General features: G+C 45.5%; 2 protein-coding genes and 1 non-coding gene across 14 annotated transcripts in view; all 3 read left to right on the forward strand.

The window, feature by feature from the left end:
• The first annotated feature begins 770 nt into the window (after positions 1-770).
• Positions 771-47,163, forward strand: PRRC2B (proline rich coiled-coil 2B). Of its 5 annotated transcripts, none has more exons than XM_058159645.1 (32): positions 771-1,041; positions 8,345-8,512; positions 9,483-9,660; positions 10,167-10,269; positions 10,963-11,035; positions 11,172-11,315; positions 13,517-13,758; positions 14,650-14,771; positions 15,120-15,262; positions 16,470-16,560; positions 17,139-17,325; positions 18,831-19,143; positions 19,477-19,661; positions 20,656-20,857; positions 22,240-22,453; positions 23,635-25,731; positions 27,278-27,456; positions 28,365-28,510; positions 29,648-29,789; positions 30,202-30,284; positions 31,561-31,749; positions 32,806-33,021; positions 33,312-33,398; positions 34,136-34,288; positions 34,612-34,804; positions 35,659-35,760; positions 36,838-36,961; positions 37,377-37,602; positions 38,367-38,543; positions 39,348-39,439; positions 40,825-40,906; positions 46,707-47,163. In XM_058159645.1, the coding sequence occupies exons 2-32, from the start codon at positions 8,398-8,400 to the stop codon at positions 46,746-46,748; spliced, it is 6,642 nt and encodes a 2,213-aa protein (XP_058015628.1). In that variant the 5' UTR covers positions 771-1,041; positions 8,345-8,397; the 3' UTR covers positions 46,749-47,163. The 5 variants fall into 5 exon arrangements, with proteins under 5 accessions (XP_058015628.1, XP_058015623.1, XP_058015625.1 ...); XM_058159640.1 differs by lacking the exon at positions 46,707-47,163 and adding an exon at positions 41,793-42,590; XM_058159642.1 differs by lacking the exon at positions 46,707-47,163 and adding an exon at positions 41,793-42,590 and having other exon boundaries at positions 34,187-34,288.
• Positions 35,455-35,543, forward strand: LOC131186313 (small nucleolar RNA SNORD62). Its single transcript, XR_009152344.1, has one exon. It is a non-coding gene; the product is annotated as a small nucleolar RNA SNORD62 (small nucleolar RNA).
• Positions 47,164-49,915: 2,752 nt separating the features above from the next.
• POMT1 (protein O-mannosyltransferase 1) overlaps positions 49,916-58,178 on the forward strand; it is a 50,489-nt gene continuing 42,226 nt past the window's right edge. For 5 of the 8 annotated variants that reach the window (XM_058159654.1, XM_058159659.1, XM_058159656.1 and 2 more), the window contains exons 1-8: positions 49,916-49,993; positions 51,914-52,058; positions 53,902-54,008; positions 54,360-54,410; positions 55,732-55,878; positions 56,552-56,663; positions 57,016-57,081; positions 57,893-57,986. In XM_058159654.1, coding sequence (XP_058015637.1) covers positions 51,937-52,058; positions 53,902-54,008; positions 54,360-54,410; positions 55,732-55,878; positions 56,552-56,663; positions 57,016-57,081; positions 57,893-57,986 — 699 coding nt within the window. In that variant the 5' untranslated portion in view covers positions 49,916-49,993; positions 51,914-51,936. The remainder of the gene's footprint in view (positions 49,994-51,913; positions 52,059-53,901; positions 54,009-54,359; positions 54,411-55,731; positions 55,879-56,551; positions 56,664-57,015; positions 57,082-57,892; positions 57,987-58,178) is intronic. The other 3 variants (XM_058159660.1, XM_058159655.1, XM_058159657.1) reach the window with 2 other exon arrangements.

Consider the following 58,178-nt stretch of genomic DNA (forward strand, 5'->3'; position numbering starts at 1 on the left):
TTTTTCCCTCTTCTCTTTTTTTCCCTTCCTTCTTTCTCATTTTCATCTCTTTTTTCCTTTTCTTCTCTTTCCTTCCTTTTCCCCTCCTCCCTTCTTTCCTTTTTCTTTCTCATCATCCTTCCTCCTTTCTCATTTTCTTTCTTTCCTTCTTTCTCTTTCCTTTCTTTCCCTCCCTTCTAATTTTTCCTTTTCCTTCCTTTCTCTTCCTTTCCTTCCTCCTTTCCTCCCTCCCTTCTTTTTCCCTCTTCTCTTTATTTCCCTTCCTTCTTTCTCATTTTCATCTCTTTTTTCCTTTTCTTCTTTCCTTCCTTCTTTCCTTCCTTTCCTTTCCTCTTTCTGACCTATCTTCCTTTTCCCTTCCTCCCTTCTTTCCTTTTTTCTTTCTCATCATCCTTCCCTCCCTTTCTCATTTTCTTTCTTTCTTTCTGTCTGTCTCTTTCTTTTCTTTCCCTCCCTTTTAATTTTTCCTTCCTTTCTCTTCCTCTCCTCCCTTCTTTTTCCCTCCCTCTTACTTTTCCCTCCCTTCTCTTTTATTTCCCTTCCTTCTTTCTCATTTTCATCTCTTTCTTCCTTATCTTCTTTCTTTCCTTCCTTCCTTTTTCCCTTCCTTCCTTCCTTCTCTTCTCCTCCTCCCTCCTTTCCTCCCGTCTCTTTTTTTTTTTCCCCTTCCTTCCTTCCTTCCTTCCCTACTTTCCCCCCCCTTGCTCTTCCCCGGCGGGCCCTGCAGGCGCCGCTGTCCCCTTCCGCCAGCCCGTCCGTCGGCGGCGGGCTGAGCTGCTCACTCCAGCCCGGGGACTGGTAGGCCTCGCTGAGGAGGCGGAGGCGGAGGAGGCGGAGGAGGGAGGCGGCGGCGAGCGGCGAGAGGCGGAGGGCCAGTCGAGGAGACGCCGAGAGGCAGCAGCAGCAGAAGCCGCGCCGAGCTCCGCTGCCGCCGCCGCCGCTACCACCGCCCGCAATCCGCCGCCATCCGCCGCCCCCAGGCGCCCCGCCCGCCCGACCCCCGGCTCCCCAGGCGCACCGGGCTCCCCGCAAGCACCACAGGTGGGCATCGGGGGGCGGCCGCGGCGCTGGGGGGCTCCGCCGGGGAGGGGACGACGACGGAGAGGCGGCCGGTCGTAAGATGGAGACGCAGCAAGGCCCGGCCTGGCTCGCTTGGCCTCTCTCTCTCTCCCCAGCGCAATGCAAAAAGCAGAGCATCCTCCTCTCTTGCTTTTCCTTCCCAGCCCCCCCCCCCCATTGCAAAAAAATTAGGGGGGGGGCTGCTCTGCAAAGGGGAGGGGTGCATTTCATAAGGGGAGGGCTTTGCTTTTTTTTTTGCAATGGTTGCAAGGACGTTGCATGGGAGGGGGCGCTCCCCCCTTTCTCACACACCCCCCTCCCGTTTTCCAACTCTTTATTTTGAGTGATTATTATTATTATTATTATTATTTTGCAACAGACCCTCCCTCTTTCAATCTGGGGGGGGAGCTTTGGAGGTCGTCCTGAGCTGGCAAGGCCTGTCTGGAAACCCCCCCCCTGCTTCCTCCTTTTATTTTTTTATTATTATTATTATTTTTTCCCCCTGGCTGCCCCTCCCTCCCTCCCATCCGCCCCCAGACCCTTCCCTCTTAATTTATTTATTTTTATGCCTCCTTGTCTTGCAAACAACTCTTGGAACCCGATTTTAAAAACAGCAACAACAACAACAAATTTAATCCTGGCTTTAATGGCATCTTTATTTCTATCTCCCCCTCCTCTTCTCTCCCCCACCCCCCCCACTTTCCTGGATCTAAACCCCAACTTGCCTCTTGGGGTCCTCACCTCCCCCCCCCTCCCTCCCGGTGTCTCTCTGTGTGTGGTTGTGTTGCCATTTTGTGCTGCTGTTGCTTTTCCATTGTTTTGGTTGCGGGTGTCGCCTAGCCAGCCAGCCAGCCAGGCCTGGATGATACTTGACCCCCTCCCCAAATCATCCATGCCCACCCAGGCTGGTCCCCCCCCCCCCAAAGGCTAGCAAAACCTGCTCGCTGGGCATCAGCCAAACACAATTCTGAATTTTTTCTTTTCTTGGGTTGCATTTTGCCCCCCCCACCCCAAAAAAAAAAGCATCCTCAAAATCCGACGGGCATCTTTCGCTCTCTGTCTCCATTTTTCACAACGACACACCTGGTGTTTCTGAGCAAGAAGCAAAGCAATGGCTTCCATCTCATGCGCTAGAGAGAGAAAAAATGTGTGTGTTTTTTTTTAAAAAAAGATGATGCTTATTATTTGGGGAAGGGCAACATTTGCATTTTTGTGGGGGTGTGTGTGTTAGGTTGCAAATTTTTTGGGGGGGTTGTCGATGGAAAAAAAGGGGCGGCTGGACATGCGGCAAGTGCGCGTTGGGTGTTGTGGGCGATAAACACGAAAGCATGTTTCGGTGCGCAACCTTTTTTTGGGATCGGGTTTGGTGGCTTGGTTTGTTACCTGCTTTAAACACACAAAACGCATCTTCTTTTACCTGCGTTTTGAATGTTGGGGGGGGTGTCAGGAGATCCACCTTGGCTTATTTGATTTCTTTTTTTAAAAGGGGGTGCGGGGTGGTGGTGGTGTCCCAGCAGGAATCCAAAACTGGGAGGAAGTTGAATTCAAAGGTTACATTCAGGATTTCCTGCTTGGAGCAAAACTGCCCTCCAATGTTGTAATGAGGTTTGTGGGATATTTTATTATTATTATTATTTTTGGGGCCGTAGATCCTGTCTCTCCTCCCCGACCCCCCTACAGGTTTCCGTGGATCTAGTAGATTTAAAAAAAAACAAAAAAACAGACCCAGCTTGGTCCTGCGGAAGAGTTGTGTGGCAAATATAGATCCAAAAATTATTTGTTGTTGCTTTTTTTCTTTGTTTGTTTTGTCATCTCTCCCTGAAAGAAGCCACACAAAACTAAGCATTTTGTAGCAACATAGATTTATGTTTATATTTGCTAAGCGCGACTCTCCCCGGATTAATCTCCCTGTTGCAACGTGTTTGTAGTTCCCCAAAGTTTACGGGTTTCATATTTGTAACAATCTCTTGAGACGCCAAAAGTCCGGTGGGAGAGTGTGTGTGTGTGTGCATTTTTGCACCATGTTTTTAAATTGTCTGACCTTTCTACAAGGTTTTCTGTGTCCTGCTGATATTTTTTTTGCAGCTTGCAGTTTTTAATTTGTCTTGTCTCCTGATTTTTTATTTTTTTTAAAAAAAGTTTTAGCATGCAGTTGTTTCTTATTTGGGATTTTTGATTTTTCATCGTTTTCCATTTTGATTTCTCACACTGGACACTGGTCCCTCCTCTCCTTTGGTCGGCAAAGCTAAGTTTGTTTTGGTATCTCGTGGGTTTGTCAAAATCGGTCTGTGCACCACTGTCTTTGTTTTCCCAGCCCTGTGACCCCAAATTAAATAAACTACTTTTAAAAATGGGTTTCTGGATGCATGATTTTTTTTACATGTTGATGAAAAAAAGCAGCAGATTATGATTATAATGTTGCTGCCTCACACCAAGAGGCTGGAATTTGTCAAGTATTATTTCCCATGTAATGTAAGATATATTTCTGGTAGGTTTGGCTGAATATCTATCTTGGTTTCTCTCTCTCTCTCGTGACAAAAAATTAGAGATTGTTTTGGGATTCAGTGCTGGAAAAACCAACATCGACACTGATCCATTGTTGGGGGAGGGGGAAAGTAAATTAAAACTGTAATTAGATTCGCCATAAAATTTTGGCTTCTGAGGAGGAAGAAGTAGAGGCGCTTATCATTTGTGGCTAGGATGGGACACCACCAGGGGAGTCCAGGTTTAAAGAAATCAAGAAGAACAGTCGTGAAGTATTTCCATCAATCCACCCAGAAAAATGGGGTTGGAAAAGTCTTCGCAGGGAATCCTTGACTTACAACTGAGCCCCAAAATTTTACGTCGCTAAGCAAGACAGCGGTTAAGTGAACCCCCTGCAGTTGTTAAGCTAGTCAGACGGTTGTTTTCGGCTTCCCTCATCGACTTTGCGTGTCAGAAGGTCACAAAAGGGGATCACGTGACCCCGCCACCGTCATAAATGCGAGTCACTTGCCAAGCGTCTGAAGCCACGATGGTCATAAGTGTGAAAAGCGGTCACAAGTCATTTTTTTTTCAATGCCATTGTAACCAACATTTCCTTCGGTTGCTGTAAAATGTTCGGTTTTATCTTTGTAAACAGGCACTAGACAAATGGTTGTAAGTCAAGGACTATCTTTGGCTTTCTCTCTTGTTCACGAAAGGAGAGAGAGGTTGTTTTTTTTTTCAGTTGAAGAGGTCAAGAAGGCATTTTTCCTCTGCTCCATCATTCATTTTAACCCTGTTTCTTTTTTCTTATTAATTTTTGGGGAGGGAAAACCTGTCCTTTGGCTGCTGATTGGAATCCACAGCAGTGCATGGATTCACACGTGACATTTAGAATAGAATAGAATAGAATTTTTATTGGCCAAGTGTGATTGGACACACAAGGAATTTGTCTTGGTGCATATGCTCTCAGTGTACATAAAAGAAAAGATACCTTCATCAAGGTACAACATTTACAACACAATTGATGATCAATATATCAATGCACTTTGCATGTTCTTTGCAAAACCCTTCTGACTGTTTGCTTTGAATGGGACAGTAAGTGAAGCCAGGGGCAGCGGGCATTAGCTGTAGCAAAAGCAATAGCCCTTAAACTTATATACCGCTTTATAGTGCTTTTACAGCCCTCTCTAAGCGGTTTACAGAGTCAGCCTCTGGCCCCCAACAATCTGGGTCCTCGTTTTACCCACCTCGGAAGTATGGAAGGCAGGGGGAGGAAGGAGGAAGGAAAAAAGGGAGGGAGGGAGGAAAGAAAGGGAGGAAGGAAAGGAAAGGAAGGAAGGAGGGAAGGAAGAGCAATAGCACTTAGACATATATTCTTGATGAATGTATGTTTTCTTTTATGTACACTGAGAGCGTATGCACCAAGACAAATTCCTTGGGTGTCCAATCACACTTGGCCAATAAAAATTCTATTCTATTCTATTCTATTCTATTCTATTCTATTCTATTCTATTCTATTCTATTCTATTCTATTCTATTCTATTCTATTCTATTCTATTCTATTCTATTCTGCTTCATAGTTCTTTCCAGCCCTCTCTTAAGCGGTTTACAGAATCAGCCTCTTGCCCCCAACAATCTGGGCCCTCCTTTTACCCACCTCGGAAGGATAGAAGGCTGAGTCAACCTTGAGCCCGGTGAGATTTGAATTGCCAAATTGCAGGCAGCCGGCAGGCAGCAGAAGGAGCCTGCAGTACTGCACTCTGACCACCTGCGCCACCACGGTGTCTTCCTGTAAGAAGCTCCTTCCTGCTGAGAATGGGCACCGTGTGGCGGGGACTTCATACGTTGCGTTGAAGACTGTTGTGCGGTTGTTAATGCAAAGTTGTGGTTGTCGTTTCGTGAACGAGAGAGAAAGCCAGAGCCTTTACAGGCGGCCCTTGACTTGCAAACACAATTGGGACCAACATTTCCCATCGCGAAGCATAGCGCTTGGTAAGTGAGTCGCGCCCAGTTTTGTGACCTTTCCTGCCGTGGCTGTTAAGTGAACCACGCCATTGTTAAGCCAATCCAGTTACCCCCGTTGACTTCGCTTGTTGGAAACCAGCCGGGAAGGTTGCAGCTGGCCACCACATGACCCTGGGACAGCGAGACGGTTGTTATTAAGCGGGTTTTGACCCATTTGGCGATCTTCCTTGCCGCAGTTGTTCAGTGAATCATTGCAGTACTTAACGTTAGTAACACAGTTGTTAAGTGAATCAGATTTCCTCATTGTGCCAACCCTGAAGCCGACCTCCATATCGGAGCTTCACTGGTGTACATCGTACATAAGAAAACTATAAAAATAGAACAAAAACACAAATCGTTCACATTCTATACAAATTCAATTTCAAATCTTTATTGTCAATGCACAACATACGTACAGTGAGATTGGTTGAGCTCCCAATCCCAGGGGTTTAAATTGAAAACCCCTAATATTGCATTACTATTGCACTATACAGTAGATTTACAGTATACAGTAGATTTACAGTAGATTTACACTATACAGTAGATTTACAGTAGATTTAAGAGGTGGCTCAGGGGCTAGGATGTTGAGCTTGTCAATTGAAAGGTCGGCAGCTCAGCGGTTCGAATCCCTAGTGCTGCCGTGTAACGGGGGTGAGCTCCCGTGACTTGTCCCAGCTTCTGCCAACCTCGCAGTTTCGAAAGCACGTAAAAATGCAAGTAGAAAAAATAGGGACCACCTTTGGTGGGAAGGTAACAGCGTTCTGTGCGCCTTTGGCATTGAGTCATGCCGGCCACATGACCACGGAGACGTCTTCGGACAGCGCTGGCTCTTCGGCTTTGAAACGGAGATGAGCAGCACCCCCTAGAGTTGGGAACGACCAGCACGTATGTGCGAGGGAACCTTTACCTTTACCTTTATACAGTAGACTTATACAGGGATGCGGTGGCTCTGGCTAAGACGCTGAGCTTGTCGTTCGAAAGGTTGGCAGCTAAGCGGTTCGAATCCCTAGTGCCACATAACGGAGTGAGTTCCTGTGACTTGTCCCAGCTTCTTCGAACCTAGCAGTTCGAAAGTACTTAAAAAATGCAAGTGGAAAAAATAGGGACCACCTTTGGTGAGAAGGGAACAGCGTTCCATGCGCCTTTGGTGTTGAGTCATGCCAGCCACATGACCACGGAGACGTCTTCGGACAGTGCTGGCTCTTCAGCTTTGAAACGGAGATGAGCAGCGCCCCCTAGAGTCGGGAACGACTAGCACATGTGTGCGAGGGGAACCTTTACCTTTTACCCAGCTACAATCAACTGGGAGGATAAATATATAAAAGGAAGAAATTTCTCTTCTGCCTCTGGCCATTCCTTTCCGTTTTAAAGAAGCTTGAAATTTAACCTTCTTTCCCTTAACCATCCAAGACTGTAAACCGAATCCCAGCCGCTCAATTCTCAGCAGGGTTTTTCCTTCATACTTTTGGCTTCCCCAATATTCAGAATTGTAACCCCACCAAACTGGGTGGTTTTTTTAAAAAAAAAAAAAATAACAAAACAAAACATTTCCGTTTGGGGCTCAAAACATTTCCTGAATCAAATGTGATGGTTTTGCACACCCAACGAGAAAGCTGCTTTTGTTGCTGGAAACAAATTGATTTGGAAAAAAATCGCGCACGGCCCTAGGAAAAAGGGATAATTGAAAAAGAAAAAAATAAAGTGGTAGTTTTAGGATTTGTTTTAAACCAGTCTCCAGGTGCTCATATAGAAGACCTGCCTGGCTTTATCCAGATTTTATGATGGGTTGTTTTGGAGGTAGAAATGCTACCGTAGCTGAGATGGTGAAATTCTTTCTTTGGAGGCTGTTTGCTGAGATGAAAAATTGGGTTGTCTCTAAAATTAGAAAAAAACATTTCCTCCCTTCCTTCCTTCCTCCCTCTCCCTCCTTCCTCCCTCCCTCCCTCCTTTTCTTCCTCCCTCCCTCTTCTTCCTCCCTCCCTCCCTCCCTCCCTCTCTTCTCTCCCTCCCCTTCCTTCTTCCCTCCCTCCCTCCCTCTCCTTCCTTTCTCCTTCCCTTTCTTCTCTCCCTCCCTCCCCTTTCTTCCTCCCTCCCTCCTTTTCTTCCCTCTCCTTCCTTCCTTCCTCCCTCCCTCTCTTCTCTCCCCCCTTCCTTCCTCCCTCCCTCCCTCTCCTCCCTTTCTTCTCTCCCTCCCCTTCCTTCCTTTCTTCCTTCCTCTCTCCCTTTCCCTCTCCCTCCTTCCTCCCTCCCTCCCTCCCTTCTCTCCCTCCCTCTCCCTCTCCCTCCTCCCTCCCTCTCATTCCAATCTCCTTCCATTCTTCCTTCCTTTCTTCTTTCCTTCCTTCCTTTCCTGCTTGAGCCTCTCCAAGGCCTTCTTTCCAACTCGGTTATCCTGTTAATTGTGGTCAGTTTTAAAGTTGGTCTCCTTTTTTTTTTATTTTTCCCCAGAGAATTGTTGTGCCAAGACTAGTAGCTTGGTTAGCTGATAGCTGAAACAACAACAACAACAACAAAACATTGCACAAACTTAGAAAATGGGTAAATTCAACAAGCAGGTGGAACTTGTTCGGCACCACCGTAAATGGCCAAAGCTTCCCCTCCTTATCTTTTCATCACCCGTCTCTCTCTGCAGTGATAGGAGTCTGGCTCCTGGCTTCGCAAATATTTTTCCCCCCGGAGGCATTTTCAGATCAGACAACATGGGGGCAGTTGAGGAATTTCCATGCGGAATTCACCCTGCTGGCTCATCCTTCATATTCATTTTGCCATATTTATTTTTTTTGTTCGCCTTCGTGGCTTTCTGTCTTCCCTGCAGGCAGATCAGGAGCGGTGCCGAGAAATTTCCTTACTCGATGACATTTCATCGCGATGTCCGATCGTTCGGGGCAAATAACCAAGGGAAAGGATGGGAAAACCAAGTACACAACGCTCAGCCTGTTTGATAAATATAAAGGAAAGTCAGTAGAAACAGTGAGAAGTACCGGTAAGCCAAGGGATGTGTGTGTGTGTGTGTGAAGATTTTGCATTTAAACCAGCCGTCTTTCGATAATATTCGCACCTGCCCGTCTGAGTTTGGAAGTGAAGCTAGATATGAGGTGGATGGGGCACCACTAGGTGATCCCGGAGGAAAATTTCCTTCTCCACCCCCCCCATCCTTTTGAATGCAACAGATCTGATTGGGTTGCGCTTGGGTTGCGCAACTGAGGTGCGTTTGTGAGGAAGACATATTCCTTCACTTATCAATAGAGGTAGTCCTCGCCTTACGACCACAATCGATCCCCAGATTTCTACGGCTAAGTGGGACATCTGTGAAGTGAGCTTTGCCCCATTTTCCCTGCCGCCGTCGTTAAGCGGATCACTTTGGCTCTTAAATTAGTCACACGGTTGTTAAGCGAATCCGGCTCTCCCATTGACTTTTTCTTATCAGAAGGTCACAAAAGGGGATCACGTGACCCTCCCCCCTGTGACGCTTCAGCCGTCATAAATGCGAGTCAGTATCCAAGTGTCTGAATTTTGATCGCGTAAACCACAGGGAGACTGTGTGAAAAACGATCCCAAGTCACTTTTTTTGGTGTGCCCGAACGGCCACTAAACAAATGGTCGTAAGTTGAGGAGTACCTGCAGTTGAAAGTTGAAACTTTGATGTCTGTTTATGGCTCTAGATAGCGGTTGCTTGTTGCAATCCATGCCGAGGATAATGGGCCTCCAGGATCAGTGTAAAATCCTGCCGGTTCTGTCCGGCTCGTGTGTGCCGGTTGGGCGAACTGGTAGCTCCGCCCACCCACTGGATGTCGTCACTTCCTTGTTTTTAACCCTTTTAAACCTTCTGCGCACGTGCAGAGGGTAAAAAAAAAAAATCAGACCTGACGATGGCGCGCGTGCACTTCCGAAGAGGTAGGGAAGATTTGACCCCTGACCTGGATGGATTATTCTCGCTCTCTCTCTCTCGCTAGTTATTCCTAGACATGGCTTACAGAGTCTCGGGAAAGTTGCTTCCGCACGGCGCATGCCCCCTCCTGCCAACTTGCCAAGTTTGAAATCGGAGCATAAAGGAAACGACCCCAATATCATCATCGTGCCGAAGGACGGAACAGGATGGGCAAACAAGCAGGACCCTCCAGAGCAAAAGAGGTGAGCCGGCCCTTCCCACCTTCCTTCTTTTTGGAGAGACCAGCCCTTCGAGGCAGGCCAGGATCAGCCCTGTTGAAATCCACTGAGATTTTTATTATTATTATTATTATTATTATTATTATTATTATTATTATTATTATTATTATTATTATTATTATTATTGAGATTTTTATACCGCCCTTCTCCCGAAGGATTCAGGGCGGTGTACAGCCAGATTAAAACAGTACAATATACAAATTAAAACAACAGTTAAAATAACATATTCTATAAATGGCCGAGAATTAAAACCGTCGAATTTGACCCATAAATAAAATACCCCAATTAAAATTATTAAAATTCAAAAGATTTAAAAAATTTAAAAAATTAAGCCAGTCCCGCTTGGATAAACAAGTGCGTTTTCAATTCACGGCGAAAGATTTACCAAAAAAACCCCAAAAAACCTCCCGCCGATCTGTGATACTCGCAGGGACTCGGATGGTAATAGTCACTTTCTCCTTTCACGTCAGTTCCAGTTGCACAGCCGCACAGCCGCGGGAGTCGCTGCCGCAGCAGGATTTACAGAAATCTGTCTCCAATTTACAGAAACGGAACCCGTCAGTCAGCCAGGAGGTGAGTAGGACGAGCGAGTTGGGCGCCCAAACTCGAAAGGCGGGTGTTCGAATTCAAACGCTTGGCAACCGGCATGTACCTAGCACAGTTGCAGCATCCCGGGGGTCACGTGATCTCCTTTGGAGGCCTTCTGGGAAGCAAAGTCAACGGGGGAGAGCCAGAGTCACATGGGATTCACGTAATTTACCTACCGGTACTGGGCCTCTGGTGGCTCAGACTGCTAAGACAGTCTGTTATTAACACAGCTGCTTGCAATTAGAATAGAATAGAATAGAATTTTTATTGGCCAAGTGTGATTGGACACACAAGGAATTTGTCTTGGTGCATAAGCTCTCAGTGTACATAAAAAAAAAAAAAAGATACGTTCATCAAGGTACAACATTTACAACACAATTGATGGTCAATATACTTGATGGTCAATATACAATTACTGCAAGTTCAAGCCCCACCAGGCCCAAGGTTGACTCAGCCTTCCATCCTTTATAAGGTAGGTAAAATGAGGACCCAGATTGTTGGGGGGGGGCAATAAGTTGACTTTGTATATAATATACAAATGGATGAAGACTATTGCTTAACACTGTGCAAGCCGCCCTGAGTCTTCGGAGAAGGGCGGGATATAAATTCAAATAAAAAAAAAAAAACGAGTAAATTTTGAGGCCGTAAACCTTCCTATTTTTTCTTATTCTTCTGCAGAATACAAATTCAGCACTCGGTGGTGTAAAATCCTGGGCGCAGCTGAATGGAAAGCCAGTCAGACTAGAAGGTGGTAAGTGTACCCCCGTCTGCGGGCGGTTTGCGCTCAAGGCAGGTCCGCCTTTCCCGTCCCGATCTTGGAAGGGCGAGCCTCGTGGATGGCGCCGTCCTGATCCCTCGGCCTCTCTTTCTCTTCCCCCCACTCCCAGGTTCAAGGGTCTCAAACCGACTGTTATCCTTCTCTCCCGAGGATTTTCCAACGTTGAAAGCAGCTGGAGAGCAGGACAGGTCTGGCAAAGAAAAGGGCACCTTAGATCCGTCGTATGGGCCAGGACCAAGCCTCCGCCCCCAGAGTACGTACCTGGGACATCCCAGGGACAACACGGCGGGGGGGGACGGGGACCTTTCGCTGTCTGGAAAACGACCTTTGTGCGGAGGGGTGGGTGGGAAGGAAGAGGGTACCAAGTTAGCAGTCTTCCAGTACTTGAGGGCCTGTCACAGAGATAAGGGGGGGGGGGTGTCGATCTGTTCTCCAAAGAACATAGGACAAAAACCAAGGAGAGGAGCAACCTGGAACTAAGGAGAAATTTCCTAACGGTGAGAACAATTACTCAGTGGAACAATTTGCCTCCGGGAGTTGTGGGTGCTCCATCACGGGAAGTTTTTAAAAAGAGACTGGAGAGGCATTTGTCTGTTATAGGGACATTTCCGGCCTCCGGGAAGGTGGGAAAGGCTGTTTTTGCCCTCCCCAGGCTCCTAGAAAGGCTCTGGAGCCTGGGGAAGAGCAAAAAACGGGCCTTCCGGTCCCCCCGCACTGGAAGTTGGCAAACAGGCCATTTCCGGCCTCTGGGGGGGATGGGGAAGGCTGTTTTCGCCCTCCCCAAGCTCCTAGAAAGGCTCTAGAGCCTAGGGAGAGAGAAAAACGGGTCTACTGGGCCCACCGTGCCATCATGTGCCGGGGGGAGGGGGTCACGCACGCATATGTGGGGACAGGGCACTTAGAATTAGAGGTGGCCACGTGTGCGTGTGACCCCTCCCTTCCCGCCCCCCACCCCTGCTCCTGGCACACGATGGCAAAAAGGTTATCCATCACTGATATTAGGGTCTCCTGCTTCAGCAGGGGGTTGGACTAGAAGACCTCCAAGGACCCTTCCAGCATTGTTGTTCTGCATCTCCTGCAAGGAGTTTGGAGGCCCTGTTCGTCTTCTCCAAGAAAGCTCCCTTCTAGATCTTTCCATGGTTCCTTGTGGGCCTTGATCTCCGTACCAGCGGTCTACAAAAAGCTTTGAACGCTAAAGACGTCCCAAACGCCCCCTTTCAAGTCTAGGGTAACAGTTTCCTCTTTCCCAAGGCGATGGTTCCCTTTTTTCCAGAACTCAAAACCAAAGGAACCTCTTCAGCATTCCACTCGTTCTTTTCTCGGTCGGTCAGGCATTTCTTTCTAGGACCAAAAAAAAACCACAAAAAAGCATATTTCATTTTCAGCCCTGCTGTTCCTTTTTTTGTGTCTTCGGATGTCTTCGTCTTAATCCTCTTTGCAGGCCAGTGAAAAGGAGAAGGGAAAAAAACGCTCCGAGAAATCCTTTAAACAGACGCTGATCCAAACCGAAATTCTTTTCTATGTTTAGCTCCCCATGTGGGTTTGTTTAGGAATGCTGGGAGTAGGCCAGAGTTTTCAATGTTAGGTGTGGTGGTGTTGTTTTTTTTACTGTTTTTCTTTTTCCTTCCTTCCTTCCTTCCTTCCTTCCTTCCTTCCTTCCTTCCTTCCTTCCTTCCTTTTTCTTTCTGTTTTTCTGTTTCTTCCTTTCTTTTTCTCTATTTCTTTCTTTCTCTCTCTCTCTCTTTTTCTTTTTCTTTCTCTCTTTTTCTTCCTCTTTCCCTTCCTTCCTTTCTTTCTTTTTCTTTCTGTTTCTGTTTCTGTTTCTCTTTTTTCTCTCTTCTCTTTCTGTCTCTTTCTCTTTCTTTCTCTCTTTTTCTTTCTTTTTCTCTATTTCTTTCTTTCTCTCTCTCTCTTTTTCTTTTTCTTTTTCTTTCTCTCTTTTTCTTCCTCTTTCCCTTCCTTCCTTCCATCCTTCCTTCCTTTCTTTCTTTTTCTTTCTGTTTCTGTTTCTGTTTCTCTTTTTTCTCTCTTCTCTTTTCTTCTCTTTTCTTTCTCTCTTTTCTTTCTCTTTTTCTCTGTCTCTGTCTCTTTCTCCTTCTTTCTTTTTCTCTTTCTCTTTCTTTCTTCCTTTCTTCCTTTTTCTTTCTGTTTCTTTCTCTTTCTGTTTTATTTTTCTCTCTCTTTTCTTTATTTTCTTTTCCCTTTCTGTCTCTCTTTCTTTTTCTCTTTTTTCTTTTCTCTCTCTTTTTCTTTCTTTTTCTCTCTGTCTATTTCTCTTTTTCTCTTTTCTTTTTTCTCTCTTTTTCTTTCTTTCTCTTCCTTCCTTCCTTCCTTCCTTCCTTCCTTCCTTCCTTCCTTCCTTCCTTCCTTCCTTCCTTTCTTTCTTTCTTTCTTTCTTTCTTTCTTTCTTTCTTTCTTTCTTTCTTTCTTTCTTTCTTTCTTTCTCTCTCTCAGATGTCACAAGCTGGAGGGAAGGTGGTGGTAGAAACAGCACCTCGGCCACCTCTTTGTCCCCCTTCCCAACCGAGCTGGGTACCAAGAGCTCCAGCGCAGGCGAGGATGTTCCGACCTCCGCCAACGGGGCCGATCCCAAGGAGCTTTCTCTCCGCCCTTCTCTGCCTCCTCGCAAAGGAGCGTCGCAGTTTATGGCAAACACGTACCAGCCACCCACATACCATGACATGCTTCCCGCCTTCGTAAGTCCTTGAACGCCTTCCCAATTTTATTTCTGCCGCTTTACAAGAGACTGGGAGCCGCCTGGGTGCTTCCTAAATACAGGTAGCCCTCGACTTACAACAGGAAGCTGCAAGTCAGTTGTCCAGCATCCGAACGTATAAATGGCGTGACCACGGGGATGCTGCAGTGGTCACAAGTGTGAAAAATGGCCATAAGGCTCTCTTTTTCAGTGCCCTTGCAACTTCACTGAACAAACTGTTGTAAGTTGTGTATTTTCAGGTCTATAGGACGCACTTTTTTTTGTCTCCCAAAAGGGGGTGAAAATGTCTGCGTCTTATAGACTGAATATTGCCGAAGCCCCATCCACCTGCTGGCCTCCGCACACCCCGTTTTTGAGCTATTTTTAACCTTTTTCATGCCTTTTTTCGGCCCATTTATTGGGCTTTTTTGGGGGCCTTATTTTCCCAAAAAATGGGGGCAGAAAAAACTGGCTGAAAAAAGCCTCAAAAACAGGCCGAGAAAAGCCTAGAAAACAGACTGAAAAATGCCTAGAAAACGGGCCAAAAAAAGCCTCGAAACTGGGCCGAAAAAAGGGAGGCTAAAAACTTTTTTTTTTTTGGTTACTTACCTGTTCTAAATTTAGGTGCGTCTTATAGTCTGAAAAACACAGCACTTGTACATCCAAAAATCCAATGTATTCTCTTCCCCTTTACACAGCAGGTTCCCAAATAGTTATTAAACTTCCCCATCTTTATTTAACAAAAATACGATATATATTTTTTTCAAAAGTTCAAAAGAATGTTGTCTGTAAAGGTTTAACACATTGAATGTCGGTCTTCCCGGAAGAGAAAGAAGATAGAGGGCTTAACCGTTTTCTCACACTTGTTCTTATATCTGCTGTCCCATCACAGATGTGTTCAAATCCGCCAGCCGAGACCCCAAGTTTGCCTGAACGGGGATGTTTCCCTCTCCCCTCCTTCTGCCTGGAGCCCCGTGTCCCCTTCAGACAACATCAGCCCAGCGACCAAGACGGGTAAGTCGATAACGTCGACGGCGAGATGGTTGTCGATCCGAAAGCTCTGATTGCTGTCATGTCAGTTTGCAAGCACTGTTCCTAACGACTTCTTGCAACAACTCTTTAGAGCAGGGGTCTCCAACCTTGGCAACTTTAAGACTTGTGGGCTTCAGCTCCCAGAATTCCTCAGCCAGCTTTGCTTAACTGGGGCTTATTTTTGGGGGGGTAGGGCTTACATTACCAGCATCCTGAAAAATCATGCTGGGGACTTGTTTTCCGGTTGGGTCTTATTTTCGGGGAAACGGAGTAGTTGGGTTTTACGCTCTTCCTTTCTCCACCAAAACGTTTTCCCAAACTCCGTTGCAGAAAAGACAAGCGACTTGGGGCCCCGCGCCCAGTTCGTCCGGTCCGACCGCCGGGAGAGCGAGTCCCCAGACCGACCATCATCAACGCAGAGAACCTGAAAGGTCTGGATGAACTGGACAATGATACGGAGGACGGCTGGGCAGGTAAGCCCCTCTATGCCCGGGGTCTTGTCCTACAGACTCTATAGTCTCTCTTGCACACCTTGGTTCGGACTTCTTGGTTTAAGGAAACTCCCTTTTTCTAGGCTGTGTAACGAATTGTTGGTTTGCGGCTGTAGTGGTTAGGGTGAGTCTTAGATTCAGGGTTAGGCGTTCTGACCCAGTTCCCCAAACACGACAAACCCTCTGAAGTGAACTCAAAGATTCCTTTAATTAGGAGCGTCAGCAGCCCCGGCGAAAAGTTTCTCTCTCAACGCAGGCTAACAAGTCTGTCCATCCGCAAGATGAATAGTTATCTGCCACATCTAATTCATCTCCTCCCCCTGCCTTTTATCCCCAGAGCTAGGGTGGGGCTTCGCTAGCAGCGGTGGCTCTTCCGTCCCAAGGACCGGCCCATAGATTTCCACTGCTCTCCTCTCCTCTGCTTTCTGCGCATCCGCGCGTCAGGCACTGGACCCAGCTGTTGTTCCTTTTCCTCATCAGCCATCTCCAGACTTGGAGGCTCTGAGGGCTGACGGATGGCCCAGGCTCCACCTCTGTCTCTCTCTCTCTCTCTCTCTCTGCCACCTCCATTCCCTCTTCTCCCTCAGAGCTCTCAGGTTGCCTTGATGCTGACCTCCTCCCACACCTCCTCCTCCTCCTCTGATTCGGCTCCTGGAGGGACCGACGGCTGACAGGCCACAACATTAGGATTAGCTAGGCTGCGCTTGGTAACAAATTGCTTTGGGATAGTTTTAGGCTTAAAGCTAGGCTAGTCTAGACTTATTTTATTTATTTATTATTATTATTTTATTAGATTTATAAACCGCCCTTCTCCCGAAGGACTCAGGGCGGTGTACAGCCAAAGTAAAAAGAAACAATATACAGTTAAAATACAATTAAAAAGCTTATTATACAGTGTGGCCGAAATTAAAATAATTAAGAATCTAAAAAACCCCAATTAAAACCAGCTGCATTCTGGACCAACTGAAGCCTCCAAGTGCATCTCAAGGGGAGCCCCATGTAGAGAGCATTGCAATAATCCATTGCAATAATAAATAATAATCTTTGACTTAGAGACAAAGAGCTTTTCCTTTTAGTTTCCTGCAAAAGAGCCCAACAAACGGATTCCTTCTTTGGTGGGTAGGTTCACACCGAGATAGCAGCGGCCGTCGGCTTTGTTTCTCCTCGTTCGGTTCCTTGCTTTTTCTAGGAATTCACGACGAAGTGGATTATTCCGAAAAACTGAAGTTCAGTGAGGATGAGGAGGAGGAAGACGCCCCCAAAGACGGGAGACAGAAATGGTAAATGGGAAGAGATGCACGCGTAGTGTCTCGTGTAGAAAATCACCAGGAGACTGGGAGTTCTAGACCCAGCCTTAGTTGGGAAAGCCAGTTGGGTGACTTTGGGCCGATCACCAGGAGACGGTGAGTTCTAGTCCTGCCTTAGGCATGAAAACAAGCTGGGTGACTTTGGGCCGATCACTAGGAGATGGGAGAGTTCTAGTCCCACCTTTGGCGCGAAAGCCAGTTGGGTGAGTTTGCTCCAGTCATCAGGAGACCATGAGTTCTAGTCCCACCGTAGGCATGAAAGCAAGCTAGGTGACTTTGGGCGAATCACCAGGAGACTATGAGTTCTAGTCCCATCTTTGGCACAAAAGCCAGTTGGATGACTTTGGGCCAGTCACCAGGTGATGGTGAGTTCTAGTCCCACCGTAGCTAGCTCCCTTTCAGCCCACCCCACCCTACAGGGTTGTTGTGGGGAAAATAGGAGGAGGAGGAAGTATTAGATACGCTCGCTGCCTTGAGCTATTTTATAAAAGCAATATAAAGGCAGTATATAAATACACAAATAAAAAAGGCCTCCATTCCTCCATTGACAGGAACAGCTGGGATCCCCGAAGGCCACCTTTGCTGAGCTCGGCCGAAAACACCGATGTCAGGTACCCCACAGAAGACCCCAAGACTTGGAACGACTCAGCCAGCCTCTCTCGCTCCATCCGCAAAATATCCGAAAGTCTGCCAGGCTCGAGAAAGCTGAACGGCTGGACCCCTCTGCCAGAATATCAGGTATTTCGAACCGACGCCCCAAAACTGCAGAATTCACAGCATGTGAACGGATGTACCTTTTCTCTGCTTTGGCGAGTTAATTTGAAGGAGAAGAAAAAGTCTAAAATTTGGATTTCTCCTTCTCCCACACACACACACAATTCTCTACGCATAAGCACCAACTGACCTCCAGGAGATTAAAAACCACCCAGTACAAAAGTAGTCCTTGACTTACCACAGTTTGTTTAGTGACCGTTCCGAGTTACAAGTCAGATGTGACTCAGGGCCGTTTCTCACACTTTACGACCGTTGATGCATCTCCACAATCACGGGCCCAAAATTCAGATGCTTGGCAACCGGCTCCTATTGATTGATTGATTGATTGATTGATGGCAAGTCGGTTGTTTCGATGCTTTTTGTAACTTCAAACGGTCGCAGGGACAATCTGCAGTTGGTAAATTGGCCTTGATTGAGACTGGACGCAAAGAAAAATCCTGCCAGCGTTCCAGAAAAAAAAATACCCAACTCCAAATAAAAACTCGGAAGCGAGCATCTTTCAAGGTTCTATTTACTAGGATAGGTAAACTGGCACATCTGGGAAAACCCGAATCTGAAAGGACCGGCTTTTCCCTCAGTAAATCAAAACCACCTCAAACCATCCCCTGACTCCGCAGTCCATCACATGCTCCAATCGCCACCCGTCCCATCTCGAGACAGCACTCCCGCCACTCCTTCTCCAGATGCAGGATCGGCCTGACCTCGACCGACAGGAAGAATGCTTATTATGTCTAAAGACAACCCCACTACTAAATCCCCTCCCCTCCTACTTTCCCACACGTGAGAAGAAAGTGGCAGTGTTCTGTCCCCCTTCGCTTCCCGTCCGAGCGATGGCTTAATTAGCCGGCACTATCAGCTCTGGCAGCAAAATAGCGAGCGTATGCCAAGTGTCTCTGTTATCTCCCTCGACGCTGGTGTGTCACTCCGAAAAAAACTTCAGCTCATAATCAGTGGATTTGCCTGTTACAAAGAGGAACAGCAGCTCTCGCTGCCTTTTATATCCTGTGGGGTGTGGCTCCATGACTCAGCACTTCCTAGGCTTGCCCCGCCCCTGCTTCTGTTGTTCCTGCCTCTCCTGCCTACGAAACCTAGGGTCCAGCCAGGCCTGATTGCCATCAGCTGGGTCTGGAGGCGTGGCCTGGGGGGGGAAAGAGTCAGGGGACGGAGGCCTCGTTATCTCTTCCACCTGGCCTGTTTCTGGCTCCTGGAGCTGAGCCAGGGAAGCCGGTGCTCCCGAGGTAAATCCTGACGGCCCTTCCCCCTCACTTTCCAAGTCACTTTCTGGCAGGAGGCCCAGCTTGGGGGGGCGCAGACACAACAGGCAGCATGGAAGCTTCTGGCCTAACATGGCTTCCAAAGCTGACAAATCCGTTACTTCTCTCCGTCCCCCTTCTAACTCGCATGACGAGAAAGCCGTGTGGGTTTCTCTCACATCTTGTTGTGATGTCGGTTTCTTCCTTCTTGGCCAGAAACCCCCGCTGTCATGTCTGCGGCAACAGTGTTCAGAGGAAAAAGAAGAGAAGCCGCCCCTGAGGCAGAAGTTCGTCTACTCGGAAATGTCGGAAGCCGTCGAGCGGGCGAGGCGGCGACGGGAGGAGGAAGAGCGAAGAGCGCGGGAAGAGCGCCTGGCCGCCTGCGCGGCGAAACTGAAGGAGCTGGATCAGAAATGCAAGCTGGCGCAGAAAGTGGGAGATGGTCCCAAACATGTTGAGAGTGATGAACCCCGATCCTCGACCTTGGAGAAGAATGCCGTCTCGGAAAACAGCCACGTGACTCGGAGAGGTAAGGGGATGCAGATTGGCACATATCAGGTAGGACCCCTTGTCCAGAAAAAAGCCGTGATGAAAAATGGTGTTGTAGATCCCATTGTGTCAGAAACTACTCATTGTTTTCCAGTTAAGATAATTTATTTGCTGATCTATTCAATTAACGCTTATCGCTAAATCGGTGCTAGATATAACAGAATTTAAGAGGGATTGGACTTGGATTGCTTGCAGATTACTCTAAAGCAAACCCACCTTTTACCCGTTGCGTTTCCCGCGTGGCCCACCTGGTAAGGCTCCATCGCTTTTAGTGAGCTTTCCATTTTTGCCTTCTCCTTTTCTTCCCCCTTAGCCGTCCCTGAGTCTCACACCCAGGAACCCCCTTCCGGTTACGTGGATGAGGAGAGCCCAACAGCTGCCGCCTCCACGACGCTCCGGAGTAGCAGCGAGGAGGAGCTGCGCGAAACCGTCTCCCCCATGCAGGAATTCGGCAAATTCCCCAAGCTCCTTCCCCCGCGGTTCCAGAGGAAGCAACAAGTAAGAGAAAGAAAATGGTTTACTACCATTTTTCTCATCCATTGGGTTGGGTTTTATTTTTTTGCAAAGCTGGTTGAAGTTGGGGGACGAGTATTGAGGTCAACTAGCCTGGATTTGGCCAAAGGTCGCCACTTTTCGGCACTGTAGCAATTGTTTGCATTTATTGATTTAAATTTAGACATAGGCATACAATCACAGGGCTGGAAGGAACCTCAGAGGTCTTCCAGTCCACCCCTCTGTTCCAGCAAGAGACCCTATACCAGGGATGTCCAAACTTGGCCCCTTGAAAAGTGGTGGACTTCAACTCCCAGAATTCCCCAGCAAGCAACTTGCTCATGTTTATAGCTCATGCTGGCTGGGGAATTCTGGGAGTTGAAGTCCACCATTCTTCAAAGGGCCAAGTTTGGACACCCCTGCACTATGTCTTTTTTGCTTTTTTGTTTGTTTTGTTTGTAAATTTGCTTTCCTTTTCGATTTATTTATTTATTATTTTATTTATTATTTAGATTTTTATACCGCCCTTCTCCCGAAAGACTCAGGGCGGTGTATAGCCGGATTAAAACAGAACAATATACAGATTAAAACCATAGTTAAAATAACATATTCTAAGAATGGCCGAAAATTAAAACCGTCAAATTTGACCAATCAATAAAATACACCAGTTAAAAATTATTAAAATTTAAAAATTTAAAAATTTAGAATATTAAAATTAAGCCAGTCCCGCTTGGATAAACAAGTACGTTTTCAATTCACGGCGAAAGGTCCGAAGGTCAGGTAGTTGACGCAAACCAGGGGGAAGTTCGTTCCAGAGGGTAGGTGCTCCAACAGAGAAGGCCCTTCCCCTGGGGGCCGCCAACCGGCATTGCTTGGCGGACGGCACCCTGAGAAGACCCTCTCTGTGTGAGCGTACGGGTCGGTGGGAGGCATAAGGTAACAGCAGGCGGTCCCGATGTCGCCGATAGCGCGTTAATTGCTTTTCCGTATTTCCTTTCAGGACCAGCTCTACAAAATGCAAAACTGGCCACCCTCCCAAGTCTATCCCCCTTCTTCCCACCCTCAGCGGACTTTCTACCCAGCCCACCCGCAGATGCTGGGGTTCGATCCGCGATGGTTAATGATGCCTTCTTACATGGACCCTCGAGTCACTCCCGGACGCCCGCCTGTGGATTTCTACCCTTCATCCCTTCATCAATCAGGTAAAACATATATGAAATTTGATTTTTTTTAAAAATTGTATGATGCTTGTAATTTTCCTGTTCATTCTTTGTGTTTTACTTTTATTTTTTCCTGTTTTTTGGTTCATCTGTTCTTTTTCTCTTTCATCTATTTACTCATCCATCCATGTCTTTTATTTATCCATCGATCAATCAATCTATCCATCGACATCTTCTGTCTGTCTGTCTCTCTCCATCTCATAGAATATATTTATCATCTTATTTCCTCTTATCATCCATCAATCCAGCCATCTTTCCTCCATCCATCCATCAATCCAGCCATGTCTTCTACCTCTGTCTCTTCATCTTATCTACCTATCATCATTGTCTGTCTATCTAGGCAATTTATCTATTCATCTATCCATCCCTCCATGTCCTGTGCCTCCATCCATCCCTCCCTCCCTCCACCCATTCATGTCTTTTATCCATCCATCCATCTATGCCTTCTCTCTCTCTGTCCCTTTCACTATCTCATCCCTTCATCCATCCATGTCTTCTCCTTCTTTCTCTCCATCTGCTGTATCTTTAGTGCTGTAAAATTGTAAAAAAAATCCGGTTTGATTTGCCTTGTCTTACATTGGCTTGTCTTCTGTGCCATTAGTAAAATACCGTATTTTTCGGAGTATAAGACACACCTTAGTTTTGGGGGACGGAAATAAGAAAATAAAAAAAAATTCTGCCTCTGCCTATCAGCATCCATCGGTATTCATCTGGCTAGCGTCCTGTCAGTGTGTGAGAGAGTTGAGGGCTGTTTGGAAACTGAAACAAGTATTTGCTGTGTGCGCGACAAGGAGACAGCAAGGAGCCTGGGCGTGGCTTAGCTCAACTGTTCTGTACTAAAGCTGCATGCTGCCCTGAAACTAAAACTGAAACTCCTCTCCTCTGCTTGTGTTTTGCTTGTATTTACTACCATGTTGCTTTTGGTATTGTATATTGACATCACATGTTATGTTATATATAAAGAGAAGTTACTGAATCCTGCTGAATCAGTTACTTGTGTGCGCTTTCTGGATGTGATTGCCGCTGCAAACTCTTGACACATCCTTGCAGCAAATAGCAAAGAGCCAGGTCAGCTTCAGGTCATTATTGCAGCCTGATTCAACGCGAGCAGCTGATTGGCGGGTGGATCGGCCTCCCGGAATACCTCCAATCAGCTGTTCCAGGCTGCAGGGATTGCCACAGACCTGCGTGCCTCATGTTTTTGGCCTCGTGGGCCACATTCGGTGTATAAGACCCACCCAAATTTCCACCCTCTTTGTGGGGGGAAATAAAATGCATCTTATACTCTGAAAAATAACAGTAATTTAAATGTGGAATTAGGCAGCGTCTGACTTTTATCTTTTCTCTCTTTCTAACTCTGCTAGGGATTATGAAGCCTGCCATGCAACCGGATTCCGTGAACGGGGGCAGCTGCCCATCGGAGGAGCAGAGCTGTCCATCTGTGGGGCTGCAGGAGAGAAAAGGGGAAGCCACCCCCATTTGGGGTCCGGAAAGTTTTGTCCCCTTGCCGAGCAAAAACTCTTCGGTTTCCCAGCCAAAGCAAACCGAGTGTGAGGCAGAGGAAGGATTACATACCAGGTAAGTGCAGGATCACCTAGACGGAGTTTAAGATGCTAAATGCAAGTAGTCCTCATTTAATAACCATGTTGGGAGAGTAACAACTTGGTCGTTAAATGAAGCGGTTGCTAAGTGAAACCTCCCTTGCTTATTATCTTACTTCAGCTTTCCTTTGCTTTAAAGAAGGTTGTAAAAACGAGGATTGTAAATGAAGTTACTTTTTCATCCCTATATAACTGCGGACGGTCACTAAATGAGGCATTCGCTAAACCTGTAATGGGGCTGCCATCGATTTTGAGTCCTTGTTTTTTTTTTAGAGGGAAGTGTTGAGTTTCTCCAGTGTGCTGAAGGTAGAAAGTCAGGCATTTCTTTGTTTCACTTACAAATCTTAAGAATTTTACAAGAAGGTTATGCCATGTTGGCCTTTTTTGCCCTTGCAAATCAAAGCTGCTGAGAGCCTGGCCAAAAAAAAATTAAAAATTAAAATTGATCTCATTTATATTTATCTGCCATTCAGCAGAGACGGTATGACCCCATCTTACCTCTTTTAATACAGGTAGTTTTCGACTTACCGCCTTCATTGAGCCCAAAATTTCTGTTGCTAAGTGAGACATGAGTTTTTCCCCTTTTTACGAGCTTTCTTGCCGTGGTCATTAAGTGAATCACTGACGTTAGTAACATAGTTGTTAAAGTGAATCTGGCTTCCCCAAATTAACTTTCTGGTTAGAAAGTTCACGGCAACCGTCATAAATATGAATCAGTTGCCAAGCATCCGAATTTGGATCCCGTGACCCTGGGGGATACTACAAGGGTCGCAAGTCTGAAAAACGGTCATAAGTCATTTTTTTTCCCAGTGCGGTTGTAAGTTTGAAAGGTCACTAAACAAATTGCTCTAAGTTAAGGACTACCTGTAATTTCTTCCTCTTCTGAGTCCATAGCAACCAGTGGTTGGATTCAGCCGGTTCGCACCACTTCGAGAGAACCGGTTGTTAACTTTCTGAGCAGTTTGGTGAACTGGTTGTTGGAAGAAATCATTAGGGCAGAGAACCGGTGGTTAAAATTATTTGAATCCCACCACTGATAGCAACCAGTTTGGAGAGTGTTAGCGATAGGGTGGGGTACCCATGCGAAATTTATCGTTTTTCCTGCTCCCCAACGCCTTACATTGGATTCCTTCTTTTTTGGGGGTCCTTTTTCTTCAGGGTTGAGAATTCTTACTCTGCGCCCTCAGGGCTAAACGCCCAACGTGACTTCTTCGAAAAAGTTGGCGAAGATTACTTAAGCTCCTTCGAGAAGAAACCCCAGGGAAATTTCGACCGGTGCGTCAGTCCCGCCCAAAGGGCACCCCAAGAACGCATCTTTCAGCCCCCCGAGTGCGGCTCTGATCTTTCCGATCCTTGTGATAGGAGCCTGTTGAATTCCCCTTTGGAGTCCAGTTCCATTCCCGATGAAAAGAAGTCCGAATACAACGGTTGGGACATCAGCCCTTTTTCCAAACCTTTGGAAGAGTCGCCATCAGGGAAAGAAGAGGCGTTCCAAGAGGACTCATTGTTCGGCTCCGAGATGTGGAAGAAGGAAGGATCTACCAGCAAGCAAGCCAACCCTGGAACTGGATGGACGACTCCTGAAAACCAAAACGCCAACGGTCAACCACCACAGCAGCAGCAAGAGCAAACGGGCAGAACCCGTCGATCCGGTCCGATTAAGAAGCCGGTCCTGAAGGCTCTCAAAGTGGAGGAGAAGGAAAAAGAGCTGGAGAAGGTGAAGGTGGAGGGCGAAGAAACGCCCCATCCCGCTAAAGAAAAGGCCCCCACGCCGAAGGCGTCGGAGGAGATCAATCCCGGAGGAGGGGTTGTCCACTCCGCTCACTACCGCTCGTTGGACGAAAGACGCTCCCCGCAAACCCCTGTCCAGGACAACGAGAGACGTCACGAAGAGAATGAGGAGGACAGTAAAGAAAAGGAGAAGATCACCAAGGACTCGGAGGGCAAGCATCTGTCAAGGGAGTTTGCTGAGCTGCCTCCGACCAAAAGAAACAATTGGATCTTCATTGATGAGGAGCAGGCCTTTGGTGGACGGGGGCAAGGACGGGGCCGTGGACGCGGCTTCCGAGAATTCACCTTCCGAGGCCGTAGCAATACAGTGGGATGTGGAGGTGTGGCTGTTGCTGGTAGTGGCGGTGGCGGCGGGAATCTCCGAGGCGGTTACAACAGCAGCAATGTTGGGGGTCCCTCGAGAAGTAGCCGAGGACGAGCCTTGAGAGACTTCAATCAGGGGGAGGAGTTCCCGCGGGGAAAGCCCAGGCGCCGGATCGCGAGCGAGACCCACAGCGAAGGCTCCGAGTACGAGGAACTGCCGAAGCGCCGGCGTCAAAGGGCCTCTGAGAATAATAATGAGGGTTCCCTGGCGGAAGGAGAAGAGGACGACCTCAAGAAAGGGGATTTCCATGACTCCTGGAGATCCAATAAGATCTATTCAGATGATCAGGATGCCAAGTTGAGGACCCCGCGAGCTTTCGGCCGATCGTTACCCCCAAGACTGAGCAACTCGACTTACGGGCGACGAGGATTCGTTTCCAAGGAGTCTTCCCAATGGCAGAGCCGTAATGGTGGAAATACTTGGCAAGAATACGGCCACAACGCCCCTCTGGATGCCTTTGGCATCCGGCGTCCACCAGAAAGGGATTACAGCCAAGAGTCTTACAAGGCTTCGGACTCGTTTGGCCGACGGGTGTTCGAAGAGGACTATGGAGGTGACCCCGAAAACGTGGAGAACCGGCCGTTCCGTCGACGGCGTCCCCCTCGTCAAGACAAACCTCCCCGATTCAGGCGCTTGAGGCAGGAGCGCGAGTCCGTGGGTCAGTGGACTCCCGAAGAGGGTGGAGCCAACCTGGTCACTTGCCAGTGGCCCAGGAGAGCCAAACTGGTCACGACAGATTATAACGGTTCCTCGAACAGAAGATCTCCGGAACTCTCCTATCAGAATACCTCGGATCATGCCAACGAAGAGTGGGAGACGGCCTCGGAAAGCAGCGACTTCAGCGAAAGGCGGGAGAGGAGGGGCGGCGGCGGGAACACGGAGAACGAGGCGCCGTTGGATGGCGGGGTGCCCGGGAGCTCCTTGGGGGAGAAGAGAGACCTGGCTAAGAGGAGCTTTTCCAGTCAGAGGCCTGTGGCTGATCGGCAAAGCCGGAAATCTGATCCCGTAGGATTTGGAGAGAAAGCCGTACGAGCTGGTGGGAACCGACCAGCCTCCTACTATGAAAACCAACAGAATGTGCTACAATTGAGGAGCAAAAGGTAATAAATCTCCCCCCCCCCACTTAAGAAAAGAGAGAGACAGTATTCGGATACAGAACGGACCGCCGAGTCCAGCTCAATCTTGAGATCGTGCGGACTTCAACTCCCGGGGTTCCCTGGCCAGCATGGTCTGTCTGGGGAATTCTGGGACTTGGAGTCCACCCATATCGAAGTTACTAAGGTGGAGGAACACCGATTCCGCTTAAGAAAACAAGAGATAGTACTTGAATACAGCGTGGACCTCATAGTCCATCCCAACCTTTCTAAACTTTTAGACTGTATGGGCTTCAGCTCCCAGAATTCTGGGAGTTGAAGTCCACACATTTTAAAGTTGCTGGGGTTCAGAAGCCACTGGTTCCCCCTTAAGAAAAGAGAGACAATATCTGGAAACCGAGTGGACCTCATAATAGCAGTAGCACTTAAGGCTAATATACCACTTTACAGTGCTCTTCAGCCCTCTCTCAGCGGTTTAGAGTCAGCCTGTTGCCCCTAACAATAATCTGGGTCCTCATTTTACCGACCTCGGAAGGATGGAAGGCTGAGTCAACCTTGAGCCCAGTGAGATTCGAACTGCCAAATTGCAGGCAGCCGGCAGTCGGTAGGAGTAGCCTGCAGTACCGCACTTTAACCACTGCGCCCCCGTGGACTTCGTAATCCACCTTTGAGGTTGTGTGGATTTCAACTTCCGCAATTCTCTAGCCAGCATAGTCCGACTAGGGAATTCTGGGAGTTGAAGCCCACCCATCCTAAATGTCGTGTCCCACTCCTCCGCTGACGGCCGGGTCAGGGAAATCCGAATCAGGCGTGCCTCTGCAGCTCTGCAAAAGTCCTAGCAAAGTCCTCAGGGCAGGCAGGAGACCAGAAAGTGACTTCAGCAAGATATGTTTAGACTTTGCCTGACTCAGAGAATGCCAGAAAGCAGATCCTTTATATAGGCCATGGGGTGTGGTTCCATGACTCAGCACTTATCCAGGCCTGCCCCTCCCTTCCTTCTGTTGCCTCCGCCTATCAAGTCTTCTGACGCAAGGGTCACTCCAGTCTGCAGCTGTTGGTAATTGACCTCCCTCAGGGTCACATGCTGTGGAGGAGGGGGAGGGGTCTAGTTGCTCCGTTTGCCTGGGCATGGAGCCAGAGCTGGGGGCTGGAGATACTTCCTCCTCTTCAGCCTGTCTGGGCATTGAGCCAGGGCTGGGGCCGGGAGGCATACTAGGACATTCCTCCGTGTTCGGAAGCAGATAAGAAGGCCCCGGCTGTGGTGAGATCGGACGAGACATAACACTAAAGTTGAGAAGCTCTTTCTCCGACTTGTCCATTCGCAGTCGTCACGATTTACAACCCTACTGGCCAGGCTCCATTAGAGTCATAACCCGAGGACTCCCCGTATGACTTCGTAGGTTCTGAACTTTTTGTTTTTTTTAAAAAAAGAAATGGTTCTGCCCCTTTGGCCTTGGCAACATTTCTGGCCTGTTTCTGCCAGGACCATCTTCCTTACTCGCTGCAGAAATCATTTTGCGTTGAGTCGGAAACCAGATCTGTTTCCTTGCAGATCACCGGAAGAAAACGGAGTTCTCGATAACGCCAGTCCTGGACAAAACCGTTCCGCTTATGGGTCACATTCCAACCTGAACGGTGCCGAAAACCTGGAGAAAAGGCAAGAGAAGGAGCTGAAGTCTGCGGCCAACGAGATGGCGGAGACCATCAACCCGTTCGAGATGAGCTACAGAAGTAAGTCCCTTCGAGGGCTTTGCAGAAAGGATCTTCAAATTTGCAAGGTTTTGTTAGTCCGTGGTTATAATTATTATTATAATTTTTCCCTTATTGTGTTGTTGATTTGTATCCTGCCTTTATTATTTTTATAAACAAGACAGCAAACATATCCAGCACACTTTCCTCCTCCTGTTTTCCCAGCTGGCTTTCGTGTTAAGGCAGGACTAGAACTCGCCGTCTCCTGGGGATTGTCCCAAGGTCACCCAGGTGGCTTCCATTGCTAAGATAGGACTAGAACTCACAGTCTCCTGGTGTTGGGACTAAAATCACCCAGTCGACTTCCACGCGTAACATGGAACTAGAACTCCCACTCTCCTGCTGATTGGCCCAAAGTCACCCAGCTGGCTTCCATTGCTAAGATAGGACTAGAGCTCACCGTCTCCTGGTGATGGGACTAAAATCACCCAGTCGACTTCCATGCTTAACATGGAACTAGAATGCACCATTTCCTAGTGATTGGCCCAAAATCACCCAGCTGGCTTTCGTGCCTAAGGCGAGACTAGAACTCCCAGTCTCCAGGGGATTGGCCCAAAGTCACCCAGCTGGCTTTCATTGCTAAAATGGGACTAGAACTCACAGTCTCCTGGTGATGGGACTAAAATCACCCAGTCGACTTCCATGCCTAACATGGAACTAGAATGCACCGTTTCCTGGCGATTGTCCCAAAGTCACCCAGCTGCCTTTCATTGCTAAGGCAGGACTAGAACTCACCTCCTCCTGCTTTCTCGGTGCCTAGATCGAATAGTTTTCCCAAGGCCAAATTCCCAGGACTTAAAAGGGCTGTGAGAAAATTCACTTTCCAGCCAGAGGTTTCAAACTTGTGTTAAAAACTTAAAAAGTCCCAATGTTTGTGTGCCGTTGCGCAGATGGTGTGATGGACAGCTGTGGGTCAGGGCCCGGGGCAGAGACGGAAGTGGGGCCGATGAACAGCGAAGGGTTCATTGAGGTTCTCACGAAGAAGCAACGACGGCTGCTGGAAGAGGAACGGAGGAAGAAAGAGCAAGCCGCACAGGTGAGAAACACCAGAAAGGCAGGCATTCCTTGACTTGCAACCGTTCGTTTAGTGACGGTTTGAAGTTACGACAGCACTGGGGGGGGAAAAAACCCCAATTTATGTGTTTTTCTCACTTAACAACCGTGGCGCTATCCCCATGATCACGGGATCAAAATTTGGACATTTGGCAACTGACTCATATTTGTGACGGTTGCCGGAGTCACGCGATCCTCTTTGGCGACTTTCTGACAGGCAAAAGTCCATGGGGGAAGCCAGATTTATTTAACAACCATGTTATTCGCTTAATGACTGCAGTGATTCACTTAACAACTCTGGCCAGAAAGGTCACAAAATGGAGAAAAAGTTGCTTAAGAACTCTCTCGCTTAGCAAACAGAAATTTTGCGCTCGACTGTTGTCATAAGTCAAGGACCACCTGTAAGAGTCGGGTTTTTTGGGAGCGTCAACGGTTTGGTTTTCTTTTTTCTCTCCAGGATTACTTTTGCCCAGGCTATTCCAATTGTTGCCTCCTTAAATTATTAAATTAAATTGCCCTAATTGCCAGGGAGGAAATCTTTGCCAATGTTACACACACGCACAAAAACAAAATTGTTTTTTCTGTTCTTCTGAGCCTGGCCCTGTTGGGCCCCCGAGAAAAAGCATGAGATGGAGAAAGCAGGACTCGCACATACTTGCTAGTCGTTCCCGACTCTAGGGGTTGGTGCTCGTCTCCGTTTCAAAGCCGAAGAGCCAGCGCTGTCCGAAGACGTCTCCGTGGTCATGTGGCCGGCATGACTCAACGCCAAAGGCTCACGGAACGCTCTTCCCTTCCCACCAAAGGTGGTCCCTATTTTTTCTACTTGCATTTTTTTTACGTGCTTTCGAACTGCTAGGTTGGCAGAAGCTGGGACGAGTCACAGGAGCTCACCCCGTTACACGGCAGCACTAGGGATTCGAACCGCCGAACTGCCGACCTTTCGATCGACAAGCTCAGCGTCTTAGCCACTTAGACAGCAGGAGACCATCCCCTAAACCAGCCTCCGAATCAGTCGGATTTCGGGATAGCTTCCCCCGAACGAAGAGAAACGGCACGTGGGAAGAATCCTTAACTCCAGCAAAAAAAAATAATAATTTTTTTTTCCTTCCTCATTTTATAGGTTCCGGCTAAAGGCCGCGTCCTTCAGTCGCGTATCCCGCCTCGCTTTGCCAAAAAGCAGAACAGCCTGTGCCTGGAACAAGGGGACGTCTCGGTGCCTCGAAACACCTTGGGGACAGAGATTTGGGAGACCAACAGCGCAGGTAAGACCCAAGTCGAACGTAGCACTGATGATGTTACCTAGTTGGGTCAGGAAATGTCTCCAAGCGAACGCCCAAGCTCAGAGAGCGACAGGGACCCCACAGTTGTCGTCCTTCTCCTTGTCTGTCTGTCTCCTCCTCCTCCTCTCCATAAACACCACTGTTTCGTAGCACTGATGATGTTACCTAGTTGGGTCACGGAACCAAAAAGAAAACAACCCATTTCAGAGAGCTCTGTGTGAGAGCGAGAGAACAGATGTATGTATTCTTGTGTGCGTATTTGTGTATGGGTCGATATGTGTGTGTGTGTGTGTTTTGAGAGCGGGCCTCAGAATTTCATTTTCTAATGTATGCCGGGGTGTTCATAGAAAAAAGGGACCCTAAAGGTCATCTAACCTCTCTCCTTTTCTGACAGCTCTGTCCGTTCAGTCGTCTGGTCCCGATTCCTGGAACAAACCCATCGGCACCTTTATCGCTAACGAGTCCGGCTCTGCGGAGGTCAGTGGCGCCCGATGGGTCGTTCTCCCACGCCAAGTAGGGTTGAGGGTTTATAACGATGGGATACGAGGGTCTCTGCTAAGCCTGTCTATAAGTCAAAGTGCCATTGCTCTCCCTCCCTCCCTCCTTTTCTCCCTCCATTCCTTCTTTCCTTCCTCCCTCCCTCCCTCAGCATTCCATCCTTCCGAGGTGGGTAAAATGAGGACCCAGATTGTTGGGGGCAAGAGGCTGACTCTGTAAACCACTTAGAGAGGGCTGGAAAGAACTATGAAGCAGAAATAGAATAGAATAGAATAGAATAGAATAGAATAGAATAGAATAGAATAGAATAGAATAGAATATGGAGTGGAATAGAGTAGAGTAGAATAGAATAGAATAGAATATGGAGTGGAGTAGAGTAGAGTAGAGTAGAGTAGAATAGAATAGAATAGAATAGAATAGAATAGAATAGAATGTGGAGTGGAGTGGAGAGGAGAGGAGAGGAGAGTAGAGTAGAATATGGAGTGGAGTAGAGTAGAGTAGAATAGAATAGAATATGGAGTGGAATAGAGTAGAGTAGAATAGAATAGAATAGAATATGGAGTGGAGTAGAGTAGAGTAGAATAGAATAGATTAGAATAGAATAGAATAGAATGTGGAGTGGAGTGGAGTGGAGTGGAGTGGAGAGGAGAGGAGAGGAGAGGAGAGGAGAGTAGAATATGGAGTGGAGTGGAATGGAGTAGAGTAGAGTAGAATAGAATATGGAGTGGAGTGGAGTGGAGTAGAGTAGAATAGAGTAGAATATAGAAAAATAGAGTAGAGTAGAATAGAATAGAATAGAATAGAATTTTATTGGCCAAGTGTGATTGGACACACAAGGAATTTGTCTTGGTGCATCTGCTCTCAGTGTACATAAAAGAAAACATATGTTCATCAAGAATATATAAGTCTAAGTGCTATTGCTCTTCCTTCCTTTCCTTCCTCCCTCCCTCCTTCCTTCCTTTCCTTCCTTCCCTCCCTTCTTTCCTTCCTCCCTCCTCCCTCAGCCTCCCATCCTTCCGAGGTGGGTAAAACGAGGACCCAGATTGTTGGGGGCAAGAGGCCGACTCTGTAAACCGCTTAGAGAGGGCTGTAAAGCGGTACATAAGTCTTAAGTGCTAGTGCTGTGGCTATTTTAAATTTAAATATTTTAATGTTAAAACAATTTCAAATTTGCTGCACGCTAAGTTTCTCCGATGAAGGCCGACGTAGTGAACGTCGCTCTTAACTCCCCCTCGCCCTCCCTCTTTTCTCCCAGGGCTTCAAAGGCAGCCAGGGAGACAGCGGCATCGATCTGAGCGCCGAGTCGCGGGAATCTTCCGCCAGTTCTTCCCAGCGCAGTTCTCCGTACGGCACCCTCAAACCGGAGGAGATGAGCGGAGGCGGGCTGGGCGAAGCCAAGGGAGACGGGCCGAAAGAGGCGGCTTCAAAGCAGTTGGATAAAAAGGTAACCCGTGTTTCTAGTCCTGTGTAGCGGATCTTGGCTCTAATTGATGGGAGGGAGGGAACCCAAGGAAGGCTTCGGTCTTGGGTTTGTCGGATCTCTGGTGGAAGACACACATACACACACACCCCCTAGTTAAGATAGGATGGTTCAACCCCTGACTTCTTGGGGGGTGAGGGAAATATGGGTAAGTTTTATCTCAACCCAATGATTTAAAATCCGGTGCCGTTCTTTGAACATTCAAAAGGCGTTTTTCTAAAATTGGGGATGGATGGAAGGAGAAGTAGCGGAGGTCTGGACTTTTTCCATCTGGGATCCTGTTTTGGCCTGTTGGCTGCCTTAACAATGAAGCAAAAAATACATTCCTTTATCCTTCATTTCCTTTTATAACCCTGCCTCTGTTTCCTTCCTTCCTTCCCTCCCTCCCTCTTTATCCCTGCCTCTCTTCCCTTTCTTCTTTTCCCTTCCCTCCTTCCTCTCTCCCTCCCCCCTTTATCCCTGCTTCTCTTCCCTTTTTTCTCCTTCCTTCCTTCCTTCCTTCCTTCCTTCCTTCCTTCCCTCTTTATCCCTGCTTCTCTTCCCTTTTTTCTCCTTCCTTCCTTCCTTCCTTCCTTCCTTCCTTCCTTCCTTCCTTCCTTCCTTCCTTCCTTCCTTCTTTCCTTCCCTCTTTATCCCTGCTTCTCTTCCCTTTTTTCTCCTTCCTTCCTTCCTTCCTTCCTTCCTTCCTTCCTTCCTTCCTTCCTTCCTTCCTTCCCTCTTTATCCCTGCCTCTCTTCCCTTTCTTTCTTTTCCCTTCCCTCCTTCCTCCCTCCCTCCCCCCTTTATCCCTGTTTCTCTTCCCTTTTTTCTCCTTCCTTCCTTCCCTCTTTATCCCTGCCCCCTTTCTTTCTTTTCCCATCCGTCCCTCCCCTTTATCACGTTTCCCCACTCTCCTTTTCCCACCTTTTCCTCTCGTCTTTCCTTTTTCTCTTTCTCCCACTCTCTTCCTCGCTTTCCCTTTTTTTCCTCCACCCTCCTCCTCCTCCTCCTCTTTTCCCTCCCTCCCTCCCTCCATCTCAGCCTCTCTGTCTTCTTGCCCAGGATTCGGAACAAACCCTGACCCCAACCAAGGACCACAAACCGGGGCCCATCGGCAACGAGCGCTCCTTGAAAAACCGTAAAGGCTCGGAAGGGGCCGAGCGCCTGGAGGGCAACATCGCCCCGGCCAACGGGGTGGATCTTCACGTGGATTCGGTTCTTCCTGTCCCGCCCATTGAATTCGGAGTGAACCCTAAAGTGAGGACGGTTTGTGCTCCCTTCTTCCTTTCCTTGGGCGTCTCTCTCCGTTTCTCCTCCCTCCTCCTGGGCCCACGAGTTGAAGGGGTCAGTTCCCTTCTTCGTGGTTTCATGGGAGGGGGGGGGGTTTCCAGCCCCCTCCCTGATTCTCCTCGGGGTGTGTTTGTGTGTGTGGAGGAGCAACGAATCAAAGGCACGTTTGCTCCACACGCCTCTCCCTCTTTTAACCCTCCTTGTAATCCAGTTGCGGTGTAGATGATTGATTGATAAAAGGGACCCATTTCTTGTAGGATTCGGACTTCAGTCTGCCCCCTGGCTCGTCTCCTGGCACCCCGGCCAACCCGGTTGCGAAATTACAGAACGTGCTAGCCAGCAACGTAAGGATATTTTGCGGTTCTGCTTCTCTTCCCTCTTTGTCTTGTCTTCTTCCTCCTCCTTTTCCTTCTCAAATTTTTCCTCTCTTCCTTCATCTTCTATTGCTTTCTTTTCCTTTCCCATCTTCCACTACACCTCTCCCTCTCTCTCTCTCTTTCCCTTTTTCTTCTCCATCATCTCTTTCCTTCCTTCCATCTTTTTTCTTCTTCCCCTTTTCCTCTTCTCTCCCCCCACTTTTTTCTTCAACTCCCCCTCCTGTTTTTTTCTTGTTTTTCCTCCTTCACTTCCTCCTCCTTCCTCCGTCTTTTTTCTTCTTTCATTTTCCTCTGTTTCCCCTCCTTTGTCGTTTGCGTTTTCCCTTCGTTATTTCCCCCTTCTTACTTGCTCTTATTTTATTCTTCATCTGCGCTTATTTTATTCTACTCCTCTTTTCCAGCTTCTCCTTCTCTACTTCCTCCTCTGCCTTCTTCTTCCTCCTCCTCCTCCTCCTCCTCCTTTTGGAAATCAAGTGGATATCTTCCCTCTAGTTTGGGAAATTGCACACGGCTTAAAATGTGATTTGCATGTGCTTGTGTCTCTGTTTATGTGTGTATTGCTCCACAATCTCTTTAAGAACTGATCTCCCAGCCTGTTCCTTTACTCACTGTTAACTGTCCAATTCTTTGATTGTATGTTAGGTTTCCACCAAAATGCTGCAGTCGGTTAATCGAGGCTTTTTTTCTTTCCACAAATCTTACAGAATTCTGCAAACCCAACAAGATTTAATTGTATCCCATCTATGTTTCAACAGTCTGGATTAACCCAGTCCCTCCCTGTTATTCGAAGAGACCACCAACTTCCCCGTTGCATCAGCTTAAACATATCTTATCCTACAGCAGATCTCACCCTTAAAGTAAGTTTTTTTGCGGGTGGGGGGTAACTCACAAAAAGACGGCGGGCACATCTTTGATGGACAGGTATCGCCGCCAATGATGGGCCACTGTCACCTCCCTCTCCGAGGAAGATGGGCAGTTAAGAAATATGAGCTGTAAATCAATAAAAAATTAAAAGCGTTCATTTGTCACCCTCAGGCCTTAATCGGGGTAACCAGAGAAAGGTAGTCCTCAGATTGAGCGAAACATTTCTGTTGCTGAGTGAAATACATGTTATTTCTGACTTTCTGACCTGCCCTTTGGATGCTACGGGACTAATTCCTGTCCCCCTGTCCTCTTGCAGATGGAGTCAGCCCGAAAGGCGTGGGAAAACTCTCCCAGCCTTCCCGAACAGAGTTCCCCTGGAGGTGTTGGCTCTGGCATTCAGCCTACATCTAGCATTGGGGCTTCCAGTGGGGTCAGCTACAGCTCCTTTGGGGGTGTTTCTGTCCCCCCGATGCCCGTGGCCTCTGTGGCGCCTTCTGCTTCGATTCCAGGTGTGTCGTCCGTATTTTTTTAAGACTCGTAGAGAAGTGGGAAGAACTCGGAAAGACATGCCCTGCAAACCGTTGCTCTGTCTAGGAATCCAAAATGAATCAGCCCTGGTTTATGGCTGTCCAGTTAGTCTTTCGTTGGTAATTTCTGCTTCTCTTTGTGCCTCATCACTGCTACTTTTACTTCTACTTTATTGTAGGCTACATTAACAGAATTGTTAGAAATTCTGTTTATATACAGCACCGCACAGTCACCATGTGGTTTACTGCTCAACTATCTTAACTGTAACAGGAAACTCTACTTAGAACAAAAGAGCATAGAGTATGTACCCTAGATCCAAATTTGTAAATACTGCCATCTACTGGATGCTACTGTAGTTGCTGCATAGAAATACATCGCAACAATGAATTTCAACAAGAATTTTGCAAGTCTGGAAGTATTATTCTCCCACGGTCACCTTTATTGCCTGAGAAACTAGGGAGGGTCTCTGAGCCTCTTGCCCTGCCCACCTACCCCCACTCTCCAGTTGCAGAGTCTCTTTATTTAACTGTACACTAGACAAGTGTCTTTGTATACTGTATCCCGTGGCGATTTCCACTTATCGTAACAGGAGGGGCTCGTGCAAACTACTTTGAAAGCTTCCTGTTTTAAGTCTCTGTGATGTTTTCCAATGGATCCTACTGAACCCCTGACTGTGCAAGCAGTCAAAGGGTGTTTGAAGAAAATTCTGCGGCTGAGAGACTCCTGGTTCCCCTGCCATGTTCAGAGTTTGCATCTTTAGGTAGACGGGAGATCAAGAGAGACTTTTGCCGAAGGGACAAAATTAACCTCTCGCTCCTTTTCCCACCCATTCTAGGTAACCACATCACACCCCTGTATTTAGATGGACATGTGTTTGCCAGCCAGCCACGGCTTGTTCCCCCGACAATACCTCAGCAACAAGGCTACCAACAGGCAAGTCACTGCTTTGTGTGTGTGTGTGTCTCTCTCTGTGAATATGTCCTGTGCAGTGGTAAAATGTAAAATTTGTTACTACTGGTTCTGTGGCCGTGGCTTGGTGGTGGGGTAATGTGACTGAGTGGGCATAGCCACCTTTTTTTTTTTTTAACTTTTAAAAGCATTTTTTCTACAACTTCTTCGGCCGAAGAGGTTGTAGAAAAAATGCTTTTAAAAGGCTCTGGAAATCCCAGCTGAATTTGCCTGATCGTCAGAGGCTTTTCTTTTCTTTTAAAAGCATTTTTTTTTGCCTTTAAAAGAAAAAAAAATAGCCTCTGACGATCAGGCAAACTCAACTGGGATCGTTAGAGAGTTTTAAAGCATTTTTCTACAACCTCTTTGGAAGAGGTTGTGGAAAAAATGCTTTTAAAAGGCTCTGACGATCCCAGCTGAGCTGCGCAATCATCAGAGGCTTTTTTTTTTTACACTTTTAAAAGCATTTTAAAAGCATTTTTTTCGGCCGAAGAAAAAAATGCTTTTAAAAGTAAAAAAAGAAAACTTCTGATGATCGCACGGCTCAGTTGGGCATGGGGGGGTGGCGGAGAGATTTTTGCTACCAGTTCTCCAAACCACCCGCCGCCATCGCTACCAGATAGGGCGATCCGGTCCGAACCGGGAGCATTTCACTCCTGGTCCTGTGTAAAGAACTGGACTGATCAACTTTGGGTTCTGTTTTGAGAAAAGTTTCGACTTTACTGCAATTTTAACTCAAACATTCAAAGGAATCTTGAACTCTAGGAGATGGGTGGGAAACGTTGGTTGAAGTTTGTGGGGAAAGGGCCTTTTAAGCCTGTGGCCTTTGATGCTCTCCAAATGTGGACTTCAGCACCCAGAATCCCTCAGCCAGGATGGCCGCAGCTGAGAATTCTGGGAGTTGAAAGGCCTCCTCCGTTTGCGTGAACTTCAGCACCCAGAATTCCTCAACCCGCGTGGGCACAGCTGAGGATTCTGGGTCGAAGTCCATCCATCTGACTTTGGCCTTGGTGATGGGGCCTTCCTACTTTGATTTCGTCCTTGGTGTTCTTGTCCTTTTAGGCAGCTGCTGCTCAGCAGATTCCACTCTCCCTCCACACTTCATTGCAAGCCCAGGCTCAGCTCGGATTGAGGGGCGGCCTTCCAGTTTCACAGTCCCAGGAGATCTATAGCTCCATCCCTCCCTTCAGGTAACAGGATAAGTCCTTATTCAGTGGCCTAGCTTCACTAATGAAGTCACCATTCCCATTCTCCTCCAGTCTCCTCCTCCTCCCCCCCCCCTTCATCTAGCAACTCTGCCCATGCGCACACCGGGAACAGGCTCCAGCCGTTCGTCTGCCTCACTGATATCCGACTCCGAAGGCAGCTGATAACTGTCAGACGGCCTTGGTCCCCGCTCTGCCTCGGACGCAGAGCCCTCATCAGAGCCTTCCCCAGACTCCAGGACTGGCCCATGTTCCTCTCCAACTGCCTCACTGTCCAAATCTACTCCCAGATCCACTGGCCTCTGGCGGGCCACAACATTCTCCTCCTCTTCCTCCTCCTCCTCCTCCTCCTTGTCTTCTGCTCGTCTTCATCCCTTGATATGCTATTCCTCTCCTCAAGGTCTCAGGTCTACATGCACCCCAGCTTATCTCAGCCCAGCACGATGGTCTTGGCAGGAGGCACAGCCCTGAAAGCGCCCTACTCCGCCTTTCCAGGGATGCAGCCGTTGGAGATGGTGAAGACGCAGTCGGGCTCCCCTTACCAGCCTGTCAATGGCAGCCAAGCTCTGGTTTACGAGGGTCAGATCAACCAGGCATCCCAAATGATGGACTCACAACTTCAGCAGGTCTGGACGGGGCCCCGTGGCTATGGCTGTTTTCCTCAGAGTTTCAATTTAAGCAGTGGTTGGGCAAGCTCTGGAGTAGCGCAGTTGTAGCAACTAGTACAGTACTTCTCAGCCTCAGCAAATTTGAGATTGTGGACTCCCAGAATTCCCCAGCCAGCAAGCTTTAAGAGGGGTGGACTTCAACTCCCAGAATCCCCCAGCTGGCATTCTTTAAGAGGGGTGGACTTCAACTCCCAGAATCCCCCAGCTGGCATTCTTTAAGAGGGTGGACTTCAACTCCCAGAATCCCCCAGCTGGCATTCTTTAAGAGGGTGGACTTCAACTCCCAGAATCCCCCAGCTGGCATTTTTTAAGAGGGGTGGACTTCAACTCCCAGAATCCCCCAGCCGGCATGCTTTAAGAGGGTGGTACCTCATTTTACCTACCTTATAAAGGATGGAAGGCTGAGTCAACCTTGGGCCTGGTGGGACTTGAACCTACAATATTGCAAGCAGTTGCTGTTAATAATAGGTTGTGCCACCAGAGACTTCAACTCCCAGAATCCCCCAGCCGGCATTCTTTAAGAGGGGTGGACTTCAACTCCCAGAATCCCCCAGCCGGCATGCTTTAAGAGGGTGGATTTCAACTCCCAGCATTCCTTTTTGGAGAATAGATTGACTCCCTCTTCTTTTTGACTGTCCCTCATATTCCAAAATTTTTAAAAAAATTACAGGCAAAAACCCCGAAATCCATCAAGTGACTCCTCTTTGCTTATCTACCCACAGCTGACGATGTCAATTCCAGGGTCGCAGCTTCCGATGGCCCGTTACGGATCTGGCCAGCAGCCTCTCTTATTATCCCAGTCCATGCATCTGCCCCAAGCACAGAACCTCCCTGTTGGTGCCCCGCGCAGGATCCTGTCCCCCAACTCTCAACCGTCTGCCCTGGTTACAAACAGGGAGGTAAGTAATGACTCTTTCTGGATTGGGGGGGGGGCTCTGTGTGACCTTACACACTCTTCAAAAACTTCTATTTTTAAAAAAAGCTTTCAAAATCTTTCTTTTTTCTTTTTTTGGATGATGTAGTTACCCCCTCCAGAGACATATTTCTAAATGTTGCATTCAACTAGCTTGGAAGGCAATTCTCTCTCCAGTGGGCTTATTTCTTTTTCTTCTCCTGCTTTTTTTTTTTCAAATGTTTTATTTTGTTCCCAAAAAATAAAATCAAAAATTAAAAATACGAAACTCCAAAAAAATTTAAGAATAGAAAAAACAAACACGAAAGAACACAAAAGCAAGCAAGACATTTAAAAAGTGCATTGAAAATGAAAAAAAAAAATCTAACACCTATACACATATTATCCCCCCCCAGTTGAATAGTGCTTAATACATTACTACAAAATTAATTTCTCCCCCCACCCTTGCAAAAGATTTTACCAAATCCATTTGCGAATTAATAACCTGTCATCTGTCCACTATATTAATGACAACATACCCCGTTTCCCCGAAAATAAGACCCAACTGGAAAATAAGTCCTAGCATGATTTTTAGGATGCTCGTAATATAAGCCCTACCCCCAAAATAAGCCCCAGTTAAGATCGGCATATAGTACCATATTTAGTACCGTATTTCCCCCAAAATAAGACCTAACCAGAAAAATAAGCTCCGATGCGTCTTTTGGAGCAAAAATTAATATAAGACCTGGTCTTATTTTCGGGGAAACACTGTATTTTAGCTGTTTTTCCCCCCCTCATTTTTGTCTTCTAGCCTTCTCACATGGAAATCAAAGGATTCTCCTTTGCAGACACTAAACAGAATATCGTGCCTGGGGGACCCATTCCGTCTTCTCATACTTACAGGTGAAAACTCGATGCTTGGATTTATTTGACCGGGATGAAGACGGTGGGATTATGCTTCTTAGAGAAAGTGGTTGGCCCAACATCCACACACACACACACACACCCCAGCTGACTATTTCATTTCTGTGGTCCTTGTCGCTCTTTGAGCCTGGGGCAGTTTGCTTGCAAACATTTCACGACCCAACTAGGTAACCTCATCAGTGCTACCGCAACAACAACACTAGCACTGATGATGTTACCTAGTTGGGTCTTGAAATGTCTGCAAGCAAACTGCCCCAGGCTTAGAGAGCGACGAGGACCCCGCTGTTCAAACCTGAGCTACAAATATTTTCTTCTGTTTCCTCTGTTGATAGATAGATAGATAGATAGATAGATAGATAGATAGATAGATAGATACATACATACAATAGATAAATACCATAGATAGATAGATAAATACCATAGATAGATAGATAAATACTATAGATAGATAAATACCATAGATAGATAGATAAATACCATAGATAGATAAATACCATAGATAGATAGATAGAGATACCATAGATAGATAGATAGATAGATAGATAGATAGATAGATAGATAGATAGATAGATAGATAGATAGATAGATAGATAGATAGATAGATAGATAGATAAGTAGGTAGATACATACATAGGTACATAGATACTATAGATAGATACTGTGGATGGATGGATGGATAGATAGATAGATAGATACGATAGATAAATACCATAGATAGATAGATAAATACCATAGATAGATAGATAGATAGATAGATAGATAGATAGATAGATAGATAGATAGATAGATACCATAGATATATAAATACCATAGATAGATAAATACCATAGATAGATAGATAGATAGATAGATAGATAGATAGATAGATACATACATAGATACATAGATACTATAGATAGATACTGTGGATGGATGGATGGATAGATAGATAGATAGATACGATGGATAAATACCCTAGATAGATAGGTAGGTAGGTAGGTAGGTAAGTAGATACATAGATATATAGATACTATAGATACTATAGATAGATACTGTGGATGGATGGATGGATGGATGGATAGATAGATAAATAGATAGATAGATAGATAGATAGATAGATAGATAGATAGATAGATAGATACATAGATACCATAGATAGATAGATAGATAGAAGAATCCATGAATAGCTTGGTGTTATCTTGAGAACTTGATTTAAATTATGTTGTGAATTAAATGCATGGAGAATTGAGGATTATTGGAGAGATTGGTTGCTTTCACGCCAAGCTGGTGCAACGGAATCCCATCCTTGACTTTGAATGATGGTTTATCTGTTGCGTCGTTTCTTGTCTTCTGCCACTACCGCCGTCTCCTTCCCCTTTCCCCAGGCCCAGTTCCGCCAGCCCCAGTGGGAAGCCCTCTGGCTCGGCCGTCGGCATGAGCTCTGTGCAAAGGCATTACATTCAACAGGTAAAGTTGGGACGCGGGCCCTAAGAGGCGGCTACACCAGCTCCCTTCTGGAGAACTGAGCTTGCCGCATCAAACCTGGCTTTCCCCACCAGGAGAAGTGAGGAGAGAACCGTAGGAGAAAGGGTGGCTTGGCCTTGGTCTCCTGGGGATTCTGGGACGTGAGAACCTTCTGGGTGTTGCAGGGCCCAGGACTTAATCTGTCCTCCTCCGCCTGGCCCCGGCGCCCTGCGAAGCTCTGCGAAGGATTGTGGAGGAGTGGATCCCCTTGGAGAAGGAAGGAATGGAAAGGGAGAGGAATGGCAACGCAGTCCCGGGAGCAGGGAGAACAGGAGAAGGAAACTCAAGATAATCTTGCCCTGATGGTGTCTTTCCTTCTTCTCCTCTCTCCCTTCTGTCCTTCATTCCCTTTCCCCTTCTCTTCTTTCTCCCTTTTTCTCTCTTCCCTCCTCTTCTCTCATTCCTCCCTTTCCTTCCTTCTTCTCTTTCCATTCTCTTCTCTCCCTTCTTCTTCCCATCAAATTCTCTCTTCCTTCTAATCTTCCTTCTTCTCTTTCCCTTTCTCTTGTTCCCCCTTCTCTCATCACTTACCTGTCCCTTTTTCTCCCCTCCTCTCCTCTCCTCCTCTTTCCTCTTCCCCTCTCCTCCTCTCCTCCCCTCTCGTCTCCTCTCTTCCCCTCTTCTCTCTCCTCTTCTCATCTCCTCTCTTCCCCTCTTCTCTTTTCTCCTTTCCTCTCCTCTCCTCCCCTCTTTTTCTCCTCTCTTCCCCTCTTCTCTCTCCTCTCCTCTCTCCTCTCTTCTCCCCTTCTCTACTCTCTTCTTCCTTCTTCCCTTCTCCCTCCCTCCTACTTTCTTCCTCCTCCTCCTCCTCCTCCCTTTGACCGAACAGGCAAAACAGCGAGTGGATGAGAACAAAAACGTGGGAGCCGTGAAACTTCAGGAGGCTCCTTCCGCTGGTCAGATGAAGCCAGTCCGTACAGGCGCCATCAAGCCTCAAGCTGTCAAAGTGGAGGAGAGCAAAGCCTAAGCTCTGGAACCCCCTCTTCCCCCCCCTCCTCGGCCTTCCCCCAAGGTTGCCCGCCAGTCCTCCTGCTCAAGAGAATGAGAGAGTGGGAGGGAGAGAGAGGCTTTGCAACGCACTTCCTTCCCCTGGACAGCCTCCCGGATGGGGAGCGTGGATGGCTTCCTGATGCTGAGATGCTTTGTACTTGCAAGCGCCAGTGGGATTTTTTTTTTCCTGTTCTTTCCTTTTCATCCTTGGCCTGCTTGGTTTTTTTTTTTGGTTTTTTTTTTTAAAAAAACACCGACGACGACCCGCTCCATCGAAATTCAGCAGCATCCAAAGTCCCCTTTTGAATTTGTGGATTCTGGAGTGGCTACAGCCGTGGTTTTTTTTTGTGTGTGTGTGTTTTTTTTGGTTCGTTCGTTTGTTTTCTCCACCTGCAAGTAGCAGAAAGCATTAAGGCGTTAAGCTTTTCCTGTGGCATAGTGGAAATGCTAGATTATCTGTTGTTCTTCTCCAATATTTTCTTTTTTCCCTTTCTTTTCCTTTCCTTTCCTTTCCTTTTCTTTCCTTTCCTTTCCTTCTCTTTCCCTACCTTTCTTCTTCTTCCCTACCTCCTTTCCTTTCCTCCTTTCCTTTCTCCATTCTCTTCTTTTCCTTCCTTCCTTCCTTCTTCTAATCTCTCCATCCTTCCTTCCTTTCTTCCTTCCTTTTTTCTTTTCTCTCCCGTCTTTCTTTCTTTCTTTCTTTCTTTCTTCCTTCCTTTCTTTCTTTTTCTCTCTCTCTTTCTTTCTTTCTTTTTTCTTTCTCCTCTCTCTCTCCCCCTATTCCCTCCTTCCTTCCTTTTTTCTTTTCTCTCCCGTCTTTCTTTCTTTCTTTCTTTCTTCTTCTTCTTCCTACCTTTCTTCTTCTTTCTTTTCTCTCTCTTTCTTTCTTTTTCTTTTCTCCTCTCTCTCCCCTATTCCTCCTTCCTTCCTTTTTCTTTTCTCTCCGTCTTTCTTTCTTTCTTTTCTTTCTTTCTTCTTTCTTTCTTTCTTTCTTTCTTTCTTTCTTTCTTTCTTTCTTTCTTTCTTTCTTCTTCTTCTCTTTCTTTCTTTCTTTCTCTTTCTTTCTTTCTTTCTTTCTCCTCTCTCTCTCTCCCCCTATTCCTTCCTTCCTTCCTGCCTCCCTCCCTCCCTTTTCCTCCCACTCCCCCTCTGCTGCCCTTCCTTTTCCCTCTCTTCTTCCCTAACTTCCTCCTCCTCCATCCTCTAAGCCCACCAGGGTGTTTAACCTCCAATCCCCAGGGACGCCGTATCCTTCATTTGGTAGCTGAACTTCTCCATCTTCCGTTAGATTTTTTTGTTTTGTTTTTTCTTCCTGCTTCTAATGGACTCACCTGGAAAGGAAACATTTGCCAACCCAACCCCCCTCCCAAATCAAGTGTTTGGCTGGACTTTTCCTTCTTGGCTAGATATTCCTACATGCAACTTGGTGATCTACAATGGCGTTCCATCAAACTTGGACTTCAGTTCGGTACCCGCAGGCCTTTTCAACCATACGTTCTCCCTTCTTCCCTTTTGCTCCAGAGACACGAGTTTTAGAAATCAACCAAGAGAGAAGAGAGAACAGCTGTTTTTTCCCCATTGCCTCGCTCATTTTGAGATCTTCCCTCCCTCTCCAAACCAATGGCGTTCATGCCATTTTTTAATTTCTATATGCGCTTTATTTTCGTGACATTTTAGACAAGGAGTATGGGAACGTAAGCTTTCTACTAAACCAGCTGCTTGGCCGGAAAAGGGTGGTTGTTTTTTTCCATCTTGAAGAGGTGTGGACTTCAACTCCCAGAGTTACTTCTCTCCCAAAGCAGGCTTTTCAGAATGAATTCTGGGAGTTGAAGTCTGCATATCTTCAAGCAGGCTGGCTGGGGAATTCTGGGAGTTGAAGTCCACACATCTTGAAAGTTGCTGAGGTTGAAAAACAGTTGGCTTTCCAGGCATATGTTTTATTTTTATTGCAGTTTGAACTTAGGAAAGATGCTTATTTTCTCTTTCCCCAGGTTCCTTCCTTTTATCCTTTCCTCTCTATTCCTCTATTCCTTTGCTAATTCTGGTTGTTTTTTTTCTAAGCTCTCTTTCACCCCTTCCATCCATCCTATTTCGCATCCAGCAGTCCGTTCCTGCAGAAAACAGAGCAAAAGAGTCTCTTGGTAACAAACCACGGCATAGAAGGCCTTTGTTTTTAAATTCCTCCAAAGATAATTTTAAAATAAATAAATAAACAAACAACCATGCCATGCAGGGAGGTTTTGACATTTTTTCTTCTTCTCTCCCCTTCCAAACCTGATAGCTAAAAAATGACAAAGCACCTTTTTGCTTTGCACGCTCATTGTTGGAAAAATAGATCAGTATCCAAATTCTGCATATGGGTTGGTTGTTTTTTGTTTTTTTTAAAGAGTGAAAAAAATGCAGGAGTCATCGGTAAGCCTAGCATCTTCCAAATGTCTCCTGTCTAGACAGGTTTGGCCACAACCCTGTGACTGAGTTTCCAAGCAATTTAAAAAAAAAAATAGCTGAGGTATCCCCACCGGCCTCTTGCTTGGCAGTTCCAAATTTTTTTTGGGGGGGGGGGAACCATAATGCAAAAACTTCAGAAGCAGACAGGCTCGGACTCAGGCCTGCTGTCCAAAAGAGGCGATTTTTAATTTCGGAATTCCGGCAGCCGCCAAAATGGGCTTTTTTTTTTAGTGTTTGTTTTTCTGCAGGAGCTTGATAGTAAGATTGGCTTCGTCAGCTGCTTGGCTTTGTCGGCGTGCATTTGAGATCCCTTCCCAACCATTTCCAGAGGTTCAAAATTGAGGGGCTTTTCAATAAAATAAAAGGCGTTGCTGGGGAAAGGGAGTGTTTTTTTTTTGTTTTTTTTTAAATGGGATTGAAATTTGGGGTGGGACAGAACTCTCTACTGCTTTTAGTCGTTTGGAGTTTGGTAATTCTCCGATATTTGCCTTCGGAACTCCGCCAAAATTTCTGTGCATTTTTAACCTTGGTTTTACTCCCTTATAATTTTATTTTTTTAATTTTGCTTCCTTCTATGCCTCTGCTTGAAAAATATTGCAAGCTGCAGAATTTCTCGCACCAAACGCCTCGAAAACATTTGGATTTGACCCGGCCAGCTCCGTGCAAAAATTTTAACAAATTGCAATCTTGGCATAATTGCTTTGCTTTTCCTTTCATTTTTCCCTCCCTCTGTGCAAAGGTTAGCAAATTGCAATCCTTCTTCTTTTAGTGGCGTGTAACTGCTTTGCGCCCGGGGTGAGTTTTTATTTTTATATTGTTTTCTTCGTCTGGCTGAATTTTTGGCCGTTTTGTCTTTCAAGTGGCGAGGCAGCTCGATTGATTGTTAGATGCGAACGGGCATCTTAATTTAAATCAGAACTGCAACTCTTAGGATAGAGATTATCGTTCTGCCTTTCAGCTATGTTCTTCCACTCCAGAAAAAATTTAAAAAACAAAACAAAACACTAGAATTTATTTATACATATTTGATGTTGTAGGTGAAAAGAATTAAATACGTCACTGATCTATTTATATAATGTCTGGATTTATTCTGCGCAGGTCAGGACGAGGAAGGGTCCATAGATTTTTCTATTGTATCAAAACTCGCTTTTGATTCTAAAGCTTTTTAAACTGTAGCCGTTTAAATTTTTGGCAAAATCTCCTCGCTTTATTTTTGTCTGCTGGAACCCCCAAACTCGGCGGCTCACGATATCGTGATGAAAACTAAACCTATCTCGGTTTCCTTCACTACAAATTCAACCATATTTTTTTTTTTGTGCGTGTTTCGGGGAAGAAACACGTGAGAACCTTGAGAGCAAAAAGTTTTCTTCGGACCCTTATTTCTGAATGCAGAAGCTGTGATTTTGCGTCCGATCGACGTGTCAGTGAGAACAAGCAATTTTCTCCTGCGTGAACCGTGTAAAACGCCAAAAGTTGGATATTGGCAAGGACGGTGGTAGTTTTTTTTACCCCCTCCCACCAAAAGGAAAGGGGTCGCTTGGATTGTTTCCCAAGATTGCGCCTGTCAAAATTCAGCTCTGCACACGATATTCCGGGGGGGGAAAAGAAAAAAAAAATTAGAACGAAAGAACCGCAATCCCTTTATAAACCAGAAAAAGCTAACAAGTGCTTCTTTCAATCATTTTTTTTTTTAAGTCGTTTTAAATCACCAGGTTTCAGCTGCAGTTTGTGTTTTCGTTCAGCTACATGATGCCTGTAAATAGAATTTTAAATTCTGCATTTTACCACTTCCTCTCTCTTGCATTTCAAGGCGGGCCTAATTTTTCCCCCCTCTCCCTGTAAAAAACTCCGAAACTCGTTCTTTAAACTGAAGGTGCATGAAAGAGAGAAAAAAAAGGGAGAGGCTAAAAGTTTTAAAAGATGAACTGACACACATTTGTAGATTGTAGTTAACATAGATCCTTTTCCCTTCTTGCCTTCTGCAAAAGGACCCTCCATATTCCTGGCTCTTCTTTTATTTCTTCAGAGAGTTATAGATGGAAAAGACCCATCAGCTTAAAAGTTTATCCTTAGCCACAAGACCTTCTTGCGTGCCATTTTAATTCCCTCTCTTCCCCCTTCCTTTGTGTCCTTTAGCCTTTGGTGTGATGCAAAAAAAATAAATAAAATCCTCTTTCCATGTCACTTCAAAATATGGCAGGCAGATTTAATTTGTACTTAGCCTTCATCCGATCGGAAAGCTGATTCAAAGCGCTTGGCTTTTAATTTGTCCTGTGGCTTTTAACGAGCATTTTTTTCCCGCCAGAGATGTGTCGGACTGAAAATTTGTGGGTATCGTAAGCGCTAACACAACACTTGGTCGTCTGACACAAGGCTGAACTGCTTCAAGTCCGTTGAGGATGATACAAAAGAAGCTGAATAAGATGTTGTTCATAGCAAAAGTTTCTTCTCTCGTCCTGTATAAATCACATTCTTTTTTTTTAAATTTTTGTTTTAAAGATGGTATCGTACCTGTTCATGTTTTAATCTTGCAAACCTGTACAGTAAACTCTTTTTTTTTTTGTTGGTTTGTGGTTTTTTTTGGGGTGGGTGGGGGCTTCTCCTGTGTTTTGTCTTCTCATGTAGAGCAGATATTTGAAAGGGCAAACGGTGAATAACATTTGCAGACACGCGACACGTTTTAAAATCTTTCGGAGAACTGCTGAGGCCGGTAAAAAGACAGTTTCTCGTTCGCCCTTTTATGGGGTGGTTTTTCTCTTTTTTTGGGGTGGGTGGGTGGGTGGGTGTTTTTGTTTTTTTGTTTGGTTTTTTTTCTCCCCCCAGTTTGTATGGTTTCTCCTTTCAAATATGTGATTGTATTAGCTCTTTCCATACGAAAGAATTATCCTTATTTAAATTAAAAAAAAAAATAAAGAAATAAAAGAAAAGCGAGGCCGTTCTCGTGTCGTGCTTGGTCCAGTTTTGCGGAGTCAAGAGTTCATTAAGAATGCAGCTTGAAGAGACGCGGGGGCAAAATGCCATTTCTATTGCAAAAAAGGTCCTCACGCAATATTGCGTTGCATAGCTAAAAAGTCTTTTGTCAAGATTCTCCAGTCATCCAGGCCATGGTTGTGCTTTTTCGGGAAGCGGCTGGATTTTCTTGTTTCTGTTCTTCCCTCCTGAAAAAGCACCTTTGGGAGAATCCAGACAGACTTTTTAGCTATACAATTTGGGATGAACACCCTCGGAATGGGGTGAGAGTAGGAATGGATTTCCAGAGGGGGGAAAAAATTGCAGACTACAGGAACTAGGAGCACCACTCAGGTGACACAAACGGTGGTGGGATTCAAGTAATTTAACAACCGGTTCTCTGCCCTAATGATTTCTTCCAACAACCAGTTTGCCAAACTGCTCAGAAAAGTAACAACCGGTTCTCCCCGAAGTGGTGCGAACTGGCTGAATCCCACGACTGGACAGGGCTAAACTCCCAAGTACTTCAATGACCCTATTTTGTTGTTAGTTGCGGAGTTGTATCCGACATTTTGCGACCCTATGGACAACATTCCTCCAGGCCTTCCTGTCCTCTACCATCCTCTGGAGTCTATTCAAGTACACATCTACTGATTCAGTGACTCCATCCAGCCACCACCTTCTCTACCGTCCCCTTCTTCTTTTACCCTCCGTCTTTCCCAGCATTAGGCTCTTCTCCAAGGAGTCCTTCTTTCTCCTTAGGTGGCCAAAGGATTTGAGTTTCCTCTTCAGGATCTGGCCTTCTAAAGAGCAGTCAGGGTTGATCTCCTCTAGGACTGACCGGTTGGATGGCCTTGCAGTCCAAGGGACTCGCAGGAGTCTTCTCCAGCACCATCGTTCAAAGGCCTCAATTATTTTATTTTACATTGAGAGCATATGCACCAAGACAAATTCCTTGTGTTTCCAATCACACTTGGCCAATAAAATATTCTATTCTATTCGGCGCTCAGCCTTTCTTATGGTCCAACTTCCACAGCCATCCTGGCTGGGTGATGTCTCTGCCTCTAAAAGGATGCAAATGACCAGCTTGTCCACAAGGAATATAAATTCTTCCATTCCCCACCACCCAATTAAAGCTGATGAAGCTTCTTGGATGAGAAATAAAATGTCTTCAAAAGAAAAAGTCCAGTTGGCTCCTGAAAAAGCACCATTGGGACACTCTTGGACTGTGGCCTAGAGGTGGAGCTCTTTCCTCACAATCAGGAGGTGGTGAGTTCAACCCTAGGTAGAGACAGATCCTGCTTGGGCAGGGGGTTGGACTAGATGGCCTGCGAGGTCCCTTCCAACTCTTGTTAGTTTATTTTATTTATTTTATTTGTCACAACAGTATATATAAGCATAAGCATGAAATAACTATATGATATATAAAATATAATCATAAATGTGATAACTATATGAAATTGGATACAGTCAAAGGAAACATTAGGACAGGAACGGTAGGCATGTTGGTGCTCTTATGCACGCCCCTTACAGACCTCTTAGGAATGGGGTGAGGTCAATAGTAGATAGTTTTTGGTTGAAGCTTTGGGGATTTTGGGAAGAGACCACAGAGTCTGGTAGTGCATTCCAAGTATTAACAACTCTGTTACTGAAGTCATATTTTCTGCCATCAAGATTGGAGCGGTTCACATTAAGCTTAAATCTATTAAATTTAATATTAAATTTAATATTAAAGCTTAAATTAACTATTAAAATCTAGTTAATGCAATCTATCCAACTGCCCCTCTAAAATTCAACAATTTGCATTCACCCTCGTGTGATTTGGTTTATCCTGTTGCTGTACAATCGCTGCAAGTAATGCAATTGGCATAGTCGCAAAGCAAGATTTCACCAGGGTGAACGGGATACTTGCAGAAAAAGAGATAAAAGAAATTTAATTAGGGCCACTTTATTAGGTGGGCATTTGCTCAGCCGTGAATAATTGCAGAAATTGGGTAATGGAAATAGATTTGCAGTGGGGGTTGTAGTGCAAAACATCTGGCAACATTGGCATTCTGATTGTATAAAATATTTAGAAAGTCACGACTTTGGTGGCTACAATATCTAAATCTTGCAATTTAGTATTTATTTATTTATTTATTTATTTATTTTGTCACAACAATATATGTAACTATCATACAGAAAGGTTATATAGTATATAAAGGTATAAGCATATATATATATAGGAAGAAGAAAAGAAAAACTTTGCAAAAAGTATTGCAAGGAATACTAGGAATTCTGGGGATTGTAGTTTCCCAGGAAAGCAACCAGGTTGCAAATGGCTAGAACCATCAGGGGAAAAAAAAAGAAACCAGCACATCCTCTATGGTTTCTTGTTCCTATGGCAACTGTCCGGGTCCGTGATGTCACCTCCGGTCCTGCCTTCCTGTCTTCTCTCCAGTAGGGGGCGGGGAGTAGAGCGGATCATATGTTCGCCTCCTCCTTTTCTCCCCCTTTTTTTATAATTGGTACGTCCCATCTCCGCCGCCTGAACACCGGCACGAAGGCGAGCGCATTCCAGGAAAAGGGGGGGGGGAGGAGAGGGCGGGTATAAATTAACGGAGTTTGAACCAAGCAAGGCGAGCCAGGAGCAGAAGCAACCGGGTGAGTTTCTCGAAATAATCGGAACGAAAGCAAAGCCCCGGGTATTCTCGATAAGATTTAGACTTTTTTTTTCCGCCCCGGACGCGGGGTGCAAAAGAAGAACAGGGCTTGGTGCAAAATGTTTGGAAGGGTGTGGAAGCAGAGAGGTTGCTAATTGCTGGAGAGAGTTTGCACGCTCCGATGCTGGTGTGTGATGTGTTGCAGGCACCGTTGCACGATACAAGCTGTTCCCAGCCCAGCTGCCTTTTGCAGTACTGGTGGGTATGTGGTATTGGATGGTTCAACTACCATCAAATCAAATTTGATTGCATGGCTGTAACTTTTTGTGGCTATCCTTTTAAGGGTTAAATTGCAACCTATGACCATCATTTGTGTTGTAAATGTTGTACCTTTGATGAAAGTATTTTTTTTTCTTTTTCTTTTATGTAAAATTGAGAGCATATGGACGAAAACAAATTCCTTGTGTGTCCAATCACACCTGGCCAATAAAAATTCTATTCTATTCTATTCTATTCTATGATTCTTGACTAATGTATCTTTTCTTTTGTGCACTGAGAGCATATATGCACCAAAACAAATTCCTTTGTGTGTCCAATCACACTTGGCCAATAAATTCTATTCTATTCTAAATTCTATTCTATTCATATTATGGTCAGCCAGATGTTTAGACTGGGTTTTAATCCACCTATCAAGCCCCTCCCAAGGACCCGGGATAGGCAGCTGTTGTGGATGGGTGGGGTTAAAGGCATTGCACCTGTTTCTAATTTGTTATCTTCTCCAGTTCTTTCTCTTCTGCTGCCTCCAGATACTGCCACTCTCCTCTGTTATTACGGTTTGTCGCTCAAGCAGCCAAATATTTAGACTGCATTTGGGGTTTTGGGGCCACCTATCAAGTCCCTGTAGCTCAGGGTTCAACAGCGGGCTCCTTGCTGCCCGCTGAGCTTGGTTGTTTCCTTGCTGACGTTTCATGACTCTACTAGGTTACATTATCAGTGGCAGTGGGTGTGGGGGTTTGCCTGCTTGTTTATATACAGTAGCTTGCCATGCCGGTGTGGTTTTCTCCTTGGTTAATTCCTCAATTAAGATATTATTCTCGGCTTAATTGCCTGGAGTTAATCCCTGCTTATCTAAGTGCTGGCAGCTAGAGAGGATGTGTTTTGAACCTTGGTTTCCTTTTTTTTTTTTTAAAAAAATGTTTCTTTTGAATGGTGGGGAAACGTGGTTTATCTCTCTGTGGATGGCTGACTGGTCTGAACATAACTTTTCCAACAGTTTTGAGACAGCGCCAGATTTTTATCTATAATAATAATAACAGAGTTGGAAGGGACCTTGGAGGTCTTCTAGTCCAACCCCCTGCCCAGGCAGGAAACCCTACACCATTTCAGACAAATGGTTATCCAAAATTTTCTTAAAAATTTCCAGTGTTGGGGCATTTACAACTTCTGCAGGCAAGTTGTTCCACTGATTAATTGTTCTAACTGTCAGGAAATTCCTCCTTAGCTCTAAATTGCTTCTCTCCTTGATTGGTTTCCACCTGTTGCTTCTTGTCCTGCCCTCAGGTGCTTTGGAGAATAGCTTGACTCCCTCTTCTCTGTGGCAACCCTTGAGAGATTGGAAGACTGCTATCATGTCCTTCTTTTCATTAAACTAGGCATACCCAGTTCCTGCAACCGTTCTTCATATGTTTTATCCTCCAGTCCCCTAATCATCTTTGTTGCTCTTCTCTGCAGTCTTTCTAGAGTCTCAGCATCTTTTTTACATCGTGGTGACCAAAACTGGATGCAATATTCCAAGTGTGGCCTTACCAAGGCCTTATAAAGTGGTATTAACACTTCACGTGATCTTGATTCTATCCCTCTGTCTATGCAGCCCAGAATCTTTTATTTTTCTTTGACTGACTTTCCTTTTAATTTTTTTTAGATGCCACCAGATCATTCTGAAAAATGTTTGGATTTTTAAAGCAGCCAATTGTCTTTTCAGTGGAAATCAATGTTAACCTGGTGGTTTTGACTGTAGTTGGATTGATCAGCCGGCTGTGGGCTCTGTCCTATCCCAGAGCTGTAGTGTGAGTAACATATATTCCAATATATGGGGACACCATAGATTTAGTAGACTGAAAATGTCCGTATTGACAATGGCTTTTCTGGGGATTAAAACCAAACTTTTCTCTCTGGCTATTCGTAAAAAAATGTCTACGGAAAACAGTTGCGTTTTTAGAAGCTTTTCATCCAGGCACATAAACTATTTATTATTCAGTCCAGCTTTTGGAGTGTGAAAAAGCCAGGAAAACAAATTGAGATTAACATTAATCAGGCTGTCATGGTGGACAATGGATATCTTTTACGCTCTGCTGGAATTGTAGCTGGATGGATGAACAGAACTACAGTAGCAGGCAAAATTGTGGAAACCTTTTGGGAAGAGTGTATTTTTGAGGTTTGATGGCTAATATCACCATTTTTGGGGGGGAGTTTCAAGATAACCCTATTCCACTGCTGGAATGGCCTGGGAACAGCCCAGACCTTAACCCAATTGACAATCTATGGAACCGACTAAAGAAACTTGTTAGTCAGAAGTGACCCAACAATAAAACCCAGTTAATAGAAACAATCCTTCAATCTTGGTTTCACGTAATAACAGCCACAGAACTAAAAGACTTGGTTCACTCCATGGGAAGACGTTGTAAGGCTATAATTCATGCTAAAGGTTACCCAACTAAGGATTAACTCACATGGTGATAATTTTTGTATATCTCGTTTGTTTTATGGTGATAAGTTTTGGTAAGTTTCACTTTTCTTCTTTATACTGTAACTGCTATTCTAATGGCAAATCCTTCATAAAAGTTATTGCATTACATTCTTGATTAAATTATCTTTCCATTGATACATAATTTTATGGTACTACTCCCAAAAAAAAAGTGGTGTTATTAGGGGCCGTGTTATAGGGGCCGTGGTGTGGCTCAGGCTGTAAGAAGCCTGTTATTAAACACAGCTGCCTGCAATTACTGCAGGTTCAAGTCCCACCAGGTCCAAGGTTGACTCAGCCTTCCATCCTTTATAAGGTAGGTAAAATGAGGACCCAGATTGTTGGGGGGGCAATAAGTTGACTTTGTATATAAATATACAAATAGAATGAGACTATTGCCTTATACATTGTAAGCCGCCCTGAGTCTCCGGAGAAGGGCGGGATATAAATGCAAATAAAAAAAAATAAAAATTAGCTAGTTTTAGAAAATACGCTTTTCCCAAAAGGTTTCCACAATTCTGGCCACTACTGTAAACTGCTAAATTTGGCTTCATGCTACATTGTACTTCAGATAGGCAGGATAATTCTCGACTTATAACTGTAATTCATCCCAAAATTTCAGCTGCCATTGTTAAAAGTCAGTTTTGCCTCATTTTCTGACTTATCTCAGAGGTTAAGTAAATCACTTGACAGCTGTGTTACTAATTTAGCAACTGCAGTGATTCACTTACGGCCATTTTTCACACTTAACGACCGTTGCAGCATCACGACATGCTCATAGGATCGAAATCCAGAGGATTGGCCACTGACTCGCATTTATGACGGTTGCAGTGTGGCCCGGGATCACGGGATCCCCTTTTATGACATTATAACAAGCAAAGTCCATTGGAAAACCAGATTCAGTTAACAACCGAGTTCCTAATCTAAAAAAACCAGCGGTGACTCACTTAGCGACCGTGGCAAAAAAAGTCGTAAAATGGAGCAAAACTCACTTAGCAAATTTTCTCTCTTAGCAAACATAAATTCTGGGCTCAATTGTGGTCGTATGTCGAGAACTATCTGTAACTTTAATGCTTCTTGTTGAGGTGACAAATCCAATTACTTGAGGGGTTTGATGAAAAATCTCTCTCTCTCTCTCTTTTAATTATTTTATTGCATTATTCCAGTTTTGATGAAGTTTACTACGGCCAGTTTCTCTCCTTGTACATGAAGCGGATATTTTTCATAGATGATAGCGGGCCGCCGTTCGGCCACATGCTTTTCGCTTTGGGAGGTATGCAAATTTTCAGAGAATTCATCCTGTGTTGCAAGAATTAAGAATTAAGGGCTCCTCACTGTCTGACTCCGCTACCAGCTTCACAGGCTGCTGGCGGACCACAAAATCCATGGCAGTGGAACATCTGGGCTATATGTCAATTCAAATAATAAAAGAGTTGAACTGATTATTGCGTTTGCAAAAGTTTACAAGATGTGTGTAGAATGGAGAAACTGGGGGGGGGGAATTCATGTATTGCTGAGGAACCTATAGGGATACATCCAGATGTTTAGCCAGCGTCCGCCTTTAATTTAAGTTTAGGTTCTGTGAGCTGGAAAATTTATTTTTTTCCTTTCCCTTCCTTTTCAGGTTATTTAGGGGGATTTGATGGAAATTTCTTGTGGAACAGGATAGGAGCAGGTAAAGTGGTTTATGATTCACACCCCCAGCACAACAGTGATAAGGACATGGCCACCTGTTAAAAAATAAATAAAAGAAACTATAATGCCTGCGTTGTATATAAATCTTTGTTCTTGTATTATTCCTGATGAGAAATGTAGAAAAGCCAGCTCAAATGGAGGAGTCAGGGTTCCAAGTTAGGCACTTAGTATCACTTAGTGATAGTCGTAGGTTACTAAATGAGCAATCAAAATCACACTAGGAAACTGAATAAAGCAATATAAATAAATAAAGATACCAGCAACAAGGTTATAGTCATAAGTAAAAAATGGAGATGGGCAATAGGAAGGATGAGAAGAAGAATAACATAACATAATAACAGAGTTGGAAGGGACCGTGGAGGTCTTCTAGTCCACCCCTCTGCCCAGGCAGGAAACCCTACACCATTTCAGACAAACGGCTATCCAACATTTTCCTAAAAATTTCCATTGTTGGAGCATTCACAACATCTGCAGGCAAGTCGTTCCACTTATTAATTGTTCTAACTGTCAGGAAATTCCTCCTTAGTTCTAAGTTGCTTCTCTCCTTGATTAATATAATATAATATAATATAATATAATATAATATAATATAATATAACAACAGAGTTGGAAGGGACCTTGGAGGCCTTCTAGTCCAACCCCCTGCCCAGGCAGGAAACCCGACACCATTTCAGACAAATGGCTATCCAACATTTTCTTAAAAATTTCCAGTGTTGGAGCATTCACAACTTCTGCAGGCAAGTCGTTCCACTTATTAATTGTTCTAACTGTCAGGAAATTTCTCCTTAGTTCTAAGTTGCTTCTTTCCTTGATCAGTTTCCACCCATTGCTTCTTGTTCTACCCTCAGGTGCTTTGGAGAATAGCTTGACTCCCTCTTCTTTGTGGCAGCCCCTGAGATATTGGAACACTGCTATCATGTCTCCTTTAGTCCTTCTTTTTATTAAACTAGACATACCAAGTTCCTGCAACCGTTCTTCATACGTTTTAGCCTCCAGTCCCCTAATCATCTTTGTTGCTCTTCTCTGCACTCTTTCTAGAGTCTCTAGTTGGTAGTAGTAATACAGTCTTAGTAAATAGTTTGACAGTATTGAGGGAATTAGTTGTTTAGCAGAGTGATGGCATGCGGGGAAAAACTGTCCTTGTGTCTAGTTGTTTTGGTGTGCAACAACATTGTCTTGAGGGTGGAAGAACTTATCCAGAGAGGCAGGTAAACAGCCTGCAATTGACTAGAGAGAGGCAGGTAAACAACCTGCAATTGATGCATAGGTTGGTACTGATTTTTCTCTTTATTTTATCCTAGAATACAGCTCCAATGTGCCCATCTGGGCTTTGCGGCTGCTACCTGCCGTAGCTGGTGGCTTATGTGTTCCCTTGGCGTACCAAATACTGGTTGAGTTACATTTCACCCATTTCGTTGCCCTGGGTGCTGCAGTCCTAATTTTACTCGGTAAATAAGATCCCGTTCCTTTTCAATTCTCCATCGTTGGTGCCATGGACAGAACCTTTCCAAGATATTTCACTATTTGGTTTGTTTCCTCAAGCCACGTTTTAACCCTCTCGCTATCTTAAGGCAGAGCAGCCTTTTGCAAGGTTATTCTGTTGGTTCTCCGTTGCAGATCGTTAGTTGTGAGGTGGCTTCTGTAGCCTTCAGAAGTAACTTTACACAGATTTAAAAGTAATGATAAACGTATTAATTTAAGAGCCACAGTGTCTGTGAAGATTCTCGGTCATCTCAAAGGTGCTTTTTCCAAATGCAAAATGGGATGTTTTTTAAAGAAAAGGAAGAAGGAGTTACTTAATCCTTGATCTTTAAAAAAACAAACATATAACCTTATTAAAATGTTCAAAAAGGAAGAGGCGTTATTAGCTAGTTTTAGAAAACACACTTTTCCCAAAAGGTTTCCACAATTTTAGCCACTACTGTATATTGCTTGCTGTAACTGGGCTCTCCAACCTTGGCCAATTTAAGACTTGTGGACTTCAATTCTCAGAATTGTGGGAGTTGAAGTCCACAAGTCGGAGGTTGGAGACCCCCCCCCCTCCTGTAAAAACCTCATAGAAGGATCAGTATAAGGGAGAAAAAAATAATAATTTTCATTTCTCTTTTTGTGTTTTAACAGAAAATTCACTAATTACTCAATCCCGGTTGATGCTGCTGGAGTCAATTTTAATTTTTTTCATCCTGCTGGCAGTTTTATCTTATCTGAAGTTTCACAACACGCAGAAACAAAGGTAAGAGATTTCTTTAATTTTGTTTGCAGTGAAACATAGAAGCTCCCCAAATCAGACCAAGGAATAACATGTCTTTTGCATTTATACTAAGGGGGACGTGTGACCTACACTAACATAGTTTATAACGCTCTGTCACAGCCAGCTGGGGATGAATTCTGCAACAAAAGCAGTCTTAAAAATTTTCTGTGAATTTTTTTTAGTAGTACATAATATACAGTAGGTAATGCTCCAATGGAACGACTTGCCTCCAGAAGTTGTGAGTGCAACCCTGGAAGTTATTAAGAAGAGACAGGACAGCCATGGTATAAGGCTGGCTTGGGAGTAAATATGTTTTTTTTTCTTTTTTTTAAAGCCCCTTTTCTGCAAGATGGTGGCTTTGGCTGTTACTAACAGGGGTCTCCTGTTCCTGTGCAGTTGGGTAAGCTTATCTCTTGATGGTCTGCTAAGATATTTGATAACTGCCTTGTTCACAAACATCTTAGCTGTGTCTAACTGTGACTTTAAGACTTGTGGACTTCAACTCCCATAATTCCTTATGCTTACTGGGATCTGCTCGTATAATCCGCCGATATATCACGCAGTCTTAAACGCTTGGGAAGTGTTCGACAAGCAATTAGTGATACGAAATCCAGCATAGTTATCTCGTTTGCTATGTAAACTGTCATTTTGTGAATAATAATAATAATAATAATAGAAAATGAGAAGGTGAAGATCTTGTGGGACTTTAGAATACAGACGGATTGTCACTTGGAACACAACACAGCAGATATCACAGTTGTGGAAAACCGAAACGGTACAATTTATTGACATTGCGGTACCAGGAGATGCCAGAGTTGAAGAAAAAGAACTGGAAAAAATCATGAAATAATGTGACCTGCCCATCAAAACAACCCGGCTATGGATGAAACATGTCACCGTGATACCCACTGTCATCGGGGCACTTGGTACCATGTCCAAGAATTTTAGAAGACGCATCAAGAAATTGCAGCTTCCTGCAATAACACCAGCAGAACTGCAAAAAACTGCACTACTTGGAACATCATCTATTTTAAGAAGATACTTGGTTTATACCTAGGAGGCTGGCAGCAACCCGTATCGCCCATTAGCACCAGTCAATGGTATTTGTGATGTATTTTTGAATGTTCAGTTGACTGAGTTTCATTTTTAATGAATAAAGTAAATAATAATCATAATCATAATAATAATGGCATTTCATGCTTGCTTTGCAGAGTGAAATACATGGGCCTCTTCACTTACCTGCTCATTTTGAGCCTGGCGGGGATCCATTCCTGGCAACTGGTTGGTGATCGCTCCTTATCCAACGTAAGTCGGAGGGTGAAATAGGATGCGGTCGCTCTGAGATGATGGAAGTTGGTCCCCCAAGGATTTCTGGAGAACTTTGGATTTCAGAATCCATGGGTTTTCGTTTGGCACGGCAGTTTTTCTTGGAACGTGTTCAGTCAAGGTTGCAAGAAAAACTGTTTGATGGTAAAATTGGGAATATTGGTAAGTTAG

This window comes from Ahaetulla prasina, chromosome 16, assembly GCF_028640845.1.
Source record: "Ahaetulla prasina isolate Xishuangbanna chromosome 16, ASM2864084v1, whole genome shotgun sequence".
Classification (NCBI taxonomy): domain Eukaryota; kingdom Metazoa; phylum Chordata; class Lepidosauria; order Squamata; family Colubridae; genus Ahaetulla; species Ahaetulla prasina.

What these genes read in the sequence shown, in the direction of transcription:
- PRRC2B (XM_058159640.1), top strand. Translation starts at nt 8,398, where the DNA reads ATGTCCGATCGTTCGGGGCAAATAACCAAGGGAAAGGATGGGAAAACC. An exon ending in ATGACATGCTTCCCGCCTTC is followed by an intron (nt 13,759 to 14,649) that starts GTAAGTCCTTGA and finishes GTCCCATCACAG; the next exon opens with ATGTGTTCAAATCCGCCAGC. An exon ending in ACGAGTCCGGCTCTGCGGAG is followed by an intron (nt 30,285 to 31,560) that starts GTCAGTGGCGCC and finishes CTTTTCTCCCAG; the next exon opens with GGCTTCAAAGGCAGCCAGGG.